Below are 72,089 nucleotides of genomic sequence, written 5' to 3'. Positions count from 1 at the left end.
CCTCGGCTCACTGTAACCTCCACTCCCCGGGTTCAAGCAATTCTCCTGCCTCAGCCACCCAAGTGGCTGGGATTACAGGCACACACCACCACTCCTGGCTAATTTTTTGTATTTAGTAGAGACGGGGTTTCACCATGTAGGTCAGGCTAGTCTCGAACACCTGACCTCAGGTGATCCACTCACCTTGGCCTCCCACAGTGCTGGGATTACAGGCATGAGCCACTGCAACTGGCCCCCAGGGAGTATCTTTATAGCAGTGTGAGAACAGACATTTCTCCATAAAAGAGAATCAGTGATTTTCCTAGCACACATCCATGTGAATGACAAAGCTAGGCTTAACCTCTTTGCTATCTTCTTTCCTGTCTGCTATTTAAAGGTTCTAAATTGTTAATAGATACCTCTACCTTTAGTCATGGTACTTCCAAGACCCTTATCCTTGACAATAACCAAATCTGGGGTTAAATCTTCAGACACTGACAAAAGTGAAAAATCAATATCTAAATTAAAGGGAAAGCTACTTGCGTATATAAGAAAAATACAAATAAACTAGGAACATGTTTTCATGATATTCTAAGTCTACAATCACAGCTTCATAGTTGCTTTGCAAACTCTAATAATAATCATTGTCTTCATCTTGGTGTTGCAGTATGCAAGTATGTCTTAAACACTGTTGTACAGCCACTATTATAACAGATGATCATTCTAACAAAAAGACCAAGAAATCTGGCCTTGACACTATTAGATATCAAAATGACTCACAACCCATTGAATACCAGTATAGATCCAGTTCAATCACATATCCAGAGATAATGGTTTTTCCCTTAGCTTAGGCTAAGGAGGGAGGGACACTGGAAAATAAACAGAAAAGTACAGAAAACAGAGATAGTAGAACTATACTGTGACTCTCAAAACAGTTAAACATCATTACAGGACTAACCACAGCATACAACACAGAAGACATAAGGTCACTTTAACACTTTTAACACAAACTCATACTAGACTCATATGTTTCAACAATAGAAACACTGCTCCAGTAACTTGCCTAGTTGATAAACTTGTTAACCAATCTCTGCCCAGACCACACTCTAAGTATTCTTTTCAAATTCCTCCCTTTTGAGGAAAAATTTAGTCTTCCTACTGAGACTTTATGAAGGTGATGCTCTCCCTTGCCCAGGAAATTTATAGGATAAACAAGTTTTTCTAGTGTTCTAGTGCATGGGCACTTCAAAGTCTTACAAACTCATGGAATCAGGAACCAAACATTATGGGCCATTGTTATGGCCGAACTGTTTCCTGTAATTTGTATGTTGAAGTTCTAACCCCCTAGTACCTCAGAATATGTCTATATTTGGAGATGGAATCTTTAAAGAGATAAGTAAGTTGAAATGAGTTAATTAGGGAGGGTCTTAATCCAATATGACTGCTGTCCTTATAAGATGAGGATATTAGGGTACAGATACAAACTGAGGAAAGAGACATAGAAAAGATCATCATCTACAAGCCAAGGAGAGAAGCACAAAAGAAACCAACCCTGCTGACACCTTGATCTTGGACGTCCAGTCTCCAGAATTATAAGAAAATTAATGCCTACTGTTTTTGTCCCCTAATGTGTGGTAGTTTGTTATGACGACCCTAGCTAACCAACACAGTCATGTTAAAAATTGTAGCCTCCATCCTAATTGTAATTGGAAAACATCTGAAAAGTTTCACCCTAGAAGAAGAGTGGGTAATAATCTGATCTTCAAAATATGAATTTTGAAAACATTAGTTAGACAGCAAAGTGGAAAACAGATTGGAGAGGTCTAGACTGAATTGTGTAGACCAGTTAGAAAACCATTGCAGTAGTCTAGGCGATCAGTAAATGTGTCAGGCTAAAGGTAATGGTGGTCGTGGCGGTGATGGTGAGAAGGATGAGAGTAGAAAGCAGGGAGAAAAGGACAGATTTAAGAAATACAGGATAAAAACCTGATAGGATTTGGCACTGATCTCCCATAGTGTTTGTTAAGACTTAGATTCTGGTTCATTTAACAGAAAACCAAAATGGCTTAAACAAAATAGAAGTTAATTCCTATTTCATTTAAATCTAGAGATAGGTAATACAGAAATCTAGATTTCTTCTATTGAACCTTTGATATTCTTATCTTATTACTCTTTATCCAAAATGGTAGTTCGAGCTCCAGCCACATTACACATAGCAAGCAGGAGGGTAAGAAGAAGAAAAAGTATGTGACCTCTTGCTTAAGAAAACTTTGGAAAATCCCATATATCACTTCTACTTGTATTTTATGAGTTAAAATTTAATCATATGGCCATATCTAGCTGAAAAAAAGAAAACCCTAGGAAATGTTGACTTATAACTGGATTCATAAGATTAGAGGTCTCTTTTTTTTTTTTTTTTTTTTGAGATGGAGCCTCGCTCTGTCACCCAGGCTGGAATGCAGTAGCACAATCTTGGCTCACTGCAAGCTCCGCCTCCCAGGTTCATGCCATTCTCCTGCCTCAGCCTCCCGAGTAGCTGGGACTACAGGCACCTGCCACCATGCCTGGCTAATTTTTTGTATTTTTTAGCAGAGACGAGGTTTCACCATGTTAGCCAGGATGGTCGCCATCTCCTGACCTCGTGATCCACCCACCTTGGCCTCCCAAAGTGGATTAGAGGTCTCTTAATAAGAAGAAGTGAAGAATGGATGTTGAGTGTGTCCCTAATGAAGAAGTATTTGCATGACAATAATTCTGAGCAAAGCAATAAGTTATTTTTATTCCATTCCCTGGTCACTGACTTTTACTGCCGTGTAAAATAAATGGGGGTCAATGAAACACTCAGTTTAAACCAAACACTACAATATGTCAAAGTATATGCCTTATTTTGAGAAGTTAAGAGCATCATTCTTATATAAGGAAGGATATTAACAACAACAATAGACCAAGGGCCTACTAATACTTAAGTCATTGTATTAGTCGGTTTTCATGCTGCTGATAAAGATGTACTGGAGACCGAGCAATTTATAAAAGAAAGAGGTTTAATTAGACTCACAGTTCCACATGGCTGGGAAGGCCTCACAATCATGATGGTAGGCAAGGAGAAGCAAGTCACATCTTACATGGATGACGGCAGGCAAAGAGAGAGCTTGTGCGGGGATATTTCTGTTTTTAAACCATCAGACCTGTTGGGGAGATCAGTCCCAACCCCCCAGCCATGGGTACCCAAAGTCCAGCAGTGACAAAGGAATGAGAAAAGACAAGTTAAGAGTAAAAGCAGGTCCAGGGGGCCATCTGCTAGAGTGAAGGCTGCAGAAGGCCCAGAACACTGGTTTCCTGAAAATTTATTGAGTACAATCTTTTTGATCTAAGAAGCAGATGGTACGGGGTGAAACGGTGAAGGTGGGGGAGCATACATCATTGGAAAGATGTATAGCACTGGCGGTTATGTGAATTTCCTTTAAGCTCAAAGCATATGTCTAACTACTATGATAATCTTTAATTTACCAGGCTGCAACTGGTGGGAGCCAGGATAGGATGTCTGGTCACATTCCAATGCTTCAAGGGAGTGTTTCCGCCCAGAGCATTCTGTGTAAAGCCACAGAGCAGGTCATGCTCACTGGCCTGGGAGCACAATGGCAATAATGAGATGTTTCTCCTCAGATGCCCCCTATGGTGTTCCAGAGGTGTCCTACATAGGGGTGACTGACTAAACTGGCACCCCATAAACCCTTCCACCAGCAAGATCTCATAAGACTTATTCACTATCATCAGAACAGCATAGGAAAGACTTGCCCCCACGATTCAATTACCTCCCACCAAGTCCTTCCCACAACACATAGAAATTCAAGATGAGATTTGGGTAGGGACACAGCCAAACCATATTATTCTATCCCCTGGCCCCTCCCAAATCTCATGTCCTCACATTTCAAGACAAATCATGCCTTCCCAACAGTCCCCCAAAGTCTTAACTCATTGCAGCATTAACCCAAAAGTCCACAGTCCAAAATATCATCCGACACAAGGCAAGTCCCTTCTGCCTATGAGCCTGTAAAATCAAAAACAAGTTAGTTACTTCCTAGATACAATGGGTGTACAGGCATTGGGTAAATACAGCCATTCCAAATTGGAGAAATTGGCCAAAAGAAAGGGGCTACAGACCCCATGCAAGCCCAAAATCCAGAAGGGCAGTCAAATCTTCAAGCTCCAAAATGATCTCCTTTTACTCCATGTCTCACACCCACGTCACGCTGATGCAAGATGTGGGTTCTCATGGTCTTGGGCAGCTCCACCCCTGTGGCTTTGCAGGGTACTTCCTCCCTTCCAGCTGCTTTCACAGGCTGGCATTGAGTGCCTGCAGCTTTTCCAGGTGCATTGTGCAAGCTGTCAGTGGATCTATCATTCTGGGGTCTGGAGGATGGTGGCCCTCTTCTCACAGCTCCACTAGGCAGTGCCCCACTAGAGACTCTGTGTGGGGGCTCTGACCCCACATTTCCCTTCAGCACTGCCCTAGCAGAGGTTCTCCCCCTGAGGACCCCACCCCTACAGCAAACTTCTGCCTGAGCATCCAGGTGTTTCCATAAATCCTCTGAAATCTAGGCGGAGGTTCCCAAACCTCAATTCTTGACTTCTGTGCACTCACAGGCTCAACACCATGTGGAAGCTGCCAAGGCTTGAGGCTCGCACCCTCAAATTACTCTTGAGGGCTGCCTCACATTTGGAATTTTCAGCCAAGGGAACAAATTCATTTCTACGTTTTAATTTAAATTTAAACCTTTTTTTTTTTCAGTTTTATGTTACCTGCAGGTGAAAAAAATCCTAAGAAATATTCTTTCCAAATGCTCTATTTTCCCAAATGAAAATTTATTGATTGAGAACAATTTAGTATCTATTACTATCACATTCATGACTTCAACATTCTTTTGTTGAGCTCCTACTGTGTGCCAGATCCTGTGGCTGATTCTGTTTCTACAAAGATGCATAAGATATGCTCCTCCCCTAGAGGAACTTAGATCTTATTAGGGGAACATACATGTATTAAATTATATTATGAGATGTAAAGTGCTTTTAATAGAGGCACAGGGTGATGTGGATGCAACAAGGACAACAATAGCAGTTATGTTTGAGGTAGTGGGAGGAGCAGAAATATCTTGAAGAAGGGAGGGGATCTTCCAAGAAGAGAGAGTTTGCTTAAAAAGAAGCTATAAAAATGCAGAGCGTATGTGAGGATTTTTTCTTTTTTTGGTGTTTATATAATTCAAAATAAATCTGCTAGAAGGGAGTGAGCTGTTTTCTATGCAGATGAAGAATCAATGCCATTCTCTCTTTTTAGCAGTAAATTAAAAATACTTTTAAAGACAAAATATAAAAAGAAAAAAGATATTTTTAATTTTAGCTTGACATTTAAGATCCCGCAAATAAATTAATGGTGCTAGTAAAGTAGATTAATATTACAATTAAACAAACATCAAACCCAAATTGTGGGTTCATTCCTTAGGTCTGTTGTACAACCTTCAAAAGGCATTTATTATCTCTAGATATTAGTTCCTTTATCTATAGAAACGGTCTTTTACTTTTGGAGATTCCATTTCTGTTTCTGAAAAGGAGTTATTTTAATCTCATGCATTTTTTTAAACATCAAATGTGGTTCCTGTTTACTTGCTTTGGATTTTACAAAAGAAAAAATTTAACTCACTTTTTGAATTATTTGTGTACTTGCTTTATTATAAATTATTAAGTAAGTGTTCGGGGGGAATATGTATAGAGTAAAGAAAGACGACTGATATGGTTTGGCTGTGTCCCCACCCAAATCTCATCTTGAATTTCAATTCTGTAACATATATAGACTTTTAAATAATTCATAAACAAAGTAATAAGGATATCAGTGAGATTAATGGGAATAGAAACCCTGAAACTTGGAAGGTACTTTAGTCATTGTTAGTTGTAGTAGACATTTTTGTCTGGAAATGGGAAGTGGGGAAAGAACTGGTAAGAAATTAATTACATCAATAACAGATCAAGCTTTGGGACAAATCATGTGGAACAACAATCCAGTTGTTTTATTAAATGAAAGTTGTAAATTAATCAGGTGCCACTTGGCAGAGGAAAGCTCTTTTAAAAGACATGTAGCATTATTTCCATCCTGTCCTGCAACTGAAGCAGAATTTTTCTAAGAATATATGAAATGCTCATTCATTTTTTTCTGAGTTTTAAAGGGAGAAGGTTCAGACCCAAGCAACATGAGCCAGTGAGGAGGGGTGAGAATCCAGAGTATATGAAAACTGACACAAACACACTGAGAAACCCTGAAGAATAAAACCATGACATCCAAGGCAGAGTGTACAAAGGTTATGGTGAACTTCCTTGGTTCTAAAAGTTGGAAGCAGTAGTAGAGGAACACTTGGGGATGCTCTGGTTCCAGGAAAACTGCCCATTTCCAGCTGTAAAAAGTAGAGATTCCTCTTCAAAGACTTTCCTCCTCATCTAATTAGGAATAAATAGTAACCTTTCTTAGAAGCAAAATTTTTTCAAAGACCTGTGCTAACATTCTTAAATATCTGCTAGCCATAATAAAGAAATCAATGTACTTTATGTTCTTAGCTCCCACAAGTTAGCCTAAATATTTGCCCTGGCATGCTTATACTCATTCAAGCAAGCATTAGGTCATAGCCTGGTCCTCTTCCTTATTTGAAGGTGTTTTTACCTTTCTCAGCATTCCACAAGTTACTTCCTCCTTCCTTTGTTCTCCTCTGCCTTTGCCTCTTTTAAAAAGTTCTAAGTTACTAGCCAGTCGGGACAAATACAGAATGTGAGGTCCTATTCCAGCCAATGGAAACTAGACACAGCAGTAGGGTGGACGCGTCAGGTTATAAATGAGCCTGTCTCCTTTGTTCAGTGTACTCTCATGGCAAAACTGCTGGTGCGTATACCCTTTCTGCAGAAAGTATACAAATGGCCTTGCTGAGGAAATTAAATTTATGTTCAAGTGCTATTTCTTTATGGCACCAGGGAACAGCATTTCAAACATAGCCATACCTTGGCCAATGAGTGGCTAAATCTATTACGTGGAGTTAGCTTCTGAAGAAAGGAGGGAAGAAAAGGAAGAGCATGAAGATAGAATAAAGGTAGGACTGAGGAAAACAGGGAATGAAATAGAAGGAAGAAGAAAATAAAGGAAATTGAGACAGAAACCTCAAGACTATGGGAAATATCTAAATAAAAGGCGATAGATGCAGGTGAGGAGTGCTTTGACTTCTTAACTTTGGAGGATACATAACAATGGCATACTGGTAAATGTTTAACAACTAGATTTCTGAATAAAAAATAGCTTGATTTTTAGCATTTGCAGATTCCTGTGGCATTAATACTCTCTTTATGGCCAATTTATAAGCCAACAATGTGATAACACTTTGCAGAAATACACGATAATACACTATTATTTGGTATTTTTACTTTATAGATGTAATATATGTAAATACCCTCAAAAACATAGAAAATAGTAAAATAATTAAGAAGTGATGAGATTTAAGGCTATCTTAACTTTGCTTTAAATACGTTTAATAATAAGGCTATGTAATATAAATTTTAATAATGGCTGTGTATACAACTGGCTCACAAAGCTTGAGAAAAATTAACAATTTAATTATCATCAGCTTTTGCAAGCTAGCTTCTGCATACCACACATGATATTGTCATCCCTGGCAACCAGTTGCAGAGTTTATTGACAGCCACTCAAAACTTCTTAAATATGAGGGCAAAGCTATGTTTGTCAAAGTAAAAATCAGTAAAATATTGAAGCAGAAAAGATCCATTTAAACTTGGTGAAATAAATTCACATTTTTTCTATTGTTTCCCACAAATAATGAAGGAATTATTTTTTAAAAATCCACAAGCACAAAGAGAATGGGAGAGGACCACATACCAGAAAAAATATGTCACCCAAATTTGGTAAGCTGGAAAACAGAGACATGAAAGGCAACTGTTAATAGCAGAGTGGAAAAATGGAACCTAAATACCTACAGAGGGACAGTTAGAAATTTGTATTTCCACCCACACATATTTCACACAGTCAGGTGTTCTCCTCTCCCTAACTACTTGCAGGAGACAAAAAGGTTGTAGAGAGAAGAAGGGTGTGTGTGTGTGTGTGTGTGTGTGTGAAATATAAGATAAAGTGCTGCTTAAGAGCTTTTTTTAAGATTATACAAAGAAAAATCAGAGGCTGTCCATTGGAGCCATTATGTTTGAATTGCTTTTGTGTACCCTTGGAATTCCATGGTCTTTCTATCAACTAGACATCCTCCAAGCTGCAGCAGCTGAGTCTGCCTATGTTTGCTTGCCTCATTATTTCAAAAAGTATATTTTAAATGACTGCTGTCAGCTGGGAAATTTCCTATGCCCTAGATTTACAATGAAGCATAAGAGGCACTCTCTTTCAAAAGACACTCAAAAACAAATATAGAAGATATGCAAGCAAGAGAGCAACCATCATATTGTGAGAGAATTCTTAATCCAGGGATAAGAACAGAGGCAGCACAAAGAAACTGAATCTGGAAAGTTAACTAGGTGTTGAGTAGAGTGGTGGATGGTGTTTTATCAGAGAAATAGATTATATGAAAGCCAAGATTAAAGAAGAATACCTCAAATTCAGGAAATGGCAAGTATATCAATAGATCAGCATGGTTGCGGAGAAAGTGGCGAGAGAAAATGATACAAAGAAATACAGGGGACCACATTATGACTGACATTAAAGATCATGTTAGGAATTTTGGACTTTATCCTAAAGGTGATTCAAGGTTTAACAGGAAGAAGCCATGATTCACAATTTGTTCTGTACCACTGGGATCCCAACTTGACAATTTCCACCTGCTCTAGCTGCAGTTAACAGGGCTATGAGTATTTGTATTCCATCATGTTCCCCCTGTGAAATTTCCTCATAATTCACAAAAATTTAAAGCATTAAATTCCATCACAGTGACTTAGTCACACTAAATTCTATTTAATTTTCTACTGGCTGACTCCCATAGTTCATTGTATAACATTTACTTATTCTTAAAGCATTTTGCAGAATGCTCATGTAAGGAAATTAAAGACCTATCAACAAAGATTATTGAACCAGCAGTGTGTTTGGTTGGCAGATAGAATTTTGGTGATTTCATGATTTTTGAAAATAATCTCTTGTTGTTATTGTAATCTTATTTACTGACAACTATGGAATTCTTATTCTCAGGGTTCCTACGGAGTGGTGGATTGTAGCTGACCCTCTGGCAATTTGACTTACAACACTCTAATTTTATGATATTTCTTGTTATAGATGACAGTCCTAAATTATCTATACAATTTGATTTATGAATATCCAGTATTTGGAAACTTTGGGGAAGAAACTGAATCTAAAATCAGAGAAACCAGATGTATATGCCTATCCAGAAAAGCCAGAATGAGAATTCAAATATGAGGACAAAGTCATTTACCAAAGTGGAAACTAGATTAATATGGAAATTGGTCAGCAGTAAATGAGGAGATTCAGGACAATTCAAATTTAAATTTGTATTTAAGATTTATATTTATGGATAAAAGTGGAGCGTGTGTGTTTATATTTATGGATAAAAGTGGAGCATGTGTGTGTGTGTGTGTGTAAAACACACAAAGACATAGTGGTAAGAATGAGAATATAAATCCTGTATTCTCACTATTGTGCTGGTCATGCATTCATTTTAAGGCATCTCCTACAGGTGAGGCCGTGCTACATTAAGTTTTCTCTGGAGCTTCTTTTTGTCTTGGATGGGCTTGCAGGTGGTTGTGTATCAAACCAAATTATGGTCTATATATCATATCATAATGCAATTTCAATAGATATTTCTTCAAATATGTTTTCAGGCTCTTCATTAGCAAGAGCCATATTTAGCCAAATACATATCTGTGGGTGGGAATGGAAAGCTCTTCTCTAAATTGTTGGTGCAGTATTCTAGCAGAGCACTTTGTCTTTTTAGGGGATGTTGTAACTTTAAGACTAAGAGGGGCTGTTTCTGGACAAAGCAGTTCCTGAAAGTCCTGACAAATCATGATCCATCTCTGATTATCCAAATCTCTGCTCCAGGAGAATCCCTCTGCCATTGTGCATGACCAGCTCATCTTCTGCATTATCCACCTCTCAGTTTTCCCAGTGCTCCCGGGTTTCTTAACTGCCTGACCTTTATTTGCTAGTCCTAATATCTGATCCCATTTTATCCAACAAAACTTTTACTCTTGTAAGAAGCTCTAGACTTAATTCCTGCCAATGTGCCTTACTCTTTCCTGTTCTGCCTTCCCATTTTCTGCTTTAGATTTCCACATTATGGATGATTGTCAAAGTCCAATGAAACAGTAAATGCATTACATGAGAAACTTTAAGTCATAGTATGAGCCAGAGAATAAAGCTTTAAATAAGAAATCAGGGTAGGAGATGCTGGCTGATGAACTCAAGATATTGAAGCTTGAAACCTCAAATAAAAAGGAATATCTCATTGAAGACCTGATCCGAAAAAAAATACCACTAACAGAAAAGAGAATTCAAGAGGAACAAGAGCAAACCTCACAGAGATTCAAGTTGGAGGAACTCAAATTAACATAGTAGATAAAAGATGTCCAATTAAATTTAAATTTCAGATAAACATTTCGAATGTAACTAATTTTTATTTGCTAAATCTGAAACCTTAACTGAAATGGGATTTTAATACATCTCCACAGCAGCATTAAAAACTCATCTCCCCTCTCTTTTAAATGTGCAGTCTTGGGTCAAAGAACAGTAAGGCTCGAAGAAAGAGGGATGAGCCGATGTCCAGCTACTATTACACCTCTTGCATTATATTGAGAGGCAAAATTTATAGATGTGGCCTATATCAGAAATTAGTTTCAATCCAATTTAATTTTATTGACCATCAAACCTACACATGAATGATAACATGACTGACTTACAAAAGAATCCCATATAGAGATGTATAAAATTTAGCAAGCTTGCTTAACATATGACAAACTGAGTCAGAAAGATCTGGCTACATACCTCATTTTCACTTTAGCAAGGTGACCTTGGAAAATTTACAAAAGTTGCCCGGAGTTTCACATTTGTACAATTAGAATTATTATATTGTGTATATTATAGGGCTATTAAGAGGATTTTAATAATACTACATTTGTAAAGGTGTCAGCACAGAATTTGGTTTCTAGAAGTAGTTAATAAATATGATTTACTAATTAATTCATTTTATAGCTATGTTCAGAAATGCATCAATTGCATAAAAACATACCAGCTATTGACGACTTTTAAACAAAGATTATAAGTGTTTTTCTTCCTACTATTGTTTGAATTGGGGAAAAATCTTACCAACCATTCCATCATTTAAAGAAATCCTTCTAGTAAGGTTACCTCAACAGACTTGAAGAACAGGGTATGAGTTCCTGATATCTATTCCACTTGGCATGAACTCTTCTCTCCTAAATCAGTCACTAATCAGATGTCTCTGCTTTTTTATCCTACAATTTATGCAGTGACATTTTCTAATGATAATTGCTTTGTAAGGAGTGAATTGCTTCCCTGCTAAACCTATTTGCTGAAACAGGACAAAGAAAAGATGCCTAGTAATGTCATGAACACCGAAGCCCTCAATAAATAGGATTTTGTATAGGTAAGATTTACTGGTCAGTGCTCTCACAGCCAAAGTTACCTCTGACATTTCCAAATGTCACGCTTAATCCACTCTTAAGAGCAATGCTTTTAAAAGTGCTAGAAGGAAGACCTCCAAAAGTCATTCGTAAGCTAGAGGAAGCATAATGATTTTACTTCAGGGTCCCTCAAAAAGAGGAAGCATAGTTATTTAGACATCTATTTTGAATGTTTGTTATCAATACTCTGAGAGTAACCACAGAAATTCAACATATAAAATGTTTAGTGTTATTTAGTGTGAACCTGGAGCTAGTAGTTTCATGAGTTTGATCCCAACATGGCTAAATTAGCTTTACTCTGTTCTATGACTGCAGACTACCCCGCACTACACCCCAACCACAGTAGCACATGATGCAGGCCTACTCTGACAAATCATTTCAATCCCTTGACTATATAGTTGGCCCCCAAATTGGAAGGTGACCCAATCCAAACCAATCAGAACCATTCTGTCAAATTGTATTCATGAATACCGTTTCTTTTCTCAGGCGTATATCTATATCACAAAACTGGGATGATGCAACCGTGAATATTTCTGTGGGCTATGCTACTATTTCCCTCACTACATACAGAAAGCCTGTCTGTTATAGGAAGAAAACACAGCAGTAGAAATGAAACCAAATATAAGAGGAAAGATGAACTGGAGCAATAAAGCAAGAAAAAATATTGTTCTTTAAATCCATAGCATTTTTAAAGACATTCCCATTCTCTTGGACTTCTTAGTTACGTGCTTGATTCAATAAATTCCCTTTATAAAATTGGTTTATTTGCATTTCTGTCATTTGCAATAGAACAATGTCTTCATCATACAATATAGCCCACTTAAGCAAAAACAGAATTCACATTTTTACTGCAAGTCTTGAAGATTGTTTTGAAGATTCAGTCACTATTGTCACATGATGTTCTTAATGACATAAATGAATTTAGATCATCTCTTTACAGTATAGTAGTGTTCAACGGGAAGGTTCTATTGCAGTAATCATAAAACACATTTTGCCACTGTCAGGATCTAGGCAAGCATCCCTTGCCTTTCTGCATGAATTATTATATGACAAGATTCTGAAATGTTACAAGAGAAAAACGTGATTTCACTTTCACATACTCCTTGAATTTGGTGGCTTATAGGAATAATTTCTGAGTTTTGAAATAGTAAGACAAATATCCTCTCTTCCAAATGTGAAACAGTACAATGTTTAGAAAAATTGTTTTAAATCAGTGGAATAGTTGAGTGTGTTGAATACTGGCCCACAAAAGGTATTTTCACACAGCACCTCAAAATGTGACCTTATTTGGAATAAGGGTCTTTACAGATGCTTTAATGTAAGCATCTAGAGATGAAATCATCCTGGATTACAGTGGACCCTACACCCAGTGACAGGTGTACTTATAAAAGACAGAAAAAGAGGGGACAGAGACAGAAGAAGGTCATGTGAAGTCAGAAGCAGAGACTGGAGTGATGCAACTACAAACCAAGGACTGTTGAGAACTGCTGGGAGCCACCAGAAGCCAGGAAGAAGCAAGGAACGATTCTTCCCTAAAGTCTTCAGAGGGAGTACAGCCCTGACAACACCTTGATTTCAGATTTCTAGCCTCCAGCACTGTGAGAGAACACATTTCTGTCGTTTTAAGCTAACAAGTTTGTAGTAATTTGTTATGACAACCCTAGGAAACTAATACATATAGAAATGTATAATTCCTGTAGTTAATTTGAATGTTCTTTCTGTTGGTTTCCTGGTGGTTACCAAGGTCAGGTTTTAACAATATTCTTAGAAAATCTCCCATAATACATTGTGCCATGTGTGAAAGTTTCTGGGAGTTTTGACCTATTTTTTCCTGGATTATTATTTTTTATTAAATCATTACCCTGTGAGAGCATGGACCCACCTGTGTGCTGCTACTAAACTGTATTTTTCAACTATATTGTTATAACTGTATTTTTCAACTGTATTGTTATAACTGGCTTTTTCAAGCTCTATATTGAAACAAGATGTCTGCTAATTATCAATTCATACTGCCATTCAGAAAGTACCTGTTAAGTCTCATTGATAACAATTCCATAAACAATTTCTTTTTCTGCTTCAGATCAGGTTTGTTTTGGAGTTTCTGTGAGTTTTTAAATTCTATTTCCTGCATGAAAATCTCATGACTCCTTTGCTCACTGTGATCTTCACTGGTTTCAGTTTCCTAATATCAAGGTAAAAGATAAAAATAGCATTGAAAGTATACTTTACAATTTACAAGGCATTTATGCATATAATATGCTATTCAGTATAAATAAATATAATATAATTCTATCTTTTTACTATTTGGAATCTCTAGTTTTTACATAAACTAATAATATGAATAACATTTCTGGGCTTCTTCTTGTGGTTTGATTATCTTATATATCATTTATCCCCCAGTGCCTAAAAAAGCGCTTTCTACATAATGAGTGGCTATTATATGTTTGTTTAATGGATGAATACATAAATAGATGATGTTCTATTCTTACTCTAGAGAGACATGCAGCCTCATATTCAGTACTTCTCTCCCATCATCACATTGTTTGCTATAGATGGCACCAAGAGGAATGCCCTCAGTAGAGTCAGGCAACACTGAAGGCTCCAGATTTCCCCAGACCTTCCAAAAAGCAACAAGGTAAACCAGGATTGAGACTTTGCTAACTTCTAGTTTCTTCCCAAGGCATTAAAAAAAATGGTGATTGAGAGTAGACTTTCCTAACTTGGAGTCTGTAAAAGAACTTCTGGTGTAGAGCCTGCAATACATTTTCTACAATAATCTATGCATATTCCTGGGAAGCAATTGCCTTTCACTAGATTTTCAAAAAGGTTCTTGATCCAAAAACATATTCACAGGCTTCAGTAATATAAATCAAAAAGAGAAATACATAATGTGTGTGTTGAAGACATTTTGTATTGCTGATGAAAAGCTATAAAGCTGTGAGGCTGGGCACGGTGGCCTAAACCTGTAATCCCAGCACTTTGGGAGGCTGAAGCTGGTGAATCTCTCGAGATCGGGAGTTTGAGACCAGCCTGGCCAACATGGTGAAACCCCATCTCTACTAAAAATACAAAAATTAGCCAGGAGTGGTGGCAAGTGCCTGTAATCCCAGCTACTAGGAAGGCTGAGGCAGGAGAATCGCTTGAATTGAATCCAGGAGGTGAAGGTTGCAGTGAGTCCGGGCAACACAGCCAGACTCTGTCTCGGGGGGAAAAAAAAAGAAAAACTCTAAAGCTGTAAAACGGGTATCTATGGAGCGTGCTGAAATACTCAGCACTGTAGTCATACTCTGTAGAATTATTTTGTTAATAGATGGGTATCCTGTTGTGAAACTGCTGTCAGGATAAGAGTTACCTGTCATATGTTTCCAGTCTCATGGTGAGATATTTATACTACATGTAACTATAGATACAAGAAGCCCGATTTGGCCAACATATAGCTAAATTAATTTTATAGTCAGATGCTTTATTATGGAACTTCTCTTTCTTTAGTCTCATGTTTGTCAGTTTATCTTAGTCTCGCTCTTATTTTTATTCAGATATAAGACATTATTTTAAAAGTAAGCATTCATCTCTACTCAACATTCATATAAATATATGCAAAGTTTTCTACTAGACTTAGCTCTAAAAGGTGTGAATTAGCTCTAAAACTATTTATTAAGGATTATATAACCACCATCCTATAGGCTGTTCTCAATTCTGGACTTCCTTTTTCTTTTAGCCGCATCTTCTTCTTTGATTCAGAGTTTAGATTTGGGTCCAATCCCCTACAGGTCTCACCCAGATAACAGGACAAATAGTTTCCTCAGAATAAATGAAACAAGAAATTGGGGGACATATTCTAATCACACTTCCAACGTCTCTTGCATCCTCCCAGATTCCTACACAAAACACAAACGCATCAGACCATTTCCTGCTTCAGCTGCACTCTGTAGTGAGGACCAAGCCATAGGGGCAGTGTCCACTCTGACCAATGCTAAGAACAACAACATTTGCCCAGTACCTGCCAAAGTATAAACTGACTTCTGATGTCACTGAGTGGAGTTACACAGTTTTGTCAACAAAGTTTCAGGATACAAAATCAATGTACAAAAATCACTAGTATGTTAACAATAAAAATAAAATTTTTGAAAGACAAGAAGCCAAATTAGGAGGGGAAAATAAGGACGCATTTTTTAAAATCCTAAAATAAGGGAATTCTTCCACACCTGTAATTTTTCATCTAAATGCTAATTTGCCCATTATGATTTTTCATAATTGGTTTCTTTCCTTCTTCATCAACCCAAACATAATACTGTTCATTTTTTGTAGGAATTTCGGAGAAGACACATGTCATAAGCTTCTACTTTAACTTCACTGTGATAAGCATGTGATGGCAATCAAGTCATTTTTTAAATTGAAGACATTTTTGAATGAAGTTTGAAATTTTTCTCTAAGAAACATAGAAACAAAGCCTTCAAGAATGCATCTAGCAAATAAGTAATTAAGCATCTGACCTATAAAGGCATGAAATAGCCACAAAAAGGATATTAATACTATTAATATTTTCTAATATTTTCCTTTTCAAACTATCAATTAAAGCCTTGGGTAAATCAGAGATCAATATCTGTGGTTGTGAAAAGCTATATGAACAAGTTTTGTCTGAAATATTTGAATACTCAAAGGTTTTTCCAGATGTACCTTTCTAACCAGTTTAGTATTTAATGCTTAGCTCATGTAGTAAAATTCATACTTTCATTTCTGAAGCAAGTTATTCAATTATAATTTTTAACTTACTGCAAAAGGGATATAATGTTTCCTCCAGGAATCCTGGGACAAGCAAAGAAGCAAACATGAAATAAAATTTAAAATACTCATAAAGCCATCTCCCAGAAACACTTTATATATATTGTTTTACACTTTTTATAATACACAATATAGGCATTGTGGATGGAAATGATAAAAATGACAAATTGCCCACGTGCAACCTCCCATACTCTCTTCTCATTCTACATGTGCCAGAGGTTGAAAATAGCAGTGCCCCAAGAAGTAAGATGCTGATCCCTTGAATTACAGCAGGGAAGATCACCCACCAACCATTCAAGAAGCCTGAGATTTGAGTGAGAAATAACATTAAGCCACTGAGATTTTCATATTGATTTTTGGCAATAAGTAGTCTATTCTGAATAACATAATAATTTATACTTTGGCTTAACAGATCCTTAAATAGATGTCATTAGCAGAGCAGTCGGATGCTGTGTGGCAAGGAAACTGATATCAGAGGTTGGAAAATGAGCCATGTACATAGTGGAAGGTGATTACAGAGAATAGAAGGGTTAGAGGGCAGCTATTTTAGGAAATAACTAAATCAGGATGGAATTTGAAAGGGATTAGAGGGGCAAGAAATGAAGAGCCTTGAAGAATGGGAAATCTGATCACTGCTAGAAACCACACAGTAAGACATAAAATTCTTGAGGCAACAAAGTCCATTAAGCTATATAGGCTTGTGAAGACAGAATAAGGATGTGAATTTTTAGCTGAGGTTGGACTTTCAATTGCCTCTATTGGAAAGAAAGTGAGTATGAGAATAAAAGTTAAATGGATATTTAGTGTCTAGAAGATTGTAGAAATAACAATGCTATGCATTCATCAAACAATTTTATTATCCTCTAAGCACACAGATAAACCACATTGTCAGGTATCCTCACTTGCATCAAAACGAGGCCTTCAACTGTTTCTCATCAAAGACAGTGCGCACAGCAGTTAAAACTAAGCATGCCTTCTGTATGATCCTTTCCTCTCTGCTGACTGCATGATGCCAGTGTAACCTCAAAGCCATGTATTGAATACGGAGGAGCTTCATTATAAAAGGAATCTAGATTTCTGAATTACTACATGAAGCAGAAACATTCCTCATACCCCTCCACGAACCCTCCACCCCACCCCACCTACACAAAAATTGATTCACTTTGGACGGTGAAATGAAAGATATTATATTATATTATATTATATTATATTATATTATATTAATTATATTATATTTAACAAATGTGATGTTGAGATTGTAACAGAAATTAGCATTACTTTCATAACCAACATAAATGAATAAATAGATCACGCTATATGTACAGTGGAATACCAAACAGCAATGTATACGCATGAGTTAACAATTACAGGTATATACAATATCAATGCTGAATCTCAGGAACAAATGTTCTCATGATATAAATAAATAAATAAGTTTAAGAAGAAGCAAGGGGAAAAAATTAAATTCAGTATGGTAGTTATCTCTGGGGGCAAAGAAAGGGGTAAAAGACTGAGGAGGAAGATCAGAACAATGTTAAAAGAGGATGATAATGTTTTATTTCTGAAGCTAGGTATTTTTTGTACCATAACTTTTAAGTACATCACACACATTTTATAAAAATTATTCACTATTCAATTGATATTTGCCTTTAAAAAAACTTAAAATCAATATAGTGAATAGTAACATTTTTGAGATCACCTACAAGGTAAATGAAGAAACAACTTCCCTCCTATTATGGAAACATATACTTATCACTTTAGAAAAAACATTTAGTGACAGCATTAGATAGACTTCAAATAATGCTACATGCCAAATGACCTAGCAGTCAAAATGACATTCTCTGGAAAACTGTTAGACAACTCAAAAAGCGGCTCTAATAATCAAGAACAATTATTAATATCAAATATACAAATAAAGGGTTTAAGTTATTTCTTAAAATGTGAGAGAATAACATTTAAATTTATAAACTGATATATTATTTCACATAATATATGGTTTGAAATATGCATATTTAGCTATAAAGTAAATATGTAATTAGGTGGTGTAATTTTATACTTTTTTGTGGTACTCATATTGCTTAAACTTTTTTATAATACATATCATTTCTACAAACACCATAAAGTCACTCTCTAAAAAATCAGAAAACACTTTGTACCACAATGAGTGCTCTGAAACAAACTTTCCACTTGAAGTTCCACATCATTAATGAATAGTTATTGTTGTGTAATAAACTATCACCAAATCTAGTAGCTTTAAACAGGTAGTATTTACGATTTCTTCATGAGTCTCTGGGTCAGCTGGGTAGTTCTGCTCATGTGAATAGATTTAGCTGAGCTTGATGGGACTTGCTCATGTGTCTCCCACGGGCTGGTGGTTCAGCTGGGATGACTCAGCCTAGTTCCAGGATAACAGACTGACCAGGTTTGTTCTCATGGCAGAGGGAAGAGTTTACAAGGGAAGTGAAAGTGCAATGTCTCTTGAGGCCCAGGTTCAAAACAGTCATTTTCAATGAATTATTTTAACAAAGGCAAGTCAAAAGTCCAGCCTAGATTCAAGAGATAAGGAAAAAGACTACACCTTGAAGTGAAGAGATGCAAGCATTGCAATAGGGTAATCAGGGGAAAGAATTGTGGTCATTTTGAGCAATTAATCTACCACAGAGTCTAATTCAGAGCACATAAATTGAAGCCAACTCTGCACTGAACCAACCCCAAATCTGCTGCTGCTTCTCTTTAACTTTACTTATTTTGTGTCTCCAAATGCCTTGCTTCTTTAACGTTTCCAATGAGACCTTAATAGTGGACTTCCATAGCTCATAATTCTGGGACCTCATTACTATGTATTTTCATTTAGTCATTTATGTAAAATAATGTTACTGAACACCATCCTATGTGTTAGGAGTAAAACAGTATATATGACATAGTCCCTGTCCTCAGTGAAATCCACATTAGTAGAAAACATAAACACACAAATAATTATGCTTTAAAAATAACATGAGTGTATAATGATAAAGATATTTATAAGGGAATTATGGAAGTCTAGACTAACCCCTAAAATAGCTTGGGGAAAGCAGAGAAAGAAATCAGGTAAGATTTCCTGAAAACATGATCCTGAGGTGAGTCTGAATAGCTAGATAGAAAAGGAATATGTGGAGGTCATTCCAGCCATGGCAGCTGCAAAGCAAAGGCATGGAGATGGAAAATAGCATGGGGTGTTGGGGCACCTCAAAGGGAGAGGAAACTATAAGTAATTCAAAGTTGTTGGAGTGTAAAGGAAAAGAAAAGAAATGGTGAGAGATGGACTTGGGAGAAGAGAAGGAGATTGGTAGAAGAAAAACTGGAAAATGAAGCTGATTATGTGCTCTCTTATCACTTTCTATCATATATACTGTAAAACCTACTTGTTCATTATTTTTAGTATTCTCTCTCTTTCCCCTCTCCTAGAAAGTAACTCAGAAAGGGCAAAGATTTTTGTCTACTTTGTTCGTTGATGTATCCCAAGTGCTTTAAACATTATGTGGTACAGAGTAGACATCCAACAATAATATTCACTTAATAATATTTATTCAATATAGTTGCTGAATAAATAAAGGAATCTTAGCCTGAGTTCCCTAGAAAACAGAGAATTAGGCAAAGCTAATCCAGTAATATTTTATTGGGTCATTCAATTCTAGGACATTAAAAATGTGGAAGAAAGAAAAGTGAGACAGACAAAGGTGGAAAATAAATACAAGTTATCAATTACTGAGCTAGCCGTAGGTTTAAAGAAAATATAAATTTGTTCCTTATCATGAAGGACTAATCAAGACTGCCTCCATAGAATCATTGTACCTTGGAAGTGTCTATCAGGTAAAGAACATGTGATGGTTAATTTTGTGTCAATATGACTAGGTTAAGCCCAGATAGCTGGTATAACATCATTTCTGGGTGTGTCTGTGAGAGGGTTAATTGAAGAGATTAGCATTTAGATCAGTAGACGAGAAAAAGATTCGCCCTCTCCAAGGTGGGTGGGGTGGGCATCCTCCAATTAATTGAAGACTTGAATAAAACAAAAAGGCAGAGGAAGGGAGAATTCGCTCTCTCTCTCTTCAGCTGGGACATCCATCTTATTCTGCCCTTAGACATCAAAGCTCCAGGTTGTCAGGCCTTCAGACACTGGGACTTACACAGGTGCCCACCCCGCGACTCCACCGCCATCCTCCAAACCCCCAGACTTCACCCGTGACTTCTCAAGTCTTCAGACTCAAACTGGGAGCTACACCATCCACTCCCCTGGTTCTTAGGTCTTTGGACTCAAACTGAACTCATATTAATAATTTGCCTTTCCCAGTTCTCCACCTTGCAGACAGCATGTCATAGAATTTCTTGGCTTTCATAAATGTGTGAGCCAATTCCCGTAATAAATATATACTTATTATAGGATATGAAAATAGAGAGAGGGGTCCTAATTGGTTCTGTTTCTCTGGAGAACTCAGACAAATACAGAAGGGAAAGAAATTTATCTGCCAGTTTCCCATGTCTCGTATCTCTCATTGATCAAAGCTTGTCCAAGGATGTTAATCTTTGTCCAGTGCTTCCAGTCAGCTGCTGAGGAAACCAGATCTCAGTTCCTGGAATTCAGGGCTTCATCTGAATCTGTAAGTCATATAAGGAGCCAGAGTCTCCTGGTGTCATCAGTGGTGCTTTAGTACAAGAGATGCAGAGGCTGCTACTGGAGCAGAAAGTAAGAGGGCAAGAGAGCACATATAACTTAGCACACCTGAGGAAACAATACAGAACAAATGAGTAAAAAAGCATCACACATAGATAGAAATAAACACAACAGTCCTGTCACCTTCTGCCTTTGCCTAAACTATGCAGGCAAATTGTGATTAAAACACACACACACACTAAATAAATAAATAAATAAATAAATAAATAAATAAATAAATAAATAAATAAAAATTAAATGTAAATACCTTTGACTTTTGTTTGGCATTCTTAGCTCTGCATTTCCATAGGGAATTCCCTTTCACACTCCACCCCCATGCTGGGTGCAGGAGTTCTAACTCCTTTCCCAAAATTCCACATCAGAACAGAAAAATAAAAGTAAAATTCCAAGCACCCAACTAACTGAACAGACTCCCTCTTGGCCAAGGGAATCCCAGAGAAACCTTGAAAGCTGAATTTACAGCCATGATGGGATGGGAGATTGGACATGCCTCATTATACCCTCCTCCTAGCTGAGTCATTAGGTTTTCTTTCCTAAGGACTAAACAAAAACCAGTTCTTTCAAAAGACCACTAGCTTATCTTCCCAGGTAGGTAACAAAAATAAAATTAATCCTTCCTTCACCCATCCCCAAGATGCACCTTATCTTATATAGAATGTAGATTTACTGGGCAGTGACTAAAGTCTCAGAAGTACATAATCATTTGTCTCACTGCCACCCCTGGCCCCTTTTTAAGGAAAATGTATAAATACTAAATATCCTGAGAACCTCTTTGGAAAAAATGACCACAGATGCTTCTGTGACTGGAGTTTTTTCCCAGTTGCACCCTCAAGCTGGCTCAATAAACCTCAATGATTTGAGACATGACTTAATCACTTATTTTGGTTGTCTGAACCAAGTGGAACCCATCAGAACATGCTAGGACCTTTTGTTCCGTTATTATTCCCTCACATTAGCCACCTCCCTCCTAAGAGAATAGACATCCCAAAGCCCTGGAATGTTGACTTCATTTTCTCTCTCCCAAACATATATTTCAGACATATTGTAAGAAATATTGTATCTGTCATGCCATCCTTGAGTTTCCCATGTTCTAAATGCTGTATTAAAAACAATTTTTATTAAATTCTTTGTGTGAAAAAAAGATAAAACAAATAGTTTTTGAAATATCTTGCAATACCTGTTCTATGAAATTTCAAGACACTGAAACCAAGTAAAAATATGTGATATTGATGATAGCTGCCCTTACTTCAAGGATCTATTGTGATATTAAAATAGCATGGTAGGAGACATTCTATAATTTTTAAAACTTTAGAAACTACTAAACCATATGACCATTTGACTATCTTTTTCATCTCTATGAATCTAGACAAAAGTTAAATTAAGTATAACTAATGCTTACTGACAGCTTTGAAGTTTGTAAAATGTTTCATATACATTATCTTATTTGGTCCTAATTCTAATCCTGTAACTAGTTATTGTTATTATTCCATTTTAAACATAAGATAATTAGAAACTGTTTTTAAAATATTACATATAATATTTACTTTTCATAAATAGGTTTTTATTTAAGGAAAGTAATCTGTTCTGAAACACAATAGAATAGAAAAAAATGAAACAACAGAAAAATGTGGTAGGAAGAATTTTAAAGTGGTTCCCATGACCTTTACTGCCCAGTGTTACTTCTGTGACTGTTACAGTAATCTGGCAAAATGGAGATGACAGGGCATAGGCCTAATCTAATTACATGGGTCTGGAATGTTTTTCCATTTGTTTGTGTCCTCTCTTATTTCCTTGAGCAATGGTTTGTAGTTCTCCTTGCAGAGGTCCTTCATATCCCTTGTAAGTTTTATTTATAGGTATTTAGTTCCCTTTGTAGCAATTGTGAATGGGAGTTCACTCATTATTCGGCTCTCTGTTTGTCTATTATTGGTGTATATGAATGCTTGTGATTTTTGCATGTTGATTTTCTATCCTGAGAATTTGCTGAAGTTGCTTATCAGCTTAAGGAGATTTTGGGCTGAGACGATGGGGTTTTCTAAATATACAATCATGTCATCTGCAAACAGAGACAATTTTACTTCCTCTCTTCCTATTTGAATACCTTTTATTTATTTCTCTCTCCTGATTGCCCTCCCAGAACTTCCCATACTATGTTGAATAGGAGTGGTGGGAGAGGGCATCCTTGTCTCGTGCCAGTTTTCAAAGGGAATTTTTCCAGTTTTTGCCCATTCAGTATGATATTGGCTGTGGGTTTCTCATAAACAGCTCTTATTATTTTGAGATACATTCCATCAATACCTAGTTTATTGAGAGTTTTTAGCATAAAAGGATGTTGAATTTTGTCGAAGGCCTTCTCTGCATCTATTGAGATAATCATGTGGTTTTTGTCATTGGTTCTGTTTATGTGATGGATTATGTTTATTGATTTGCGTGTGTTGAACCAGCCTTCCATCTCAGGGATGAAGCCGATCTGATCATGGTGGATGAGCTTTTTGATGTGCTGCTACATTCGGTTTGCCAGTATTTTATTGAGGATTTTTGTGTCAATGTTCATCAGGGATATTGGCCTGAAATTGTCTTTTTTAGTTGTGCCTCTGCCAGGTCTTGTTATCAGGATGATGCTGGCCTCATAAAATGAGTTAGGGAGGATTCCCTCTTTTTCTATTATTTGGAATAGTTTCAGAAGGAATCGTATCAGGTCCTCTTTGTACCTCTGGTAAAACTAGGCTGTGAATCTGTCTGGTTCTGGACTATTTTTTGATTGGTAAGCTATTAATTACTGCATCAGTTTTAGAACTCCTTACTGGTCTATTCAGGGATTCGACTTCTTCCTGGTTTAGACTTGGGAGGCTTTATGTGTCCAGGAATTTATCCATTTCTTCTAGACTTTCTAGTTTATTTTCATAGACGTGCTTTTAGTATTCTCCGATGGTAGTTTGTATTTCTGTGGGATCAGTGGTGATATCCCCTTTATCATTTTTTGTCGCATCTGTCTGATTCTTCTCTCTTTCCTTTATTAGTCTGGCTAGTGGTCTATCTATTTTGTTGATCTTTTCAAAAAACCATCTCCTGGATTCATTGATTTTTTGAAGCAATATCTCTGTAGTACAATTTGAAATCAGGTAATGTGATTCCTCCAGTTTTGTTCTTTATGCTTAGGATGGCTTTGGCTATTCTGGGTCTTTTATGCTTCCATATAAATTTTAGGATTATTTTTTCTATTTCTGTCAAGAATGGCAAGTCTCTATCTTGTTCAGTTCCAGTCTGATCTTAGTTATTTCTTGTCTTCCACCAGCTTTTGAATTTGTTTGCTCTTGCTTCTCTAGTTGTTTTGTTATGTTAGAGTGTTGATTTTAGATCTTCCCTGCTTTCTCTTGTGGGCATTTAGTGCTATAAATTTCCGTCTAAACATAGCTTTAAATGTGTTCCAGAGATTCTGGTACGTTATGTCTTTGTTCTCATTGGTTTCAAAGAACTTATTTATTTCTGCCTTAATTTCCTTATTTACCCAGTAGTCCTTCAGGAGTAGGTTGTTCAGTTTCCATGTAGTTGTGAAGTTTTGAGTGAGTTTCTTAATCTTGAGTTCTAATTTGATTGCACTGGGGTCTGAGAAACTGTTTGTTATTGTTTCTGTTCTTTTGCATTTGCTGGGGAGTGTTTTACTTCCAATTATGTGGCCAATTTTAGAATAAGTGTGATGTGGTGCTTAGAAGAATGTATACTCTGTTGATGTGGGGTGGAGAGTTCTGTAGATGTCTATTAGGTCCACTTGGCCCAGAGCTGAGTTCAAGTCCTGAATATCCTTGTTAATTTTTTGTCTTGTTGATCAGTCTAATATTGACAGTGGGGCATATAAAATCTCCCACAATTATTGTGTGGGAGTCTAAGTCTCTCTGTAGGTCTCTAAGAACTTGCCTTCCACCATGATTGTGAGCTGTCGCCAGCCACGTGGAACTGTAAGTCTATTACACCTCTTTCTTTTCTAAATTGCCCTGTCTCGGGTATGTCTTTGTCAGCAGCATGAAAACAGACTAATACACTGGGTATATACCCAGAGGAATATAAAGCATTCTACCATAAAGACACATGCATGTGAATGTTCATTGCAGCACTATCCACAGTAGCAAAGACATGAAATCAACCTAAACAACTATCAATGGTAGACTGGATAAAGAAAATGTGGTACATATACACCATGGAATATGATACAGCCATTAAAAAAGGATGAGATCATATTATTTGCAGGAACATGAATGGAGATAGAGGCCATCATCCATAGCAAACTAACACAGGAACAGAAAACCAAATACTGCATGTTCTTGCTTATAAGTGGGAGCTAAATGATAGGAACACATGGACACAAAGAGGGGAACAACCGACAGCAGGTTCTACTTAAGGGTGGAGGGTAGGAGACGGGAGAGGATCAGAAAAAATAATATATTGGGTCCAAGGCTTAGTATCTGGGTGATGGAATAATCTGTACAACAAACCCCTGTGACACAAGTTTACCTATGTGACAAATCTGCACATGTACCCCAGAACCTAAAATAAAAGTTAAAACAAAAGATTATAAAAATAACTCGGCTTTTAGAATGTGTTTGTAAGACACAACAGAACCCTAGCAAAAAACAATAAGGAATACGGGATAGTAGTAATATTCAAAGTGTAGTTGAAGCATGTTAAAGATTTTGCTTGCTTTGGAGGAAACAAAATGTCTCCAATAATGCCCTCAGATTTTGTTAGAAAAACTTAGAGTTAACTATGCACCAGTTAGGTTCTATAGATTAGCTAGAATCTCCTTTACCATGATACCTAAATATCTCTGTGTAAATTCCACTTCCTGAATTCAGAAATATACTTGGATGAGGCTTTCATTGGTGAGGTTGAAGGTGACAAGTCCGGGCTGTGGTTGTGTCTGAGTGTGCTGTGCTATTCTATACCCTGCCATATTACATAGTTCATGACTCCAGATGGTCATCAACCTGCACCTTGTCAACCCGCATCCACATATCCTGACTGGCATATGAGCATATGGACCAGGAGAAGGACATTTATGCTGACTGAATTTCTGATATGTCCCTTAATTAGGTAGACATTATTATCCATACAGGCGAAGCTTTTGGGGTCTTAAAGTTTGAACTGCTATCTCTTCTAGAGAATGTTGCTAATCTTTTTTCTGTAAATTCTATTTTTGATGGCTTTCTTCCCTTTAGAGCAGTAATCCCTGTTTGATTTACCCAAATGATATTTGGTCTGCCATTTCTTCCAATATGATCTTACAAATTATTATGCTATAGGTTCAACTAGTAGAGGAAATTTATAACCCTCAAACATGAAGAGAAAAACAATGTACATGTGTATGTGTGCACGTGCATGTATGCGTGTGGGTGTGCTCACGGGAAGAAGTATAGAAAATTTTATCAATTCAACAGAAAGCAGGAATAAAGATGGACAAAGTATGAGATAGAAAATACCAAATCAGAGTAGAAATGAGTCCTGATACATAGGAAATTTCTCTAAAAAGTCACTCATAAAAAAGAGATTATCACTTTGGACACAAAGAAAAAACACATTAATGTTGCTTACAAGAGACTGATTTAAAACAAAATAACAAAGGAATATTGACAATAGAGTGATGAAAAGAGATGCACCAGGTATCTGTTGTCCTAAAAGAAACAATACAAAAGTAATATAATAATCATGATTTTGTATGTGCTAGCAATAAAGCTTTGAAATATGGAAAGTAAACATGGATAGAATTTTAGGGAGAAATTGGCAAATGCACATTCAAATAAAAAATATTAGTAAGGTTATACAAGTGTTAAACAACTTGGTTAATAAGCTTGGTCTTAACAAGTGTTAACAAACTTGGTTTACTATAGAACTTTATCCTGCAAAATAAATATGCATTTATTTTTCAGGTACATAGAATTAACTACTGATTTTTATCCTACAGAAACTCTGTACCATGGAGGGTTTAGCAGTGCTATACCGCCACTACCACTCTTCCTACTAAAATTATTACCACTATTATTACTGTTACTAGTTTACTACTAATAGCCTACACTAATTTAGCATTTAAATGTACATGAAACATGTGCCTAATATACATTTTCTCATTTAAAAAACCAGAACAATATTTTGAATATACATGCTTTCTCATTCAAAGTGCGAAGAATATCAGTACTGACAAAACATTTTCTGTTATTTAGGTTAAGAGTATTCTATGTAAGCTAATGCATATGCTTATTAGCTAGATTTAGTCATTTCACAGGGTATATTTACTTCATAACATCATGCTGTACAATGGTAAATACATACAATTTTATCTGTTGATGTAAAAAATTTTCTAAGAAGCATATTCCATCATTATTAATGGATAACCTATCAGAGGTAATGAGAGGAAGCTTTTAAAAACCTACCTGCCATGAAAACATCACTATAGAAAACATATCACTACTATCAGAATGGCAGAGAAATTGGATCAATTCATACAATGCTGGTGGGAATGTAAAATGGCACAGCCACTCTGGAAAACAGCTTGGCAGTCTCTTTAAAAGAAAACTAAATATGCAGTAAATATGCATTATTGGGCATTTATCATAGGGAAATGAGAACTTATGTTCATGCAAAATCCTGTTCATGAATATTCTTAGCAGCTTATTCGTAATATCAAAAACTGGATGCTACTCAAATGTCCTTCAATGAGTGAATGGTTAAACAAACTGTGTTCCATCCATACCATTCAATATTACTTGGCAATATAAATGAACGAACTATTGATACAAGCAACAATTTGGATGCATCTTAAGGTAATTATGCCGAATGAGAAAAGCCAATCTTAAAATGTTACATACTATCAGACGGGCATGGTGGCTCATGCCTGTAATCCCAGCACTTTGGGAGGCCAAGGCTGGCAGATCACGAGGTCAGGAGTTCGAGACCAGCCTGGCCAAAATAGTGAAACCCCATCTCCACTAAAACTACAAAAAATTAGCTGGGTGTGGTGGTGAGCGCCTGTAATCCCAGCTACTCGGGAGGCTGAGGCAGGATAATCCCTTGAACCCGGGAGTCGGAGGTGGCAGTGAGCCAAGATCATGCCATTGCACTCCAGCCTGGGTGACAGTCCAAGACTCTGTCTAAAAAAAGAAAAATAAAGTTACATACTATCAGATTCCGTTTATATTGCGTTCTTGAAATAAAATTGTAGAGATGGATGGAACACAAATTGGTAGTTGCCAGGTGTTAGGGATGGGAGGTTGGAGTGGAGTGGGTGTTGCCATAAAGAGGTAGTGGTGGTGGGAGACTTGCAGTGATAAAGCAGTTCTGTATCTTCATGGTGATGGTTACACAGATCTATAGCAGATCACACACGCACACGCACACACACACACACTTACTTACAAAACTAGTGAAATCTGATAAACTCTGTGGATTGTACCAATGTAATTTTCTTGGTTTTGATATTGTACAATAGTTATGCAAAAATGTTATCATTGGGAGAAACTGGACGAAGGGTAAAAGGCACCTCCCTGTACATGGTTTTTTTTTTTTTATTTTGGAATTTCCTGTGAATCTACAATTACTTAAAAATTAAAAGTTAAAAAAGTGATCTATTCAATATTTGTCTATTTAACAGTTGATTATCATGATTTTTGCGTTAAAAAATGTAAAAGCCCTGAATCAATATTTAATAAGTTAAGTTTCTGTGAATGTGGGAGGTGGGCTCTTTACATTCCAGGGAACATGGTTATAAATGTTTTTCCTTTTCTTGAGAAAGGAAGAGGTTTTTTTGTTTGTTTGTTTAGACAAACCCACATGTTTTTAGAAAAAAGTAATTTATTTAATTTTTAATTTTATTTATTTTATTTTTGTTGCTGTTCCAGTTATATCTTTTATTATTATTATTATTATTATTATACTTTAAGTTCTAGGGTACATGTACACAACGTGCAGGTTTCTTACATATGTATACATGTGCCATGTTGGTGTGCTGCACCCATTAACTCGTCATTTACATTAGGTGTATCTCCTAATGCTATCCCTCCCCCTTCCCCCACCCCACAACAGGCCCCAGTGTGTGATGTTCCCCTTCCTGTGTCCAAGTGTTCTCATTCTTCAATTCCCACCTGTGAGTGAGAACATGCAGTGTTTGGTTTGTTGCCCTTGCGATAGTTTGCTGAGAATGATGGTTTCTAGCTTCATCCATGTCCCTGCAAAGGACATGAACTCATTATTTTTTACGGCTGCATAGTATTCCATGGTGTATATGTGCCACATTTTCTTAATCCAGTCTATCACTGACGGACATTTGGGTTGGTTCGAAGTCTTTGGCATTTTGAATAGTGCTGCAATAAACATACATGCGCATATGACTTTATAGCAGCATGATTTATAATCCTTTGGGTATATACCCAGTAATGGGATTGCTGGGTCAAATCGTATTTCTAGTTCTAGATTCTTGAGGAATCGCCACACTATCTTCCACAATGGTTGAACTAGTTTATAGTCCCAACAACAGTGTAAAACTGTTCCTATTTCTCCAAATCCTCTCCAGTATCTGTTGTTTCCTGACTTTTTAATAATCACCATTCTAACTGGTGTGAGATGGTATCTCGTTTTAGTTTTGATTTCCATTTCTCTGATGGCCAGTGATGATGAGCATTTTTTCATGTGTCTGTTGGCTGCATAAATGTCTTCTTTTGAGAAGTGTTTGTTCATATCCTTCGCCCACTTGTTGATGGGGTTGTTTGTTTTTTTCTTGTAAGTTTGTTTGTGTTCTTTGTAGATTCTGGATATTAGCCCTTGGTCAGATGAGTAGATTGCAAAAATATTCTCCCATTCTGTAAGCTACCTGTTCACTCTGATGGTAGTTTCTTTTGCTGTGCAGAAGCTCTTTAGTTTAATTAGATCCCATTTGTCAATTTTGGCTTTTGTTGCCATTGCTTTTGGTGTTTTAGACATGAAATCCTTGCCCATGCCTATGTCCTGAATGGTATTGCCTATGTTTTCTTCTAGGGTTTTCATGGTTTTAGGTCTAAGATTTAAGTCTTTAATCCATCTTGAATTAATTTTCATATAAGGTGTAAGGAAGGGATCCAGTTTCAGCTTTCTACATATGGCTAGCCAGTTTTCCCAGCACCATTTATTAAATAGGGAATCCTTTCCCCATTTCTTGTTTTTGTCAGGTTTGTCAAAGATCACATGGTTGTAGATGTGTAGTATTATTTCTGAGGGCTCTGTTCTGTTCCGTTGGTCTATATCTCTGTTTTGGTACCAGTACCATGCTGTTTTGGTTACTGTAGCCTTGTAGTATAGTTTGAAGTCAGGTAGTGTGATGCCTCCAGTTTTGTTCTTTTGGCTTAGGATTGTCTTGGCAATGTGGGCTCTTTTTTGGTTCCATATGAACTTTAAAGTAGTTTTCTCCAATTCTGTGAAGAAAGTCATTGGTAGCTTGATGGGGATGGCATTGAACGTATAAATTACCTTGGGCAGTATGGCCATTTTCATGATACTGATTCTTCCTACCCATGAGCATGGAATATTCTTCCATTTGTTTGTATCCTCTTTTATTTCACTGAGCAGTGGTTTGTAGTTCTCCTTGAAGAGGTCCTTCACATCCCTTGTAAGTTGGATTCCTAGGTATTTTATTCTCTTTGAAGCAATTGTGAATGGGAGTTCACTCATGATTTGGCTCTCTGTTAGTCTTTTATTGGTGTATAAGAATACTTGTGATTTTTGCACATTGATTTTGTGTCCTGGGACATTGCTGAAGTTGCTTATCAGCTTAAGGACATTTTGGGCTGAGATGATGGGGTTTTCTAAATATACAATCATGTCATCTGCAAACAGAGACAATTTGACTTCATCTTTTCCTAATTGAATACCCTTTATTTCCTTCTCCTGCCTGAGTGCCCTGGCCAGAACTTCCAACACTAAGTTGAATAGGAGTGGTGAGAGAGGGCATCCCTGTCTTGTGCCAGTTTTCAAAGGGAATGCTTCCAGTTCTGCCCATTCAGTACGATATTGGCTGTGGGTTTCTCATAAATAGCTATTATTATTTTGAGATACCTCCCATCAATACTTAATTTATCAAGAGTTTTTAGCATGAAGGGCTGTTGAATTTTCTGAAAGGCCTTTTCTGCATCTACTGAGATAATCACGTGGTTTTTGTCATTGGTTCTGTTTATATGATGGATTATGTGTATTGATTTGCACATGTTGAAGCAGCCTTGCTTCCCAGGGATGAAGCCCACTTGATCATGGTGGTTAAGCTTTTTGATGTGCTGCTGCATTCGGTTTACCAGTATTTTATTGAGGATTTTTGCATCAATGCTCATCAGGGATATTGGTCTAAAATTCTCTTTTTGTTGTGTCTCTGCCAGGCTTTGGTATCCGGATGATGCTGGCCTCATAAAATGAGTTAGGGAGGATTCCCTCTTTTTCTATTGATTGGAATAGTTTCAGAAGGAATGGTACCAGCTCCTCCTTGTACCTCTGGTAGAATTCGGCTGTGAATCCATCTGGTCCTGGACTGTTTTTGGTTGGTAAGCTATTAATTATTGCCTCAATTTCAGAGCCTGTTATTGGTCTATTCAGGGATTCAACCTCTTCCTGGTTTAGTCTTGGGAGGGTGCATGTGTCGAGGAATTTATCCATTTCTTCTAGATTGTCTAGTTTATTTGCATAGAGGTGTTTATAGTAGTCTCTGGTGGTAGTTTCTATTTCTGTGGGATTGGTGGTGATATCCCCTTTATCATTTTTTATTGCGCCTATTTGATTCTTTTCTCTTTTCTTCTTTATTAGTCTTGCTAGCAGTCTAACAATTTTGTTGATCTTTTCAAAAAACCAGCTCCTGGATTCATTGATTTTTTGAATGGTTTTTTGTGTCTCTATCTCCTTCAGTTCTGCTCTGATCTTAGTTATTTCTTGCCTTCTGTTAGCTTTTGAATGTGTTTGCTCTTGCTTCTCTAGTTCTTGTAATTGTGATTTTAGGGTGTAGATTTTAGATCTTTCCTGATTTCTCTTGTGGGCATTTAGTGCTATAAATTTCCCTCTACACACTGCTTTAAATGTGTCCCAGAGATTCTGGTATGTCGTGCCTTTGTTCTCATTGGTTTCAAAGAACATCTTTATTTCTGCCTTCATTTCGTTATGTACCCAGTAGTCATTCAGGAGCAGTTTGTTCAGTTTCCATGTAGCTGAGGAGTTTTGAGTGAGTTTCTTAATCCTGAGTTCTAGTTTGATTGCACTGTGATCTGAGAGACCGTTTGTTATCATTTCTGTTCTTTTACATTTGCTGAGGAGTGCTTTACTTCCAACTCTGTGGTCAATTTTGGAATAAGTGCGGTGTGGTGCTGAGAAGAATGTATATTCTGTTGATTTGGGGTGGAGAGTTCTGTAGATGTCTATTAGGTCTGCGTGGTGCAGAGCTGAATTCAATTTCTGGATATCCTTGTTAACTTTCTGTCTTGTTGATCTGTCTAATGTTGACAGTGGGGTGTTAAAGTCTCCCATTATTATTGTGTGGGAGTCTAAGTCTCTTTGTAGGTCTCTAAGAACTTGCTTTATGAATCTGGGTGCTCCCGTGTTGGGTGCATATATATTTAGGAGAGTTAGCTCTTCTTGTTGCATTGATCCCTTTACCATTATGTAATGGCCTTCTTTGTCTCTTTTGATCTTTGTTGTTTTAAAGTCTGTTTTATCAGAGACTAGGATTGCAACCCCTGCTTTTTTTTTCTTTCTATTTGCTTGGTAAATATTCCTCCATCCCTTTATTTTGAGCCTATGTGTGTCTTTGCACATGAGATGAGCACACCTGAATACAGCATGTCGATGGTCTTTACTCTTTATCCAATTTGCCAGTCTGTGTCTTTTATTTGGGGCATTTAGCCCATTTACATTTAAGGTTAATATTGTTATGTGTGAATTTGATCCTGTCATTATGATACTAGCTGGTTATTTTGCCCGTTAGTTGATGCAGTTTCTTCATAGCATCGATGATCTTTACAGTTTGGTATGTTTTTGCAGTTGCTGGTACCAGTTTTACCTTTCCATATTTAGTGCTTCCTTCAGGAGCTCTTATAAGGCTGGCCTGGTGTTGAGAAAATCTCTCAGCATTTGCTTGTCTGTAAAGGATTTTATTTCTACTTCACTTATGAAGCTTAGCTTGGCTGGATATGAAATTCTGGGTTGAAAATTCTTTTCTTTAAGAATGTTGAATATTGGCCTCCACTCTCTTCTGGCTTGTAGGGTTTCTGCAGAGAGATCCGCTGATTGGCTTCCCTTTGTGGGTAACCAGACCTTTCTCTCTGGCTGCCCTTAACATTTTTTCCTTCATTTCAACCTTGATGAATCTGACGTTTATGTGTCTTGGGGTTGCTCTTCTCGAGGAGTACCTTTGTGGTACTGAATTTGAATGTTGGCCTCTCTTGCTAGGTTGGGGAAGTTCTCCTGGGTAATAACCTTAAGAGTGTTTTCCAACATGATTCCATTCTCCTTGTCACTTTAAAGTACACCAATCAAATATAGATTTGCTCTTTTCACATAGTCCCATATTTCTTGGAGGCTTTGTTTGTTCCTTTCCATTCTTTTTTCTCCAATCTTGTATTCACACTTTATTTGATTAAGTTGATCTTTAATCTCTTATATCCTTTCTTCTGCTAGATCAATTCAGCTGTTGATACTTGCATATACTTCATGAAGTTCTCGCGCTTTGTTTTTCAGCTCCATCAGGTCATTTATGTTCTTCTCTAAACTGGTTATTCTAGTTAGCAATTCCTCTAACTTTTTTTCAAAGTTCTTAGCTTCCTTTCATTGGGTTAGAACACACTCCCTTAGATTGGAGGAGTTTGTTATTACCCACCTTCTGAAGCCTACTTCTGTCAATGTGTGAAACTCATTCTCCTTCCAGTTTTGTTGCCTTACTGGTGAGGAGTTGAAATCCTTTGGAGGAGAAGAGGCATTCTTGTTTTTGGGATTTTCAGCCTTTTTGTGCTGGTTTCTCCCCATCTTCATGGATTTATCTACCTTTGGTGTTTGATGTTGGTGACCTTCAGATTGGGTTTCTGTATCTGGACATCTTTTTGTTGATGTTGATGCTATTCCTGTTTGCTAGTTTTCCTTCTAACAGTCAGGCCTCTCTGCTGCAGGTCTGCTGGAGTTTGCTGGAGGTCCGCTTCTGACCCTGTTTGCCTGGGTATCACCAATGGAGACTGCAGAACAGCAAAGATTGCTGCCTGTTCCTTCCTCTGGAAGTTTCATCCCAGAGGGGCACCTGCCAGATGCCAGCCAGAACTCTCCTGTATGAGGTGTTTGTCAGCCCCTGCTTGGAGGTGTCTCCCAGTCAGGAGACACGGGGGTCAGGGATCCACTTGAGGAGGCAGTCTGTCCCCTATCAGAGCTCGAACATTGTACTGGGAGAGCTGCTGCTTTCTTCAGAGCCATCAGTCAGGGACGTTTATGTCTGCTGAAGCTGCCCCTTCCCCTAGGTGCTCTGTCCCAGGGAGATGGGGTTTTATCTATAAGGCCCTGACTGGGGCTGCTGCCTTTCTTTCAGAGATGCCCTACCCAGAGTGGAGGAAACTAGAGAGGCAGTTTGGCTACAGCGGCTTTGCTGAGCTGTGGTGGGCTCCACCCAGTTCGAACTTCCTGGTGGCTTTGTTTACACTGTGAGGGAAAAACTACCTACACAAGCCTCATTAACGGTGGACGCCCCTCCTCCCACCAAACTCTAGCATCCCAGGTTGACTTCACACTGCTGTGATGGCAGCAAGAATTTCAAGCCAGTGGATCTTGGCTTGCTGGGTTCCATGGGGGTGGGCTCCTCTGAGCTAAACCACTTGGCGCCCTGGCTTCAGCCCCCTTTCCAGGGGAGTGAACGGTTCTGTCTCACTGCATTCCAAGCACCTCTGGGGTATGAAAAAAAATAATCCTGCAGCTAGTTTGGTGTCTGCCCAAATGGCCACCCAGTTTTAGGCTTGAAACCCAGGGCTCTGGTGGCATAGGCATTGGAGGGAATCTCCTGGTCTGTGGGTTGCGAAGACCATGGGAAAAGCATAGTATCTGGGCCTGAGTGCATCATTCCTCACGGCACAGTCCCTCATGGCTTCACTTGGCTAGGGGAGGGAGTTCCCCATCCCCTTGGACTTCCCAGGTGAGGCAACACCCCACCCTGCTTCGGCTCGCCCTCCGTGAGCTACACCCACTGTCTAACTAGTCCCAGTGAGATGAACGGGGTACCTTAGTTGAAAATGCAGAAATCACCCACCTTCTGTGTTAATCTCACTGGGAGCTACAGACCAGAGCTGTTCCTATTTGGCCGTCTTGCTAGCTATCTCTTGATTTCTTTTTCAGGTTGTTTGCTGTTGGCATATATAAATGCTGCCGATTTTTTTTTTTTTTTTTTTTTTGAGACGGAGTCTTGCTTGGTCTCCCAGGCTGGAGTGCAGTGGCATGATCTCGGCTCACTGCAACCTTTGCCTCCCAGGTTCAAGTGATTCTCCTGCCTCAGCCTCCTGAGTAGCTGAGACTACAGTTACATTCCACCTTGCCTGGCTAATTTTATGTGTGTGTGTGTGTGTGTGTGTGTGTGTGTGTGTGTGTGTAGTAAAAATAGGGTTTCACCATGTTAGCCAGGATGGTCTTGATCTCCTGACCTCTTGATCTGCTCACCTCAGCCTCCCAAGATTTTTTTTATGTTAATTTTTTTATCCTGCAACTTTACTGCATTTGTTTATTAGTTGTAATAGTTTTTTTTGTGAAGTCTTTAGGTTTCTCCAAATACAAGATCATATTATTTGCAAACAAAGATAATTTGACTTTTTCTTTTCCAATTTGAATACTCTTTCTCTCTCCTGTCTGATTACTCTAGCTGGAACTTTCAGTACTATGTTAAATAATAGAGGTAAAAGTGGGTATCCTTATTACATTCCAGAACTTACGGGAAATACTTTCAGTTTTTTCCCTATTCAGTATGCTACTAGCTGTTGATCTTTCATATATAGCTCTTATTGTTTTGAGGTATGTTCCTTCAATGCCTACTTTCTTGAGGGTTTTGACCATTAAGGGATGTTGAATTTTATCAAATGCTTTTTCAGCATCATTTGAAGTGGTCAACGGTTTTTGTCCTTCATTCTGTTGGTATGATCTATCTTGCTGATTGATACATGTAAATTGAACTATCCTGGTATCTCTGGGGTAAATCTCACTTTGGTCATGATGAATGATCTTTGTAATGTATTGTTGAATTAAGTTTGCTCCTATTTTGTTGAGGATTTTTGTATCAGTTTCATCAGGGATATTGGCATACAGTTTTCTTTTTTTTAATGTGTCTCTATGTGGTTTTGGTATCGGGGTAATATTGGCCTTGTAGAATGAGTTTGGAAGTATTCCTTCTACCTCTATTTTCCAGAATAATTTGGATATGATAGGCATTAGTTCTCCTTTAAGTGTCTGGTAAAATTCAACAGTGAATCCATTGGGTCCCAGGCTTTTCCTTTCCTGGAGACTCTTTAACATGACTTCAATCTCATTGCTTATTATTGGTCTGTTCAGGTTTGAGATTTTCTTCATGGTTCAAGCTTGGTAAGTTGTATGTGTGTAGGAATTTATCCATTTTTTCTAGGTTTTCAAGTTTATTGGAATACACTTGCTCATAGTAGTCTCTAACGATCCCTTTAATTTTTGCAATATCAGTTATGTCTTTTTTTCCTCTATGATTTTTTTTGAGTCTTCTGGTTTTCTTCTTAGTCTGCCTAAAAGTTTGTCAATTTTGTTTACCATTTCAAATAACCAACTCTTCATTTCATTGATTTTGTGTTGTTTTTTGTGTCAAATTTATTTATTTCTGCTCTGATTCTTATTTCTTTTCTTCTACTACTTTTGGATTCAGTTTGCTCTTGCTTTTCTATTTCTTTAAGATGCATCATTAGGTTGTTTATTTGAAGATTTTCTACTTTGATGTAGGTGCTTATTGCTATAAACATTGCTCTTAGTATTGCTTTTGCTGTATCCCATAGGTTTTGGTATATTGTGTTTCCACTTTCATTTGTTTCAAGAATATTTTTAAATTTCTTTCTTAATTTCTTCATTGGCCCACTGGTCATTCAGAAGCATATTGTTTACTTTTCATATGTTTTCAACATCCCCAAAGTTTCAAACCTCCAAAGTTCCTCTTGTCATTGATTTCTAGTTTTTTTTTCATTGTGGTCAGAGAAGATACTTAATATGATTTCAATTTTATGAATGTTTTAAGACTTGATTTTGGCCTAACATATGGTCTATTCTTGAGAATGATTGATGTATTGAGAAGAAGAATGTGTATTCTGCAGCAGTTGGATGAAATGAACTGTAAATATCTCTTAAGTCCATTTGGTCTATAATTCAGATTAAATCAGATGTTTCTTTGTTGATTTTCTGTCCAATACTGAAGGTGGGGTGTTGAAGTCTCTAGCTAGTAATAAACTAACTCTCTCTCCTCCTCTTTCTCTGTCTCTCTCTCTCTCTCTCACTTTAGTAATATTTCCTTTATATATCTGGATGATCTAGCATTGGGTGCATATGTATTTACAATTGTTATATCCTCTTGCTGAATTAACCTGTGTATTATTTCTTGTCTCTTTTTATAGTTTTTGTCTTGAAATATATTTTTTTCTGACATAAGTATAGCTACTCGTGCCTGGTTTTGGTTTCCATTTGTATCGAATATCTTTTTTCATCCTTTTATTTTTAGTCTTGCATGTCTTTATTGGTGAAGTGTATTTCTTGTAGGCAACAGATCATTAAGTTTTATTATTTTTATCCATTCAGCCACTGTCTTTTGATTGGAGAGTTTAGTCCATTTACATTCAATGTTATTATGGATAAGTAAGGGCTTACTGCTGCTATTTTGTTGTGTCCTGGTTGTTTTGTGGTTTCCTTCCTTTCTTCCTTCCTTCTTATCTTCCTTTTTGTGAAGGTGATTTTCTCTGGTAGTATGTTTTAATTTCTTGCTTTTTACTTTGTGTGTGTCTCTTATAGGTGTTTGGATTTTTTTTGACTTGAGAGTACCATGCAGCTTACAATTAACATCTTATGATCAATTATGTTAGACTGATAACAGTTTAACACTGATTGTGTAAACAAACAAATCAACTAACAAACGAGCAAAGAGAAAACTAATAAAAATCTACACTTTAACTTTATCCTCCCCGCTTTTTAACTTTTTCTTATTTCTATTTATATCTTATTGTACTGTGTCTTGAAAAGTTATTGTGGTTATTATTTTTTATTGATACATCTTTTAGTCTTTCTATTTAAGAGTAATTTACACACTACAGTTATAGTGTTATAATATTCTTTGCATATGTATACTATTACCAATGGATTTTGTACCTTCAGATATCATATTGCTCATTAACATGTTTTTTCCTTTCAGATTGAAGAACTCTGTTTAGCATGTCTTGTAGGACAGATCTGGTGTTGATGAAGTCCCTCAGCTTTTGTTTATCTGGGTAAGGCTTCATCTCTCCTTCATGTTTGAAGGATATTTTTGCTGGATATACTTTTTTTGTTGGGGTGGTGAAGAAGTCTCACTCCATCAGCCAGGCTGGAGTGCAGTCGTGCAATCTTGGCTCACTGCAACCTCTGACTCCTGGGTCCAAGCAATTCTCCTGCCTCAGCCTCCTGAGTAGCTGAGATTACAGGTGTCCATCACCACACCCAGCTACTTTTTTGTATTTTTAGTAGAGATGGGGTTTCACCGTGTTGGCCAGGCTGGTCTCAAACTCCTGACCTGAGGTGATCCACCCACCTCAGCCTCCCAAAGTGTTGGGATCACAGGCATGAGCCACCGTGCCTGGTCTACTAAATTAGGATAAAAGGATTGTTTTTCCTTCAGCATTTTAAATATGTTATGCCACTCTCTCCTGGCCTTTAAGGTTTCCACTGAAAAGTCTGCTGCCAGCTGTATTGGAGCTCCTTTGTATGTTATTTGTTTTTTTTCTCTGCTGCTCTTAAGATCCTTTCTTTATCTTTGATCTTAGGGAGTTTGACTATTAAATGTCTTGATGTAGTCTTACTTAGATTAAATCTGCTTTGGGTACTGTAGCCTTCTTATGCTTGAATATTGATATATTTCTCTAGATTTGGGAAGTTCTCTTATTATCCACTTGAATAAACTTTCTACCCTGATCTCTCTCCCTTTCTACCTCCTCTATATGGCCAATGACTCTTAGATTTGCCTTTTTGAGGCTATTTCCTATATCTTGTAGGTGTGCTTTATTCTTGTTTATTTTGTCTCTTCTGACTGTGTATTTTCAAATAAACGTGTCTTCAAGATCACTTATTATTTCTCATGTTTGATCAACTCTGCTTTTGAAAGACTGTGATACGTTTTTAGTATGTCAATAGAATTTTTCAGCTCCAGAACATCTGCTTGATTTTTAAAAATTATTTCAATGTCTCTGTTAAATTTATCTTATAAGATTCTGTTTCTTTCTTTCTTTGATTTATTTTATTTCTTGTCATCTTTTTTTTTTTTTTTTTTTTTTTTTTGTCTTGCGAATCTGTGACAGGAGTCTGAATTCCTTCACTGTGCTATCTTGAATGTTGTTGAGCTTGCTCAAAAGAGCTATTTTGGATTCTCTGTCTGAAAGATCACATATCTCTGTCATTCTGTGATTGGTCACTGGTGCCTTATTTAATTTGGTGAGGCCATGTTTTCCTAGACAGTCTTGCTGCTTGTGGATGTTTGTTGATGTCTGGGCATTGAAGAGCTAGATACTGATTGTAGTCTTCACAGTCTGGGTTTGTTTGCGCCCATTCTCCTTGAGAAGGCCTTCCAAGTATTAAAAGTGAATTGAGTGTTCTGATCTAAGTCTTTGGTCCCTGAAGCTGTATCTGCATTAGGGGGCACCCCAAGCACAGTAATAATGTAACTTTTGCAGAACCACCTTGGTGGTCTTAATTAAGATCTGAGATAAATTTCTGAATTACCAAGCAGAGTTTCTTGTTCTCTTCCCTTACTGTCTCCCAAACAAATGTTGTCTTTCTCTCTCTGCTAAGCTGCCTGGAGGCAGGAGAGGGGTGGCACAAGCACCCCTGTGGCCACCACCTCTGGGACTCTGCTGTGTCAGAACAGAAGCCAGCTCATCACTTGGTCTCACCCAGGCCCATGTGTTAACTCAAGGCCCAAGGGCTTTTCAGTCAGCAGGCCACCAATCCAACAAGACTTGTGTCCTTCCCTTCAGTGAGCTCTCCCTGGCCTACAACAGGTCCAGAAACACCATCTGGGAGTCAGGGCCTCTAGGCAGAAACATTAGAAATCTACTAGGTGCTCTATTTCACATAACTGAGCTGGCAAGAGACAAAGTCCTTCCCACTCTTCACTCTCCTTTCCTCAAGCAGGAGTTTCTCCCTGTGGCCACCATTGCCTCAGGCCCATAGCGAGTACTGTGTGGCTACTGCCAATGTTCACTCAAGGCCAAAGGGCTCATCAATCAACTTGTGGTAAATATTGCCAGGCCTGGGTCTCTCCATTCAGGGCAGTGGGCTTTCCTCTGGCCCAAGGCAGTCCAGAAATTCCATCCCAGAGCCAAGGTTTGGAAGTGGGGACCCTAGAAGGCTGCTTGGTGCTCTATCTCACTATGGTGAGCTGGTACCCAAGTAATCTCTCATGATCCACCACCCTCCCCCACCTCATCCTTCTGAGTCTCTATTGTCTATCATTTCACACTCTACGTCCATGTGTACACATTATTTAGCTCCCACTTATAGGTGAGAACATGCCATATTTGGCTTTCAGTGTTTGACTTGTTTTATCTAATGGCCTCCAGTGCCATCCATGTTGTTGCAAAAGACATGATTTCACTTGTTTAATGCTGAATGGTATTCCATTGTGTATATATACTACATTTTCTGTATCCAGTCTTCCATTGATGGACACTTAGGTTGGTTCCATATCTTCGTTATTGCAAATAGTGCTGTGATAAACAGATATCTTTTTGATGTAATGATTTCTTTCCTTTGGATAGATACCCATTAGTGGATTGCTGGGTCAATGGTAGTTCTATTTTTAGTTCTTTGAGAAATCTCCATACTGTTTTCCATGGAGGTTGTACTAAGTTACATTCCCACCAACAGTTTCTAGGAGTTCTATTTTCTCCACATCCTCCTCAATATGTTACTTTTTTGTCTTTTTAATGATATCCATTCTGACTAGTGTAAGATGATGTTTCACTGTGGTTTTAATTTGTATTTATCTGCTGATTAATAATGTTGAGCATTTATTTTAAGTCAAAATCTTTCCTTGGCTCCATTTATATTACACTTCACATTTCACTCGTAAAGCAAGTTGTGGCTCGCTTTACACCCATAGCTTGTTGAGTTCAGTCTTTCCTCTTAAATTCATTTCTATAATTTTTCTGAAAAAAAAATTTTTCATTAGAGGTCAAAATTACAAAGAGTTTGGAATATCACAGTGTACCATAGCATTCTGGTTAATAGGCACTGCTATAAAGCACAGGCTTCCTTTGATTCTCTCAACTCCTATATTCCCTCTTACTTAGAGAACTGCAAACTGTTCAGCATTTTTTACATGTTTGTTGGCAACCTATATGTCTTCTTTTGAGAAGTATCTGTTCATGTCTTTTGCCCATTTCTTAAATGGGGTTATTTGGTTTTTGCTTGTTGAATTGCTCTCAGGTACTATGCTCACTACTAGGGTGATGAGATCATTTGTACATCAAACCCCAGTGACATATGATTTACCCATGTAACCAACTGCACGTGTACTCCTGAACCTAAAATAAAAGTCGAAATAACTAAAGTGTCCTATATGTTCTTCATGAGCATATTTTAATCCATATAATTTTAAGATAAAATTATAACTTTAGATACTGTTTCCTCCACTGCTTTAAAAATGTATGTTTTTATACTATTTTTTCTTTTTCAAAAAACAAACTATTAGCTGCTCCTTCTACAAAATACTTATCCACACTTCTTCATGTAGATAAATCTTATCTACTGTTTGGCTCTTAGCTTAGACGTCACTTAGACATCACTTCCCTCTTATATAACACTTAGAAGGTCCTCCCTGACACCCTCACTTAATCCCTGAACACTTTTTCTTCCATCATGGCGATTATCACACCATTACATTAGACAGTAAATACTTTAGTGTGAAACACTAAAATGTTGGCTCTATAAGGGCACAGGTTGGCATGTTCATGGCTGTATAATTTAGTTTGTATTACATGCCTGGCATATTGCAAATGCTCCATAGGTATGTGAAGTGAATTTAAAAAAAAAAAAAAAAAACAGGTGCCGAAGTCTTCCACAGAAAGAATGTATTATGGAATGTTTACCCTAAGATGTTATACATATTAAAATAAAAGTCACTTGAAGAAAGTATAAATAATGCATAGATAATAGGCAGATGGATGGAAATTTGACAGTAGGATGGTTTTCTCAGTGAATCCCAAACACTTGGAAGTCAAAATGAAGCATCTGGGCTCCAACAGAGGTTTGTAGACTACTACCCATAGCCAAATCTACTTCAATGCCTGTTTTTGTAAATAAAGTTTTATTGAAATGTAGCCCATTAGTTTACAGATTCTCTATGGCTTCTTTCGTTCTACAAAGGGAGAGTTGAGTAATTGCCACAGAAACCACATGGCCTGAAAGTATGAAGTATTTACTATCTGGTCCTTTAAAAAAAGAAATTGCCGGCCGGGCGCAGTGGCTCACGCCTCTAATCCCAACACTTTGGAAGGCCGAGGCGGGCAGATCACGAGGTCAGGAGACCGAGACCATCCTGGCTAACATGGTGAAACCCTGTCTCTACTAAAAATACAAAAAAATTAGCCAGGCGTGGTGCGGGCCCCTGTAGTCCCAGCTACTCGGGAGGCTGAGGCAGGAGAATGGCATGAACCCAGGAGGTGGAGCTTACAGTGAGCAGAGATCGTGCCACTGCACTCCAGCATGGGCAACAGAGCCAGACTCCGTCTCAAAAAAGAAAAGAAAGGAAATTGCCACTCCTACTCCAACAAAAAGTCCCTTATTGCCAAAGACCAAACCTGCCTGAACTATTAGTCCCATCTAATATTCCACATTTAATGTACTTATGTTTAATTGTCATTTTGCTCCCTAAATTTTTACATTTTATCTTCACCAAATGAGAATTGTTAGAGATATTAAGCAGGGAATTAAATAAAGAGCAATTACATCGTTCAGTATAAATAGAACTAGTAAAGAGAATCTTGAGAAAACAAATTTTATAATGCAAATTATATGCAAATTCAAGAATGCTAATGAAGTAAGTAATCTCAGTTGTCAAAGTACAATTTAATTAAGGATTAACAGGTGACCTTAAAAAGTTTACAGGTTCATAATTAGGACTTTAGAAATTATATCATTATTATATTCTCTGCTTTCTTATTCTTATATAGGGCAATCATAAATATGAATGAGCTCTTAACATTTTTACATAGATTTTTTACCTGATTATGAAGGTAATATTTTATTATTTTTATATCTGCTGCAGAATATTTGCTTCTACTTAAAAGGCCTGGGCTAGACTTTTATTGTCCCCTTGGCATTATCTGCAAGTCAGATTCTCCCACTAAGCAAGCTCTCAGGAGACAACATAATGTTCCAAGACTCTCTTTAGGCCTGAGTAACAGAGGAACACATCACATCATATGATTCAATTAATCATGATCTTTTCTAAAAAATAAAGCAATTCAAGTAATATAACATATTATTAATATGCACTGTCATATCTAAATATGAATGAGATTTACACACATCTAAGTAGATTAAATAACTGACAATCATCATAATTTAGAATAATTGATAAAAATAGGAAAGAATAACAATACCAGAAAAGTATATTGACAAGATTATATATACTACTAATTAGGTTAGACAACTAATCAGTATTTATGACTCACTTCAGTTCACAAAGCCATCATGAGAAGTCTCTCTTAAATCTTGTGTACATGGTAGAAGGTATCCAATATCATGTTCACCCTCTTGAGCAGTCCAAAAATGTGGAGAAATGACAAATGGAAGACTAACAAGAGTAATAAACCTCACTCTATATATTAGTGATTCTGCAGGATCTTCACATAGTATTGAACAGCAGAAAACTCCACCTGAATATTAAACAGGCCAATTTAACATGCCTTTATTAGTCAGGGTTCTCTAGAGGGACAGAACTAATATGATAGATGTATATATGAAGTGGTGTTATTAAGGAGAGCTGACTCACACGATCACAAGGTGAAGTCCCACAATAGGCCATCTGCAAGTTGAGAAGCAAGAAAGCCAGTCCAAGTTCCAAAACCTCAAAAGTAGGGAGGCCAACAGTGCAGCTTTCAGTCTGTGGCTGGCGACTGAAGGCTCGAGAGCCCCAGGCAAACTACTGGTGCAAGAGTCCAAAAGCCAAAGAACTTGGAGTCTGATGTTTGAGAGCAGGAAGCATCTAGCACGGGAGAAAGATGAAGGCCAGAAGACTAAGCAAGTCCACTTCTTCCTTTTTCTGCCTGCTTTATTCTAGCCACGCTGGCAGCTGATTAGATTGTGCTCACCCACATTGAAGGTGGGTCTGCCTCTCCCAGTCCACTGACTCAAATTTTTTGTTGTTGTTGTTTTGTTTTGTTTTGTTTTTTTGAGATGGAGTTTTGCTCTTGTCGCCCAGGCTGGAGTACAATGGCTTGATCTCAGCTCACTGTAACCTCTGCCTCCCAGGTTCAAGTGATTCTCCTGCTTCAGCCTCCTGAGTAGCTGGGATTACAGGCGCCTGCTGCCATGGCCAGCTAATTTTTGTATTTTTAGTAGAGACGGGGTTTTACCATGTTAGTCAGGCTGGTCTCGAACTCCTGACCTCAAGTGATCTTCCCGCCTCAGCCTCCCAAAGTGCTGGGATAACAGGCATGAGCCACGGCACTCAGCCCACTGACTCAAATGTTAATCACCTTTGGCAACACCCTCACAGATACACCCAGGCACAATACCTTGCATCCTTCAATCCAGTCAAATGGACAATCAGTATTAACCACCACAATGCCCAAAACTGATCTCCTAATTCTTCCCCTCAAACCATTTTTCCCACATGATTGTCCATCTCAGTCAATGGCAGCTTCAATGTTCAGGCTACTCAGGCCGAACACCCTGAGTCATCCTGGACTCCATTCCCTACCCTTTAGTCAATCTAACCTGGCAGATTTCCATACAAAACATATCCAGGACTGACTGACTACTTCCTACCATCTCCACCACTGTGTCGATGAAAAGAGTCAAACTCTGTGAAATATTTGAAGAGATTTATTCTAAGACAAATATGAGTGACCATGGCCCTTGACACAGCCCTCAGGAAGTCCTGAGAACATGTGCCCAAGGTGGTCGGGACGCAGCTTGGTTTTATACATTTTGAGAGGCATGAGACATCAATCAAATACATTTAAGAACTACATTGGTTTGGTCCAGAAAGGCAGAACAACTCAAAGTGGGGGCTTCTAGGCTATAGGTGAATTTAAACATTTTGTGGTTGGCAATTGGTTGAGTTTGTCTAAAGACCTGGGATAGATAGAAACAACGGAATGTTCAGGTTAAGATAAAGATTGTAGAGATCAAAGTTCTCTTGAAGTCTTAGAGTGGCTGCCCTTAGAGGCTATAGGTGACAAATGTTTCCTATTCAGATCTTAGTTAATCTGTTTAGGATTAGGAGGGTCTGGAAAAAAAGATCTAGCTATGTTAATAGAGAGTCTTTACAGATGCAAATTTTCCCCCACAAAGAATAGCTCTGCAGGGCCATTTCAAAATACGGCAAAGAAACATGTTTTGATGTAAAATATTTTGATTTTCTTCTTTGTCTCATAATGTTATGCCAGAGTCAGTTTGGAAAGTAAATCATGATATATAGGATTAAATAAAACACATCTGATGAGAATTTATGATTTGTAGGGCATGACCCCCAGACCCCTTTTTAGATAAGAATTTGGGCAGGATAAAAAAAAAATCAGAGTTTAATCCTCAACTGGAACCCTTGCAGGTGCTACCATCACTCTCTTTTATTATTGTACTAGCCTTCTGTCTGGTCTCATTGTTTCCACTCTTCCATGTTAAAGTTCTCCCTTCACATAGACTTAACATATGCATTTCAAATAAAGTCAGAATACGTTACTCTTTTGTATAAATTCCTTCAGTGCCTTTCCATCTCATTCAGAGTAAAAATCAAAGTCATTTACATTTGTCTGCCCTCTCCTCAACATCTCTCTGCTCATATCTCCTACTACTGTCCTCCTGTTCTACTTCAGCCAAGCTGGCGTATTCCTCGCTGCCTTGTTTCTTAAACACACTATGCATGTTCTACTATGCACAATGGAACTGTTCCTTTGCTACTCCCTCCCAGGGACTTTCTCCCATTAGATAGCCACATAGCCCACTGCTTCACTTTCTTCATGTCTTTGTTCAAATACAGTTGGCTCTTGTAATTCCTATCAGTAATACTCTATATGTTATATTCAATAGAGCCTATAATAGTGCCTGAAACATTGAAGGGGCTCAAAGCATAATTGTTATGAATGATATTGGTTAGAGGGAAGAAGGGACTTTTCTATTAACTGTTCAGAAGCAGAAGATGTCATCAGGGAGGACTGTACCTCAGCATAGACTGAATCAGGAAACCTAGAGAACTAGGTACTCTCTCTCATAGAGAACTCTTACAGCGGCACTAAAGGAAGAATTGCCAAGATTAATTACATCTTACCAACAAAACAATTTTTATTATCAGACAAAAACATCCAAGGGAGAAAAAAAGATTGCCATGATCTGTATCCATATATCCACATACTACCATGCAAGGCCAGAGAAAGAAAGCTGGGGCTCCCCCATAATGTAACAGCTCCTGATTTTATGAAATTTCTACAGTATATGACAGAGGGCTGGGGCAAAGTGGAAAGAGAAAGATAAAACCCCCTGTGTAAAGCACAAGACAATGAATAAGCTTATGGCTTATTTAAGGCTTCGATGAAGTTTAGGCGTCCCCAACTAGGAAAGACTTGGATTCAGGTGAAGAGATGATTATTTATTCTATTTTAAATGCATGTTTTCTCTGCATCTTAGAATCTGTGCATCTTAATGTGCACATCACAGACCCTTAAGACAATTTAGAGATGCATCTTAGAGTCTGTGATGATTAATTTCAGGTGTCAACTTGTCTGGATTAAGGAATACCTAGAAAGCTGGTAAAGCATTATTTCTGGGTATGTCTTGGAGGGTGTTGCAGAGGAGATTGGTGTGAGTATATGGACTAAGTGGGAAATATCTGCCCTTCTATTCTATCTGGGCCCCCAGACGACTGGATGTGGGTAAGCATCATCCAATCGACTGGAGGCCCAAATAGAATAGAAAGGGAAGAGAAAAGACAATTCTTTCTCTCTGTCTCTCTCTCTCTCCCCTCCTCCCCTGCAGCTGGAATGCTCTTCTTCTCTTTCTCTTGGACATCAGCACTCCAGGCTCTCCAGCCTTTGGAATCAAGAACTTACACCAGCTGCTCCCTGGAGTGCTCATGTCTTCAGTCTCTGATTAACAATGACACCATCAGCTCCCCTAGTTCTAAGGCCTTTGGACTTGGAATGAGCCATGCAACAAGCATCCCAGGGTCTCCAGCTTACAAATGGCATGTCATGGGAATTCTGGGTCTCCCTAATCATGTGAGCCAATTATCCTAATAAATCCCCTCTCATCCTTCTATCTGTCTATCTATCTATCTCCTATTGGTTCTGTTTCTCTGTAGAACCCTGAATAATAGACACTAGAATCTTACCTTTATGTCATCATTTTTTCTCTTACATAGTAAATAATGCTCTGTCTTAGAACCACTGGTGTCTTAGATTCAGTGAAATATGTTTAAGTCAAATTTGGAAGTATCAGCCAGGGTCAGCCAGATGAATTGTGCTAACAGAAGCATTTGTCAGATATTCACTGAGGCCCTCACTTGGGTATCTCATCTGCATAAAAACAGAGGCTGTTTTCTTCAGGGCAAGAGTTTTTAAGTCTATCTGTAAAAGGAGCCACCTCCTTGAGCATATGCAGGCCAAATTCCGTAAGTCCTCTGCTTCCTTGCAGCCTGAGACCAGAATAAGCATTTTGGTAGCAGGTCTTGAAGAAGCCATCCTCACAGGGTTAACAAGAATTCTGGACATAAATTGAGTTATAGTTAAGCATTAATCAGGCTGCACTTTGACTCACTTCCTTGAAACCGAAAGTCACGTAGCACTAGATACTGACCATTTGCATCCCCATTGTTCCTATAGATAAAATTTCTGACATTAGTCGTAAGGCTTTTGTTTAAGATAGATAGGATCTCCATATTAGAATCCCAAGACCTTTGTTTAAGAATTGCTTAAGCAGATCCTGACTTTCAAGGGCACAGCTGACACCAACCAGTTCAAAGATCCACCACAACGGAACCGAGTCAGCATGAGACTACAGTTTTTTCATCTCCCTGCCCCATGACTTCACCCTGCACTCTTCAGCCAATCAGTGATCTCCACATTTAGGTCCACTCTGAAACTCTTAAAAACCTTAGTCGCAAGCTCCATTGAGAAATGAATTTGAGGTTTCTTCTTGTCTCCTTGTTCAGCGGCCCCACAATTAAACCTCTTTCTCTGCTGCAACCTGGCATTTTGACATATTAACTTGCTGCACACATCTACCAAGTTTCTAATACCACCAAGAATAATAATTTCCAGACACCCACGTTTGTTAAACATTCAGCAACTAAAGCTCCTTGGCATGTGGATATCATCTTGGTTCCTTCTCATCATTCAAACTCACATATTAGAGAGATTATTTAATCATTATTTCATTGACATTTTATTTCATTTTATATTTATTTTTAGAGATGAAGTCTTGCTTTGTCACCCAGGTTGGAGTGTAGTGGCATGATCATAGCTCACTGAAACCTCAAACTCCTGTGCTCCAAGGATCCTCCAGCCTCAGTCTCTCAAGTAGCTGGGATTTTATGTCTAGGCAACTTTGCTCAGAGACTTTATTAATATTTTAACCGGCATTCCTTTTGAAGATACAGAAATGCATCCAGGAGGGTGCTCCAGTGACACTGTCAAGATCATGAAATAGAACCTTCCAATGCACATCCTCTTGCAGAAACATTTAAACAACTATTCACACACTAAAATACTTACACAAGAACTAGAGAAACCAGGTGAGAGACAACAGCACCTGGGTAGAGAACAGAAATAAGAAATGCATTCAGAGTTAAGATCAGTAATACCTTCCATATCTAGTATCTTAAATATTTATCTTCTATATTTAGAATATTCTGAGCTGTTAATTTTTAGTTTAGGATTACAATATTCCCAGATTTAGTAGAAAAGTGCTGCCTATTAAAAGCAATGAGGCTTATACAACTTTTTGCTTTTAATAAGATGCTGAAATAATATCCCACACAGACTAGTAGCATCTGTTTTCAGAAAACATCATTTTTATGAGCATTAGGACAAATAGCTAATGCACGTGGGGCTTAAAACCTAGATGGTGGGTTGATAGGTGCAGCAACCACCATGGTACACGTATACCTATGTAACAAACCTACAAGTTCTGCACTTGTATCCCAGAACTTAAAGTAACATTGAAAAAAAAAAGGAAGAAAACCTCATTGTTACTCTGGTGTCTCTCAATATTTTCAAAACTGCTTTAAATGGAACCTCACTGGGAAAGCAGCTGCAAAAGCAACAACCCTGAGTGTTAATGAGCCTGGGCAAGCTGAAGCAGAATCCATGGGGAACTGTCCTCTCCCAGCCTAACGCCGCCCTCCTGTATTTTGGCAGAGTACTCAAGCACAGCAGCAATTACGAGATCATTGAAGAGGCTGGATACAAAAGTCGAAATCCTGGGTACTAAATGTAAGTACAGCTGTCACCATTGCAGGACATGAAGTGAGGAAATAGGGAGGAAACAGGATGTCCTACAGAATATTCAGAAGGCACTTTACACTCGGTCAATTTGCTCTCAAATAAAGGATAACAGCTTCATCTTCTCAACAAATGTTCTAAATGGTAACGAAGGCTACCAATTGCAAATGAATGCTGGCATTATAACTTCTTTGAGTTATCTCATGAGGCATTTTTTTTAAGCCTGGGTTGGATGACGCATCTTATCAGAGCCTCTAGAGTGAAGCAACGAAACTTATTAGGAAAAAAAAAAAAATGCCTCATGAAAAAACAAAAGCCTCCAAACTGAAGAATGTATTCATTTGGTGGTTATTCTACGATGTTTTGTAAAATAGCTCATCCTCCACCATACAGCAATTTATTCCATTTAAAAATGGATATGGAGTGAGCCGAGATCGCGCCACTGCACTCCATCCTGGGAGACAGAGCGAGACTCCGTCTCACAAAAAAAAAAAAAAAAAAAAAAAAAAAAAAAATGGATATGGATATTCACCTTTTTCAGGAGTAATCTAAAAATAAATATTGAAAGACAAAAATGAGGATCAATAATGTTTTTCCTCTTTCTTATCCCCTTCCCCAAACCTCTCTTACCCTCTTTGGAGAGACTAATGTCGTTTGTGGGTCTTTTTTTTTAATAAGAGCATTTGCCATTTATTTGATGACCCACTTCTTTCCCCCATTTCATTCCTTTTGAAATTGTTATAAGAAAGCAATTTCTTACTATTCACTTGAGGAAATTAGTTTGGGATCAAAACAGTTCTGAGGTCTGACCATGTAGTTCAGGTTTCCTATCATGGCCTTTCTAGATAATGTCCACATAAGTCCAGACAACCAATTAGATGGCAATCTTTTTCCTCATTTTTCAGTAAAAGCCAAGACTTCTGATTCACTAGTTATGGAATTTTTCCTTGAATCTCAGTGATGCAAAAATCCTATAGTACTTAATATGACACTTCTATTAACATAGTGGTAACAAACACTGTTTCTAAACTTTCCTATTCAGGAAAATCAGATTGTCTTCTAAACAAATTCTCTCTCAAAGCCTTCAACATTCTAACCCAATTAAGACAGAATACAGCAAATTACCCCTACTAACGCCCAAGTCTGGCACTTCAATTTTCTTTCCACCTCCTTTAGCCCTCCACTGCCATTTTCAAACTCACTAATAGAATACTATTAAGTTTGGGTTCTTAGCTTGATAACATGCAGAAGGGGCTTTGGCTCCCTAGAGATCATTTGGAAACTTTATAATAAACATACACCATATGTTCGCGTGTGTGTGTGTGGTTGTGTTTTTAATATACAATATTTAAATTCTATGTTTGGTAAACTATCATTTAATTTTGTTCTTTAGAAAATATAAATTAATTGGCTTTTGTGTAAGGAATTATATTTCATAAGATTTTCAAGCACCACTAATGTATTCTGCAAACTGATTAAAACCTGACCAAATCCAACCATGTTCATTGGTAATTATATATCCCGTTTAACAGTCAAGAGTTTTACCATCGGTTATGTGGCCCTCGTGCCAAGAAAACCTATTTGTAGATTTACATACCTGGGCCAACAGGAGACCTATATAAGTGTATAATTTTACAAAACTTCAGCCCCCAGAGTCACTTGTAACTGTCCATCTATAAACAAATATAGCCCTTGAAGCAATGACGTTGTAACTTTCCAGCTAGCACCTCACAGAGCTGAATAATGATATTTCATTGCTATAAGCATTTTTCAGCAAGTTAACTTCTAAAGCCAAGCTGGGTTTTTAAAGGCTTTTTTTTTATGCAATGGCATTTTTGAGCTCCTAAGCATCAATAATTTTGAGTGCAATTAACTGGAGGTTGCACAAGATTTTGGGGAAAATGTGCAAATAGGAGAAAATAATGTCTTTACTTTCAAGCGCAGGGACTAATTCCAGCTTAAAGGAGTAATGCAGTCCAAAATATAAAACAAAGACAAAAAAAAAACACTAATGAATAAGACATGAAATAATGACTAGATGATTTTAATGGCTCTTTACTGAGTGACGTTTGAAAAACAATTGATCAACCCTCTATTTCACTTTGGTTGAATAAATATAGCTTGTATTTTTATTAAGGAAAAGCACCATAACCACATCACTCCAAATTATAATTAAGTGATTGGTTATCTAATTAGAAGTTCATATGTCTCCTATTTTTAATAAATCTTCAAGTCTTCATTTAATGCAGTACGCATCCTGGACCTTCGGAAAACAATCACCCAGTGTTTAAAAAAAATGTTTAACTCTTTTCACTGTCTCTGAACAAGGAGCTGAAAATCCAAGCTTCTGTTCATGTTCTGCTACCTGCAGTCTGGATAAACTTACAGCTATTAAATTTTTATAAGCTAGTGTGTGCTGATATGTAAAATAGGGATAATTTTGCCTTTCACAGAGTTTTGGTGAATATAAAATAGAATAATGAAAATGTGTTTGAAAATAAATACAAACTACTATATCAAGGAAAATTATTATTTGTTATAATTATATGCATAATTTTACTTAACATAATTATTACATAATTATTATAGTTATAATTATATAATTAATTATATGTAATAAATCACATACAACTCTTTGAATATATGCCTAAGTGTCATTCAAATTCATCATTATCTAAAGCAAATGTCAAATTTTGCCTCAGCCACTAGAGTGAAATAGATACATCCTGGATCTTCCACCTAAAGTCTTGCTAGTCAAAAGAGAAGAGGAGTAGATTTAGGTACATTACTATTATGTTTTTTAAAGGTATTTGCACTTTCAAAATTAGATGACAAGATGAATAAATGTAAATTTTATGTGATTTATTTAATATCAACTAAATAATCACAGGTAGACAGAAAGACCACTTAGGAAGCACAAGTCTGTGACTTTCATATAAGGATCGACATCTTGACTGCATCGCTTTCTTCATTTCACTTATCCTTTTAGTCAATGGATATCCTAATATATACCAAATATCCTAAATATACCTTAAATATGTCTATCTCTCTTTATCCATTTGAACACTGCTACTATTCCTATTCCCATTCAGTATACTATCACACAACGAGGTAGAGATACTCAACCATTACAAAGTAAGAAAACCAACATTTCCCAAATTTTGTTAGTCTCCCATCAGTTCTAAAAGCATGAATTAAAAAACCTGTAATTACAGAGCACTGTACTAGTTTGACTCAATTAGAGTTGTTTGGAATGATTTGTCTTCTTCAGATTATCATAAACCCATACAAAGTTGTATTTCAAGATTACACAGGATATTAAGACTTAATAATGGGTATTTAAGGACCAGCAGAGCAATCTTTATTTATAAAAAATAATACTATCACCATAACGTTGCGTATTATTTGCAGGATTGGCATTATCTTTCATAAACACTAACTCAATAAACTCTCACTAATCACCAACTAAATACAGAAGAAAATATATTTGGTTCTCTTCTCCAGATCATCCTAGCCACTCCCCATTTCCACATTCTATATTTTAACCACATAGAAAATTTTTCAGTTTTCAAATGTGCCATTTTCTTTCTCACTGCAAAGTGTTTTTCAAATGCTGATGCCTTTCCTGGGACATTCTTTGCCCAGACTGTCTTCCTTCAATTCCCTTTAATTTACACACTGTTCATGTTTCTTTTTTTTTTTTTTTTTAACAGATGGGATCTCACTATGTTACCCAAGCTGGTCTTAAACTGGTGGGTCCAAGTGATCCTCCTGCCTCAGCCTCTCAATTTGCTGGGATTACAGGCATGATCCATGCATAGTCAATGTTTCTTAAAGTCTCTCTGGGAAGGAAGCCTCACCTGAGTATTCCAGATACAAGTGCCCTTGATAAAGGTTTACATTATATCCTCTTACTTCTCCCAACAGAGTGATTGACGGAACTTTTATAATAACTTGATTCATTTCTTCCACATTGACAGAACTGTTATAATAACTTGATTCATTTCTTCCCCATTGTACTGTAAGCTTCATGAAAGCAGGACTGTGTCATTCTTGGTCATTGTTTTATCTTAAGCATGTAATACCATTTCTGTTATCCATTAGCAGCTCACAGTATTTGTTGAATTAATTAAGGCTGCAGAGCTCCACATCTACATCTTGTGTGAATCTTTCCTATCTTTTGAGCCCTTATCTATCTCCATCAGATCACGTTAATATGTCTACCCCCAAATTTTTAGTTTACCTGTCCTTGTTACTTGTTAATGGTATAATAGCTTCTAGCCTCCTGTATCAATCAGTATGCTTAGTTACAAGCAGTAAAAACTCTCACTCTATTAAATATTTTTAGTAACTCACAGAATCTCCAGATGAGCCCAGCAATTAGTCATAGAGACTTCCCCACCAGGGAAATGCCCAAATTTGTATCACAAAACTGGTCTCATGAAAACAACATGATGACCACCTGTGGATACAGACACCTTAAAACCTCCACCAATGCTGCAATGCCAGCCACTGGGTGCTCCTGCTACACCCCTTACTACTGTTGCCTGTTGCTTCTGGAAAGTGAATTCAGAAGTGGCCACCACCTTGCTTCACCAGAATGCATTTTGAGTGGTTCCTCCTTTATCTGAGGATATATACCTGCTTTTCAGAGCTAAGTCAAGGGTCATGCCTACACAGACACAAGGAAGGCTAAGAAGGGAGGTTCTCTAGTGAGAGGTAGATGCAGTCTCCCAAGTTACAAGAAGCTTCAAATATTGGGGTTAGGGTGAGGCAAAAAGGGGAAATGTCTACTATATCCCCATACAATTACTTTAAGAGTTTAGATGGATAAATGGGCAAAAATCCTCTTATTGCTGTATTATATCTGTCAAAGCACCCAGAACAATGTTCTGCATATAATAAAACATAAATGACTAATATTCTAATACAGTAGCAAAACTTCAATAAATAACAAACAAAATCAAACAATGCCACAGAGAAGAGCTCCAAAAATCCCAGTTGTAAGCAGAGTCCAAATATTACCACAGTCCCTGTAACCTTCTTATTTGTGCTACACCATCTGTGACATTACAAAAATCTAAGCCTACTTAAATGTGGTACAAAATATGTGAAGCAAATTCTCCTTTCAGTAGCTAGCAGTTGCTTGACCAGTTAGCAACATGGAATAATGGAGTGATTAAGGGACTTCATAAAGAATATTGTAGAGCTAAACGGTATTAGGAAGAAGACATCATGTGGCATGCAGAATGCAACCCTTAATAGTAGATTCTCAGACAGCTGGTCACCAGCACCACTGTGAGGAATGACTGGCAAACAGAAGTTCTCTCTTAAATGCAGGCATTCCACCAATGCAGCAATGAAAGAGAGATTGAAAACAGATTATATGATCTTTGAGTAGGGAAACAGTTATCTTGTTTCCTTCTATTAGAGCAATTATTTGAATTAGAGAATACTTAGTAGACTTTGAAACTTCATTTCACAAAGTCAGAGCTAATAAAGATACACTGACATGGTATTATTTAGGTGAACAAAAAAGATAGATTTTTATTTTGTGCTAGAAATATTGAAGTGCCCATATTTGAATGAGCTTCCTGCAGCAGGCTATAACCAGGCCAGATGAAGAACAATTATATGACTAGCTTGCTTTTTACTTCTAAGCTTGGATATAAGATTTAATCTGTGCAGAAGCAATTTCAAAAAGTACACATGAAAGAGATTACTATGGCTTTTCTTTTCACACGCAAATCTGTTCAATAAAATCCTAATATCTAGTATCTGGTAGACACTCAGAAAAAACACAAAAAGAAAAGTTCAAAAAAGAAAAAGAACCGTCTATTTAATGGTTTACCCTGTGGTGACAGGATTTCATACACAGCTTTCATAGAATAAAAGACCTGAATAGTGTTGACTAAGACCCTGGAGAAATCTTTCAGTTCTTTTCTTCACATCTTTTTAGAAATGTTTATGATTTCAAGTCATGCCCAAAAAGACAACTATCAAAAATGTTTTTCAAAATGTCTACGATAGGAAAATTCAGTGTCATTCAGTAATGTTTGCTTTAGTCCTGATCAAAATACTAGATTGGAAAAAATGTAGGGATAAATTAAACAACTGAAGGGTGTGGGTCCCCACAACTTGCACATGCCTTAACCTAAAAATATTCCTTTAACTAAAAAGAAGATACAAATAAATACTTTCAAAATCATGCTCTTTTTACAATAATGACAACATTGAATATCCTTTATGCCCGTAAATGGCAGAGACTACTAACAATCCTCTGGAATCCATTTGACTTTCATTCTTTAGGGCTCCTATTCTCATAGGCACTAATTTTTACCTAAACACGTAGCCATTGGTCATAAAAGGAGCATTTCTCAAGCTCCCTCACAGCTGGGCATGGCCACATGACTAAGTATCAGACAATGGAACAGAAGCAGAATGTTTCAGAGCAGCTTCAAGGAACCTTCCTTAAACGACAGCCAGTGCAGGCCCTTTTGACCCTTTCTGACCTTGTCCCTTTCTCGTCCCACCAGTTGGAATTTACATGTGCTGATCACCGTTTCGAACCAAGGAGAAAAAGCCCATTCTCTAGGTGGCAAAGGGGAAATCTAGAAGGAAACTGATTCTTTGTCCTATCTGCTCTGAACTTTTACAGGGGAGAGGCCAATCTTTCTGTTTAAATGAGTGCTACTGTGGGTCTAAACTACTTAAAGGCAAACCTAAGTCTTTATACACACACACACTGATACAATGTGTGCAGCAGCTGCTACTAGCAGCCTACTCAATATCCCTTCTCCTCTTGTTTCATAATAAAAAGGAATCACAATTATTTTGCAGAAACAATTTTCCTAGAACTCTGAAAAAGATCGTAATTGGCCAACTATATTCATGTCATTTCCATCATCATTCCAATATGCCACATATTCACTTTCTCAGCCTTCTTGGCACAAATTTGCCAAAGGAGTCAGGTCTGACCGAAGGGTAGAGAAGATTGTGGAATTATTTTTCTCCTTGATGAAAGGAAGTATCTTTTCTTCATTTAGTCATTTCCTACTGCCTGCAATGCCCTTGTACAAAGATGTGGCACTTGGGGCTGTGGCAGCCATCTTATAACCACAAGACGAGAAACTTCCTGGGAAAACAGCCAACAGGTAAGAAGTAGCAGGGGGAAGGGGGCTGGGTCCTACAGCCCTCAGCCATCCCACCAACCCTGGGATCACTGATCTTCAGGCTTCTTGATTATGTGACATAAGAAAAGGTTTTAAATCATTAAGTCACCATTAGTCATATATTCAATTACAGCAGGAAGCATCTTCTAACTAATATATTTTAATACATCTGTATGAAAAAAACGTAAAGTGACCTGTAGAGATTGAGATAACAAGTGGACTAACATTTATATGCTTTGTAATGATAGGATTTGTTCACAGCAAATATAAATTACATTGTAATAAAAATAATAATTTTATTAAAAAGAATAACTAAAGTCACAGTACTTCTTTAAATATTTGTTTAAATATCTTTGGTATGTTGCTTGAAATACTCTGTTTAAATTATCTTTATAGTTGAATTACATATTTGGATACAATGTACACTATTCAGGCGATGGGTACACTAAAAGCCTAGACTTCACCACTATCAAATCCATCCATGAAACTAAAAGCCACTTGTACCGCTAAATCTATTGAAGTTTTTAAAAATTATCTTTATAATAGAAAATAAGCATTTTTGCATGTTTTATTCTCTTAGGTACTGTATCTTAACTCACAATCATTTTGTTAATAAATATTGATTTAATACATGGGTTATTTTATTTTATATTTTAATACTTACAAGTTTTGAAATAAAATACATGTTACAGAGAGTATATTGTATGACTGCCTACTTAAAAATATATATTAGCAAAAATAAGTACAAGATTCAAGACATACAGGTAAGAAATTAGAAAATCTAAGTTAATGGTTCAAAGTGAGGAAGAAAGTGTCTGAAATACAGCCTTTCTAGGGTAAGAAATAGTACAAAAGTAAGATAAAAGTAAAATACCTACAAAAGTAGATAAAAAAATTTATCTTACCCTACAAAAGTAAGATAAAGTTGTGGTACTATAGATTATATTAGGGTGAGGCAGGAAGTAGAAGGTAGCCAGGAATGGAAAAGGGAAGAGAGAACAGTCTATACTTGCTTATAAGTACCTGGTTTAAGCCAGAAGAAAGCAAACTGATCAATAGCTGACTAAAATATCGAGAAGAATGAGAGCCAAAAACAGATAAAATTGTGCATCAGGATTAAGAAGAGAAACTGGAGAGGTGGTAAGAAATAGATATGAGATAGCCTGATGTTGTTAGAGTATGCAGATAGCCAGACATGAGCAGGAGGGGGACCACTTGAGAAAGGAAAAGTCTGGGGAGTCTCAGACCCAAGGGACCACCCAAAATTTTCATAGCAATAGAATCTCTAATGCTGGAGGGGGTGGGCAAGAAGGAGAGGAAGTGCCTAGGCAGAAAGAAATGCCCTGGAATTCCTTTTAAGATGTCCCAGTAATCATTCACTCTGCAGTGAAAATGTCACAATGTCACTAGGTACATGCTGATAAGGACAGAAAGAGGGCAAAAGGGGGCATTCCTAAGACGTACACTGGTGCCACAAGTACACAGGAGAGCAAGGGAGGACATTCCTAAGAGATATTCAGGTGCAATAGATAGATATTTGACTGCTATACAACCTTCCTGGAGTGGCAGTAATGAGCAGGGATGCCATTAAGCAAGATTCATATTGATCACCAACTTGTGCATGGGTATTAACAAACATATTGAAGAATCCCACCAGCATAGGCAGGAAAAAAAGTGGAGACTTAAAGCAGAAGCAGGAAAAGTAGACAAAGGAAAAAGGTGGAGACTTACTTAAGACAGAAGTGGGAACTTGAAAGGGAGCTCTACGTGTTAAAACTCACAGAACAGGACCCTTGAAGATGTTTTCCTGCAGGATCAGCCCACTTTTCTCTGGGAGAATACTTATTTTGTCCTACAACAAGCTCTTTTCTCCCTATTTCCTTTCAATAAAGCTTTCTCTTATCTTTAAATCTTCTCTTGCCTGAAATCTTTCTCCCAAGTTGACAAGAACTGGGGACTTTCACTAACAACATGAGGCAATGTTCAGAGAAGTCTAAGGGCAGAACAAGAATTAATTACACAAATATGACCCATCTAACACATTCATGTCTGTGCATCTTATTGCACCTCAAAAAACTGGGAGCACGTTTTAGTAAATTTAATTTTTAAATAACTTATACATGTACAGTGTATAAAATCCAAAAAGTGTAAAAGGGTAGAAAGTAAAATATAAGTCCTTATATTAGTCCATTCTCACATTGCTATCAAGAAATACCTGAAACTGGGCATTTTATAAAGAAAAGAGGTTTAATTGGCTCATGGTCCCACAGGCTGTACTGGAAACATGTCTGGGGAGGCCTCAGGAAACTTACAATCATGGCAGAAGAGGAAGGAGGCATCTCTTACATGGCTGAAACAGGAGGAAGAGCATGGGGGAGGTGCCACACATTTCACACTTTTAAACAACCAGATCTCATGAGAACTCACTATGACAAGAACAGCAAGGAGGAAGTCCACCCCCATGATCCAGTAACCTCCCACCAGCCCCCTCCTCCAACACTGAGGATTACAATTTGACATGAGATTTGGGTAGTTACACAGATTCAAATCATATCATTCTGCCCCTGGCCCCTATTAAATCTCATGTCCTTCTCACACAGCAAAATACAATCAACCTTTCCCAGTGATCCCCTAAGTCTTAACTCATTCCAGCATTAACTCAAAAGTTCACAGTCCAAAGTCTCATCTGAGACAAGGCAAGTCTCTTCTCCATATGAACCTATAAAATCGAAAACAAGTTAGTTACTTCCAAGATACAATGAGAGTACAGGCATTGGCTAAATACTCCTGTCCCAAAAGGGAGAAATCAGCCAAAATGAAAGGGCTACAGGCCCCATGCAAGTCCAAAACCTGGCAAGACAGTCATTAAATCTTAAAGGTCCAAAATAATTTCCTTTGACTTCATGTCTCACATCCAGGCCACACTGATGCAAGGGGTGGTCTCGCAAAACCTTGGACAGCTACACCCCTGTGGCTCTGCAGAGCACAGCCCCTACAGGTGCTTTCACAACTGGTACTGAGTGCCTGTGGCTTTTCCAGGTGCACAATGCAAGCTGTCAGGGGATCTACCACTCTGGGGTCTGGAGAACAGTGACCTTCTGCTCACAGCTCCACTAGGCAGTGCTCTACTGGGGACTCTGTGTGGGGGTTCCAATGCCACATTTCCCCTCCATGCTGCCTTAGTAGAGGTTCTCCATGAGCACTCCGCCCCTGCAGCAGACTTCTGCCTGGACATCCAGGCATTTCCATATATCTTCTGAAATTTAGGCAGAGGCTCCCAAGCCTCAACTCTTGCCCTCTGGGCACACACAAGCTTAATACCACATTGAAGCCACCAATGTTTATGGCTTACACCCTCTGAAGCAGCAGCCTGAGACATATCTGGGGCCCTTTTAGCCACAGGTGGAGCTGGCATGTCTAGGATGCAGAGATCAGTGTCCCGAGGTTGCACAGGGGAGCAGGGACCTGGGCATGGCCCATGAAACCATTCTTTCCTCCTATGCCTCCAGGCCTGTGAATGGGAGGGGCTGCTGTGAAGTTCTCTGAAATGCCTTTGAGGCATTTTCCCCATTGTCTTGGCTATTAACATTGCACTCCTCTTTACTTATGCAAATTTCTGCCACTGGTTTGAATTCCTCTCCAGAAAATGGGTTTTTCTCTTCCACCTAAAGAAGAGGCTGCAATTTTCTAAACTGTTATGCTCTGCTTCCCTATTAAATATAAGTTCCAGATTCAGATCATCTCTCTTCACATGCATATGACCATATGCTGTTAGAAATGGCCAGGCCAAATCTTGAACACTTTGCTGCTTAGAAATTTCTTGTCAGATACCCTAAATCATCACTCTCAAATTCAAAGTTTGACAGGTCCCTGGAGCAGAGGCACACTGCTGCCAGTCTCTCTGCTAAAGCATAACAAGAGTGACTTTTACTCTAGCTCCCAACAAGTTCCTCATCTCGGAGACCACATCAGCCTGGACTTCACTATCCATATCACTATCAGCATTTCAGTCACAACCATTCAAAAAGTCTCTAGAAACTTCCTTCATCTTTCTATCTTTTTCTGAGCCCTCCAAACTGTTCCAACCTCTGCCTATTACCCAGTTCCAAAGCTGTTTCCATCTTTTCAGGTATCTTTATAGTGACACCTTACTCCTGGTACCAATTTTCTTTATTAATCCATTGTCACACTGCAGTGAAGAAAAACCTGAAACTGAGTAATTTATAAAGAAAAGTGATTTAATTGGCTCATGGTTCTGTAGGCTTTATAGGAAGCCTGGATGGGGAGGCATCAGGAAACTTATAATTATGGCAGAAGGAAAAGAGGAAGGAGGAACATGTTACATGGCCAGAGCAGGAGGAGGAAAGGGATGTGCCACACACTTTTAAACTTTTAAGTGAGATCTCATGAGAACTCAATAGGGGGAAGTCTACCTCCATAATTCAGTCACCTCCCACCAGGCCCCTCCTCCACTGAGGATTATAATTCAACATGAGGTTTGGGTGGAGACGCAAATTCAAACTACGTTAGTCCTCTTCCCTTCCTGTCTCAAAGCCACCTAGGTGTTTTCCTAGCAGCAACAACCAGTACTAGTTTCTTGTGTCTATCAAGAAATACTCTTAAGGACATAACTGGGGGCAGTGGGGAAGGGGAACAGAAATTTTTAGAATTGGAATTTGGAGTAAGATTTAAACGAATTAACAATTATTTGTAGTTCATGAATTGGAAGACTTAATATTAAGATGATGATACTCCCAAATTGATGTATTGATCTACAAGTTCAATACAATCCCAGTCAAAAATCTCAGCTGCTTTTTTTTTTTTTTTGCAAAAATTGACAAGTTGATCCTAAAATTCACATGGAATTGCAAAGGGACACAAAATAGCCAAAACAGTCTTGAAATGAAGAACAAAGTTGGAGAACTCACACTGATTTCAAAGCTTACTACAAAGCTATTGTAATTAAAACCAGAGCTATTGTAATTAAAATGTGGCATTTGTCTAAAGGTAGACATATCAATGAACTATAATCAGGAATTCAGAAATAAATCCTTACATTTACATTCAAGGGATTTTCTAAAACGATGCCAAGGCAAGTAAAATAGACATGAGGATCCTTTTGAAGAAACGAAAATATTCTAAAATTGCGAGGATAGTTGCATAGCTCTGTGGCATTACTAAAATTCATTGAATTGTACACTTGTAATTGTTAAATATTTTGGTATGTATGTTGTACCTCAAATAAAGGTGTTTAAAAATAAAAACATAATTTGTTTTATTTAAGTATTAGACATTAAATTACATTTTAATCTTATGTTTAAAGTTTTAAAGAGTCCATGTTTAATGATATTGTTGACACCTGTGAAAATAATAAGGGTCTATTATTTTAGAGACAGAAAGTGAGAAAAGATGATCAGTTACGACATTGAAGCCATTTAGGTAATGGGATTAGTGCCTTATAAAAAAGGCCTTAGGGAGCTTATTAGCACTTTCCCTCTTCTGCCATGTGAGGATGCAGAAAGAAGGTGATATCTATAAGGAACAGGTCCATACAGGACACCACATCTGCTGGTGCCTTGATCTTGGACTTCCCAGTCTCCAGAACTGTAAGCAATAAATTCTGATTATAAATTACCAGTCAAAGGTATGTTGTTATAGCAGCCTAAATGGACTAAGGCACTCATTAAATATTAAATATATTACTCATTAAAGTAATATATTCATTTCTGCTTTTCTCAGCTAGTGTGATGTGCAGAATTTGCGAATATCTAGAGAGAACAATCAAGATGTTACTAGAATTGGAAAATGATTTATCATTGGAAGCATGATTGCATCTTGCTTCAAGCAAAATTAGTGGTCTATATCCCAGAGTCAATTTAGGAATATTTTGTGAAGGAATTTTTTTTATTCATTTAAATTGTGATTTTATTTCAAAAACTGATTTATCCTGTAAGGAATTATCTACAGTAATTTTTCTGTGTGTATCCACTCTATGATAAGAAAATATTGATGGTATGAAATCAGGAAATATCTACTTAATTTCAATTTAAAAACTCAGATGTAAAAAAGGATACTCATTTTTTTTGTTAGGTTGGCTATTTTTATTTCATATGTTTCTGCTTACTTGTTGCAGTGCTTGGGGAATCTTTCTGGAAGGCTGATTATGGTACTATGAGCCTAGATGTACCATACACACAAAACCTTTCCAGGCTTTTGCCATGTTTCTTAGAGAACCACTGCAGAGATTGGAGAGAAAACGTTGCCTCCCTACTCCCTGCTATAGCCAGGAGAACTCTATTTTTATATTTGATATTAGTTGTAGAGGTTAAGCATGTGTTTTTTATCGTTGCTAAAACAAAGTACCAAACCTTAGTAGATTAAAACAACTCAGATTTATTATTTATAGTTCTGGTGGTTGGAAGTCGATAATGGGTCTCACTGGGCTAAAAGTTTGGCAGGGATGTGTTCGTACTAGGAGTCCTAGGGAAGAATCCTTTTTCTTGCCTTTCCCAGCTTCTAGAAGCTGCTGTTTTATGGCGAAGCATGTTGTCTATCTCCATAAATTTTCTATGTGCACTTGAAAATACCTCTGTATTTTTGGAGGGCAGGGTCCTGCTATGGATTGAACCTGTCCCCCAAAGTTCATGTGTTGGGAACTCAGTCCCCAATGCAATAGTGTTGAGAGGTGGGATCTTTAAGAGGTGATTAGGCCATGAGGGCATGATTATAATGATTAATATCACTTTTGAGGGAATGGGTTTGTTATTGTAAGGGTGAGTTTGGCCCTCTCTTGCTCTCTTGCTTTCTCTCCCTCTGTGATCCTTTCATTTTCTGCCATGGGATGATGAAGTAGAAAGGCCCTCACCTGAGGCCAGCAGCTTGATATTGCACTTTTCAGACTCCAAACCTGTGAGAAATAAATTTCTTTTCTTTATGAATTCTGGTGTTCTGTTACATCACCACAAAATGGGCTAAAACAAGTCATTGTGGTTGATGGTGGTGTTCAGATCTTCTATATCCCTTCTTATTTTTTGTCTAGTTATTCTATGAGTTACTGTCAGAAAATATTAAAAACTACAACTACAACTGTGGATATTTACATTTTCCCTATTTAGTTCAGTCATTTTTGTTTCCCATATTTTCTAATTCTGTTATTAGTTGTTTACATGTTTAAGACTGTTTTGTTGTCTTGATGAGTAGGTTCTTTTAAATTATGAAAGGTTCTTCCTTACTTCTGATAATAATTCTTGTCTTGAAGTCTATCTCTTCAGCTATTTATATCCTCATTTCGGTTTTTTATGCTTGTATAACTTATATGCATGATCTATCATTTTTCATCCTTTTACTTTATTGGTTTCTTTATATTTAAAAAGCATCTCTTATAGACTGCATATAGTTGGATTTTGCTCTTTTACCCAGTTTGGCAATCTCTGTCTTTCAATTGGTATGTGTAGTCTGTGAAAATTTAATACAATTATTGATATGCTTATTTAAATATAAGTCTATCAATTTCCTATTCATTTTGTATTTATCTCATATATTTTAACCTCTGTTCCTTCTTTCCTGATGTCTTTTGGCTTAGTCAAATATTTTTTGATTTCCTTTTATTTTGTTGACTTTTTAACCTATGGTTTCTTTGCATTTTTTAGAGGTTGCTCTAGAGATTACAATATACATACCCTGTCACATCTATTTAGAATTAATGTTTACTATTTTGTGTTAAATGTAAAAACTTTGCAACAATAAAGTTCTGTTTGCCTTCTATCTATTGGGCTATTATATTAATCTACATCCCATCTATACATGTTGTACATCCTGAAGTACAGTATCATAATTACTGTTTTAAGCAGTCATATGTATTTTAAAGATATTAACAGAAGTAAAAAAAATTACATAATCCTTATATTTACCCACAGACTTACTATTTCCATTAGTATTTGTTTTTTCCTCTAAATTTAAGTTTCTCTCTTGGGAGATTTCTCTTCAGGATAAATAATTTTATTTTACATGTTGAGTAGTGTAGTTCTGCTAGAGATTCTGAGTTTTAATTTATATCTTCATTTCATTTTTATTTTATGAAGGCTATTTTCCTTGGACGTAGAATTCTGGGTTGACTCTTTTTTTTCTTTCCTTACCTTAAAGTGTTGGCTCATTGTCTTCTGGTCCCTGTTGTTCCTAGTTAGAAGTCAGTGATCATTTAAATCATATATACATGTGACTATCCTCTGTCAAAATGTTCTCTTAATGTCTGATTTTCAACAGTTTGACTATGATAGCTAGACATTGTTTTCTTTGTACTTATTCTGCTTAAGGTTAGCTGATATGTTGGCTTCTATTTATGTTATTTATAAAATTTTGAAATTTTTTTGGCCATTATTTCTTTAAAATTATTATTTTTTGTTCCATTCCTTCCTCTTCCTCCTCCTTCTTTGGCTTTAAACAACAACTATCATTTGTTTTGCTCAAGAATCTGAAATTTTGGCAGGGCTCAAGCAGGAGCTGCCAGTCTCTACTCACACCACATCTGTTGATGTGGCTTGACTAGGACTGGAGGATTGATTTTCAAGATGGTTCACTCACATAGATAGATGGCAAGTTTGTACTGGCTGTTGGTTGCTATCCACATGGACCTTTCCACATCTTTTCTTCTTCTGAAAATTTAATTCTGTTAGAGAGCTTGATATTGATTAAATAGTCACTGATGGTCTGTTCCTTTTTTTTTTTCTATCTGTTCTTTAGATTGGATGCTTTTTGTTGATCTGTCTTCAAATTTTCTGTTCCTTTTATATGCTATGTTAAATCTTCTTTTAAACCCATCCTGTGAAATTTTAATTTCAGATATTGTACTCTTGGTTCTAAAATTTTCATTCAGTTCTTTTTTATGAATTGCTTTTATTTGCTAAGAATATTTATCTGCTTTCAGCATGACCATAGTTTCCTTTAGGTATCAGAATATATTTGCAATAGGTGCTTTAATTTATTTTACCACTAATTTCAATATTTGGGTCATATTTGTGCCTTTCTTTTTTGTTTCTTTATTTGTATAAATTTAAGGGGTATGTCTTTACTGTCTGGCAGTTTTTCTTATGCACTAGGTTTATCCTTTTTGGTGTATCTAGTAATTCCTGATTGTACAATGTTCATTGTACATGATACATTGCTATGAGTATGAATTATGCATTCTCTTTTAAAGGGTATTTACCTTATTTCTGGTGGTTAGTTAAATTTTCACTTATTCCGGGTCTTGTCAAGCTTGGTATTTTTTCTTTGTTACGGCGAGAGGGTGCTTTTTTTATTTCATCTTAACACATGATTCTTATGCCAGGGCATAATTCTGACTTCCACACAGTGGCCTTTTTGTTATCTCTACTAAATGCCCAAGGCACTTGGTGTGGTCTCTCCATACTAGCTGGGCTGATGCTCCAACATCTCCCAGCATGGTACAACTTTAATCATTTATCTTTTAGCCTGGGAGCATGCAATTTCTGTTAGACATGGCAGAGTTAGATCCTAGGCATGCACAGGATATTGGTCACTTTTTGATAGAAGGGGATTGTGACTGGGATGGAGGACATGGAGTGACTTCTGAGTGACAAGAACTAAAGACCTTCTGTTTCTTCACCTGGGTCATAGTTATGCAAGAGTCTTTGCCCAGTGATAATTTATTAAGTTCTACCTTCATTTCATGTAGGTTCTCTTGTGTACCTATATTTTAGTTTTAAACAAAAAGGTGTACAAATGCAATACAAAGAACCTCTGAGACACAACTTAAAATGAGCACTATGTGTACCACTCAGAGAAAAAAATATTAACAAATATGTGAAAAAATATAAAAACTAAACTTTAGTATCTATGTAAACATTGCAAGTTAAAACAATGAAATGTCATTTTCACATAACAGTTTGGGAAACATCTTAAGAAAAATAATATGCTAATTAGGTTGCTATTAAATACTCATAAACTGCTGGTAAAAAACAGGATATTAAATCAACAAAGTGAAGAGACAGCCTACAGAATGGGAGAAAATTTTTGCAAACTATAGATTCAACAAGAGATTAATAACCAGAATATATAAGGAACTGTAATATCTCAAAAGCGAAACAAATAATCTGATTTTTAAAAGGACAAAGGATCCAAATAAATATTTGTATGTCTTCTTTCAAAAGAAACACATTTTTTCATATACCTGTTGATTCCAGTATATGAAAACCGCTCATATAACTGCTGGTTTATGAAAAACTGTTCATCATCACTAATCATCAGGGAAATGGAAATCAAAACCACAATAAGATATCATCTCACCCCAGTTAAAATGGCTATTACAAAAAAGACATAAAATAACACAGAGAAATGAGAAGTGCTTGATGTGCTGGATACCCCAGTTACCCTGATGTGATTATTACACTTTGCATGCCTGTATCAAATCATTACATGTACCTCCTAAATATATACACATAATAATTAAAAATTAAAAGTTTTAAAAGGCAGAAAATAGATACTGGCAAGGGGGCAGAGAAAGAGAAACACTCATAGGTTGTTTGCGGGAATGTAAATTAGCCCACCCACTATGGAAAACAGTATGGAGGTTCCTCAAAACCTACAAAAGGAACTACCATATGATCCAACAATCCCACCACTGGATATATATCTAAAAGAAAGGAAATTAATAAGTCGAAGAGATATCTTCTCTCCAATGGTTATTGCAGCACTATTCACAATAGCCAAAATGTGGAATCAAAGTAAGTGCCCGTGCCCATTAATGGATGAAAGAAAATGTGGTACGTACACATAATGAAATATTATTCAGCCATTTAAAAAATGAAGTCATGTCATTTGCAGCAATATGGATAAACCTGGAGGACCTTATGTCAAGTAAAACAGACACAGAAAGACAAATATCAAACATCCTCACTCATGTGGGAGCTAAAAAAGTTGACGTACTGGAGGTAAAAAGTCAAATGATGGTTACCAGAGGCTGGGAAGGGTAAGCAGAGGGGGAGATAAGGAGAGGCTGGTTAATGGGTACAAAAATACAGTTAGAAGAAATAAGTTCTAGTGTTTGATAATACAGTAGGGCAACTATAATTAACAAGAATTTATAGTATTTTTCCAAATAACTAGAAGACAAGGTTTGAGATTTTCCCAGCACAAAGAAATAATAAATGTTTGAGGTAATAGATATCTCAATTACCCTGACTTGATCATTACATGTTACATACATATTGTATGTACTCCATAAATATGTACAACCATTATGTATCAATATAAAATTGAGCAAGGAATGAACTGCTAAGGAAAAAATACTTATCAATATATAAACACTCATTTATATAATCATCAACCTAACAATTCATTTTTATAAAGAAAATTATAGCAATATGGTGGAAATTTATATCAAATGTAATTGTTGCAGTGTTATTTATATACAAATCATCAAAACAATGTTCTTGTTCAACAATTAGTAAATTACGATAAACTCAAGTGATAAAGTATTATATAGCCTTTGAAGTCATTCTTAAAATAATTTAAAGACATGAGAAAAACTATAAAATTAGTAAGTAATATTCTATTAAGTTAGGATTCTATGTAACATTTTGCAAAAGACTTAGAAGTAAATTTGCCTTAAGGTTAATAGCAGGTAACTTTTTTTTGGTGGTTGTGGATGATTTCATTTGCTTTTTCAGTGTTTCTTTAATAATCTCACAATGAACTATTTTGAAAATTTAAATGAGTTTTTTAAAGTTTACATAATAATTTTTAATTAAAATGAAAATATATTTTTAAAAAGGAAAATGTCCACATTGAAAGTGCTGCTACATGAGTCAAGGTAACTAAGCTTTATTCTAGATTTAGAGGCTTGTAAATATTTTGAAAGTTTGAAGCAAAAAAAAAAAAAAAAAATTGAAAATAGAACATTTCCTGTTTTTTTCAAAACCTAAACGTTATTTCTGATTTTCTAATATAGATCACCCTGAAGTTATTTTTTGTAATTATTTCTTGTTTCCTCTGAGTCATCCAGTTCTAGTTCTAAGCTGGGAAGGAATAAGTACTTATCTTTGGGAGAGAGATGCAAGGGTGGAAATGAAACTTTAATTATTTTTGATATTAAGAGATTGGATACAAGATGTAGTTGGTAATTACATATCCTCTTTAAAATTCTAATTCAATTGCTCTGTATTTTGAAAATCTACTTTGTATAACTCAACTATACTAACAATAATTTTAGAGCACCTTGCCAGTTCATAACTCATTCTCTGACAATTATACCCCATATGCATAAACCCTGGATATCATCCATTGAACAAATAATTGTCAAATGTGCATTTTATGCCTGGCATAATCCAAGGCATTTGATATACAGTGATACAAGGTAAGCAAAATTTGTGTTTTATGGAAATTACTTTCTGGCAGCAAATGAATACAATAAATAAACATGATAGTTTCAAATAGTGATGACTGCAATGAAGGCAGTGAACCAGAATAATGGCATAAAGATTGCCTGGGGGAAAGGAGGTTATTTAGGAAATATTTACTAAATAAGTTGGGCTAGAGATGACACGTGGTATATGCAGCCATGTAGTCCCCAAGAATTTCAAATGATAGACAGAATTTAGAAGTTAGGAGTATGTTTATGTTCCAGGAGAACTACACTTTTTCAATATTCCCTCTTTTCCACATTGTGATATTATAAATAAGAGCAGACATAGCAGAAGCAGAGGAAATATGCAATAGGTTTCTGCATTAAGTCTGTGTAGTTGGAGCAGAAAGTTTCTGTACTTGTACTTTGCAGTTTATTATTGAGCAACACTGTATTAGGCCGCTGTTGTATTGCCTTGTAAAGAAATACCTGAGACTGGGTGGTTTATAGACAAAAGAGGTTTAATTGGCTCACAGTTCCACAGGCTTTATAGGAAGCATGGTGCTGGGATCTGCTTGAAATCTAGGAAGGCGTAAGGAAGCTTTCACTCACAGCAGAAGGTGAAGGGAGACGAGGCACGTCACATGATGAAAGCAGGAGCAAGCAAGAGAGAGTGTGGGGGGAGGTGCCACACAGTTTTAAATGACCAGATCTCACGAGAAATCACTAGTACGAAGATAGCACCAAGCCATAAGGGATCTGCCCCCATGATTCAAACACGTCCTACGAGGCCCCAGATCCAGCATTGGGGATTATAATTCAACATGAGATTTGGTGGACAAATATCCAAATTATATTAAACATGAAACAATCAGATAAAGGATTTCTTGTAAGTATGATATCAGCTGTGACACACAATTTACCAGCTTTATGTGGACAAGTGTAACCTTGCCCATGGAATGGAAGCTGCATGTTGAAGACGACTGAGCAAAAAGATGAGAAAAGCTTAAATCCCTGGTACCATGGAGCCGTCATAACAGCCTTGATCTGTTTTACCCAGATGGTTACATGATTGAGAAATAAACTTTAATCCTGTGTAAACCACTGTGGTTTTGGTCTCTGTTTCAGAGGTTAAACCATATCCTAACTAAAATAAGATTTCTCATGCCTAGTATTCCCTTTCCTCATTTTTGTTCTTGCTAAGAGTTTCTCTCAGGCCTCAGCTTAAATACCAATTCCTTAGGAAAGTATTTTCTGACTCCACAACTAGCAGAGTTTTTTCTAGAACATGCTACTGCTTTGTAGACCTTATCACACGTACAGGTTTTGGGGGCGGGGGTTGCTGGGGGCTAAACAATTTACAAAGCAAATGAGAAGGAACACAAGTAGAGAAGAAAATGAAATTGACCCATAATAAAGAGTTGAGATAGGTACACCAGCAGCTGGAAGCAAAGACTCCCAGCCAAAATAGGCCCAGATCAGCTGACTTTTAGCTTAACTGTAAATGTGTTCATGAGAATTAATAATTTTTGTTTTAAGCCACTGAAATGATTTATTTTGCAGTAGTGTCTAACTTATATAAATTGGTATCCTGAATTTCTCATGAAATTTTGAGATGAAGAGCATAGGGAATTGGGCCATGGGGTATGGAGCAGCAGCAGGTATTTCTAATACTGCTAGTTTGTCAGTGAGAGATTATTTGGGGTATATAGTGCGGCTGCTCCATTGCTTTAAGGAGATGATTGAGAATCCTTACAGATAACTGAGTTATGGATCTAACAACAGAAAAGAACTAAGATAGGGTAAGTACTGGAGTCTGACCACCATTGACACTCTAGCACTCAAGACACTCAAAGGCAATTCTGCTGCATTTGCTGCTGTCTAAATTTTATCATTGGATACCCAGTTATGCAGCATTATAATTTAACTCTTGGTTTTATATTTAGAAGTTTTGAATTACCAAGATTTATTGAATACCAGTTATGTATTAGGCACTTTCCCAAGCACTGGGCACATGAAAATAAATGTCATAATTGCTTTCTTTCAGGCATTCTCAGGAGGAAAGGAAAGACATGTAGACAGATTGCTCCAATATGGTGTCATAAATATTACAAAAGAGTATAGTGAGATCGCACACAAAAAGAGCAAGGGAGTTGGGGATGTTTGTAGGAGGCTGGAAAAGACTTCACTTAGTAGATAACATGGGAGTTAGGGAAGGGAGGACTTTCCAGGCCCAGGGAAAAGTGAGTGTGGCTAGGAGGCTGTGGTAGTGGCAGTGGGGGTGCTGTTGTCCCATTTTGTGGCTCCTACACACGTAGGTGACTGTTTAAAGGTATCACAGCTGCTACCTAGCCCACAGCCAATGACTGGCTCCCTTACCTCAAGTTGGCAGCAACTCTGTTGTGAAATTCACACCCTTGAGCTCCCAGTGGAATCAGACTGAAGCTCGTCTCCAGCCGAGACCACCTCCTAGC

At 37.2% G+C, this 72,089-nt stretch overlaps 1 long non-coding RNA gene across 1 annotated transcript; it reads left to right on the top strand.

Annotated features, from left to right (window-relative positions):
- Nucleotides 1-21,586: 21,586 nt before the first annotated feature.
- On the top strand, nt 21,587-50,068 carry LOC129533199 (uncharacterized). The gene is made up of 3 exons (XR_008679281.1): nt 21,587-21,754; nt 38,583-38,658; nt 50,002-50,068. It is a non-coding gene; the product is annotated as an uncharacterized lncRNA (long non-coding RNA).
- The last annotated feature ends 22,021 nt before the right edge of the window (nt 50,069-72,089 follow it).

The sequence above is a fragment of the Gorilla gorilla genome, chromosome 3 (genome assembly GCF_029281585.2).
Source record: "Gorilla gorilla gorilla isolate KB3781 chromosome 3, NHGRI_mGorGor1-v2.1_pri, whole genome shotgun sequence".
In the NCBI taxonomy this organism is placed as follows: domain Eukaryota; kingdom Metazoa; phylum Chordata; class Mammalia; order Primates; family Hominidae; genus Gorilla; species Gorilla gorilla.
Note: the sequence above shows the minus strand (reverse complement) of the source record. Positions and strands in the feature narration are given on the sequence as shown.